The sequence below is a fragment of the Schistocerca serialis genome, chromosome 11, assembly GCF_023864345.2.
Source record: "Schistocerca serialis cubense isolate TAMUIC-IGC-003099 chromosome 11, iqSchSeri2.2, whole genome shotgun sequence".
NCBI lineage: Eukaryota > Metazoa > Arthropoda > Insecta > Orthoptera > Acrididae > Schistocerca > Schistocerca serialis.
The window spans coordinates 31921659-31993747 of NC_064648.1; the positions used below are offsets into that span (position 1 = coordinate 31921659).

Here is a 72089-nt window from a genome sequence, read left to right on the forward strand (position 1 = left end):
TTCAGAAAGATGTGCGCTACGAGATGAACATATTTTGAAAATTCGATTTTTTTAAAATATTGACCCGGTTCGCAAGTATCGTAGATCCGGGGCTGATGCGCAGAGCAGTCAGAGTTACAGTGGGTAGTCTCCACGTGACCCGTGTTTACATTCAGTGATTTTGCTGTTTCCCCTTCGTTTACTCTCACGTCAAATGAAAACAAAACGGATATCTGTGACCGGGAGCTGTCAAGTGAATTAAAACACATTCACATAATTACGGGAGGCCGAAATATGTCATTAGTTTCAGATTTTATTTTATTTCCACCTTTCTGACAGTCAAGCATTAATCGCCTTGCGGAACAATGAAGTTATTTTTGTCTGTTTGCTAAAGAAATTAGGCTTTTGTTAACTTTTCCCACAGAGGCAGTCAATGTATTTGAAACGAAATTTTTAATTCCACAGTAATGGCTCGTTTCAACTGTTCGCTGCATTTCAAGTGCACGTTTTCATTTTCTAGCACGGATGCCATTATGCCGTAATAAAGACCCAAACATGATATAATACAGTACTGGTGCTCAAAGAAAATTTACACCCCGAAAACCACACTGAAAAGCTTAATATCAGGTCGAGGTCTATTTCAATGGGAATCTGGACATACGAATGTGCCCTTTAAGTATGCATTTTAAATGTGCACATTTTAATATGGTTCACGAAATTCTGATGCTCTTGCAGTATCCTCTGATGTCTTGTTTCTTTTATGACATAATGTATGATATTTCAATGTTTTACACGTACGCACATACAGGGGCTTCCTACGGCATGATAGCTATCCAAGCGCGGTATCGCCTGCTATCTGCGCTGTCTGGCAACTGCTGAAACGAACCTATTTCTAACAGGTCGCGGGAAAATATTGCGAATGATGGTTTGAAAAGCGTTACTTTCAAAGTAAATATCCTTTTACGGAAGTTGAGCTATGTGCAAGAAGTACCATGAATTTATCAAATCACGGAGCGTTTGACTCTCATTTAAAAATCAACTCTTTGATGACGAGCCAGTCAGAAGAATTTTGAACCCTGAAGATAAGATATATATGTCATTAAAAATATTACTGGCACATATGTGTGATACATCGGAAAGTGTAACACGCGCAAAAAAGATGAACAGTATATGCGAAAGCTTAGCTTCTCTTGCAGCTTGAGACCAATATTATATGTGAAAGCTTTGCTTTTCTTGTAGCAACACTATGTATATTAATTTAAACTATCAACTTTTCCTGTCTGTGTGTTCGTGCTACTTAAGTGATGTTGCTCTTGGCTGACTACATCACGTGTCCTATGGTCTGAATATCCGCTGTCATCGGCTGGCGAGATCACGTGACATGAGCTACGAACCGCTTACAAAAGCGCATCGAAATCTCGATTTCAATGATTCAGTAAGTAACATGCTGTGTTTGGTGGAATTCGAATGTGTGCTGTCGTAATACGAAAATACGCAGCGTACATGTTGCTGCACATCAAAGATATTTCCAAATAGTGTCGTTTCCCATGAGTTTCGTTTTCTAAAGTGCCTGGAAATTGTATGCCCATGTATAAAACTATAATCATTCAAACGATTGATAAGGGAAAATATACTGTCACACGGGAGAAAGTGTATGTTTAACCGGGAAATCCGGGAATTTTTTCCTTGTCCACGTATACACCCTGATTACATTTGTTTTGAAGAAAAATAAAGTTCTAGTGCGTAGCCTCGCCTTGAAATGAAAAGTAGTTTCTTTAAAAGGGATAAAAAGTAGCACGATGGTCGGGTTAGGAACTACAGAGCGGTCACACACACACCAGTGGGTGGGTGCAAGGTTGCCTTCCTAGTCTACGTGTGTGGATTGTGTGCGATGGTGGCTTGATGCGCTTAGTGTTCAATTAATGTGCTTCAAAACGTTGAACACGACGAAGAAATTCAGTTGACTACATTGCAATAGATTCCTGGCAAAAGACTGAAGAAAATATTCGTGATGCAGGAGCAGAGAAATAAACGTCTCAATAATTTTCCCAGCATTTTCGGTGCGATAATACAGTATTGTTTTCAGGAGAAAATCTGCAGTTAGGCCGAGTTGCCATACCGCCTTTCAGCTTGCAAAGTGTTGGGCAGTTTCATCGATTCTCGCGTTACGTTGGCAGTGTGGAGACTCGGCTACAGCCGGGGGACTTGGCACACCTACGGTGTGACGCTTCCGTGATTGATTTCCTAGGAAAATTAGCCTCGTAGACTTGTGTGTGCTCCGATGTAAATTTTCACGTGTGTGCAATGTGTCTATGTTTACACTTACTCGCTGCTCTTTTGCTCTACGGAGAGGACGAAATCCGCCCACGCAAGCTCACTGGTAGGCTTCAACTCCGGATCAGCATTACTCGAAAACAAATGGTACCTGGCGTCCATCCTGTAGCGGAAAGCAGAACAAGCAATAATCGCTGACATTTTGTGTTCTTTTCTTTAACATTTCAATAAAATAATAACTAAATAGAAATTTGTCTCTACATTTCGTTCTAAAATGGGATTTGTCGTAAGGTTGCAATACTGCTAGGAAATACAATGTATCTTACCAACCCCCCACCCCCCTCCTCACGATTTTTTTTTTTGTACGATAAAGTATTGCGAGATGTTGAATCATATTACGCAGTACCTTCTCCCGCTACTTGAAGTTTGGCTGTTAGCTGTACCGGTAGAAGCAGCAAGCAGTAAGATGCAAACGAGAAAAATTTTTCTCCCGCGCCCTAGCTGCCAGATTCGCGCTTCACAGAGTTGTCTTGAGTTGTCGTGGGGAGGGGGTTAGTCTCCACGTGACGCGTGTTTACGTTAAGTGATTTCGCTGCTTCTCTTCGTGTACAGCTTCCACGTCAAATGAAAACTAAACGGATTTCTGTGGCCGGGAGCTATCAAGTGAATTAAAATACATTCACATGATTACGGAGGGCAAAAATATATTATTAATTTCAGTTTTCTGGTTTTATTTTATTTCCAAGTTTGTAGCAGTCAAGCATTAATCGCCTTGCAGAACAGTGAAGTTAATTTTGCAAGTTTGCTAAAGAAGTTTGGCCGTATTAATCTTTCCGCTGAGGCAGTCATTTTATTTGAAACGAAATGTTTCATTCTAAAGTATTGCCTAGTTCCAACTGTTCGCTGAATTTCAAGTGCACGTTATCTTCTTCTGCCATATATGGCATTATACCGTAATAAAGAACCAAACATGAGATCGTATAGTACTGGTATTCCAAGGAAATTGACATCCAAAAAACCACACTTCATTGTGAATCTGGAAAAAACCAGTTTGCACTCAAGCCGAATTATGCATTTTAGTATAGTTTACGAAATTCCGATGCTCTTTCGAGTATCCCCAGATGCACTGTTTCTTTTATGGTGTAATGTAAGCTCTGTTAGTGCTTTATACACACGAACATGCGGGCTTCCTACACCATTGCAGTTGCACACGCACAATAATTCCTGTTTTCCTGGCGCTCTCTGGCAACTGGTAAATCGAACCTATTTCTAACAGTCTCCGGATAGTATTGCGAACGGTGGTTAGAAAACTGTTACTTTCAAAGTAAATTTCTTTTTACGCAAGATGAATTATGTTACGTGTGAGAAAGTGGGATGGATATCTATTACACAGAGCGTTCGAAACTGAACAGTTTGAGGACCAGGCACTTACAAGAATTTCCAGCCGAGACATTTATGTCCGAATTTTAAATTTACTGGCACATTTGTGTGATGTATCTTAAAGTATAACACACTAAAAAAAAAAAAATCAATATTACATGTGAAAGCCTAGCTTCTGTTGTAGCGTGTTAATGTTTGAGACCAAAATTATATGTGAAAGCTTAGCTTTTCTTGTAGATATACGGTGCTGTGTACATTAATGTAAACCGTTAACTTTTCCTCTTGCGTGTTCGCGCTATCTAACCAGTGACGTTGCTATTGGCTGACTATAACACGTGTCCTATGCTCTGAATAGCGGCTGTCATCGGCTGGAGAGATCTCGTGGCTTGAGACATGACTCGCTTACAAAAGGACATCGCAACCTCGGTTTCAACGCTCCGGAAACTAACGCGCTGTTTGGCGCAATTCGAATTTATACTTTCGTAATACGAAAATATGCAGCGTATATGTTGCTGCAAATCAAAGGTCTTTCCAAAACTTCTCCCCCCCTTTTTTTTATTAAGTCTCCAAAAATTCTCTGCCCCGCTTTTCTTTTTTTTTCCCGGAAGTTCTGCGCGATTGTATAAAACGTTAACCAATTAGAAGGATTGATAAGTTTTGCAGTTCCGAGGGAAAATCTACGGAAAACCTACTGTCACTTAGCTCAGAAAAAGTGTTTCCGCCAGGGAAAAAGTATATTTTTTAAACGGGATATCCGGGAGAAATCTGGGAATAATCCGGGAATTTTTTTTCCTGGGTAGTCTTGAAAAATAAATTCGCCGCGAAACGCGCCGTGCTGCTGGACTGCAGTATTGCGGTGTTGTTGCACATTAAAGCGCTTTTCTGCACTAACTTTAACCTCACGCAGTTTACGAAATAATATTTTCCCATCAGTACTAAAGAACTTCTCTCCAAATTCTCGAACACATCCTCACAACTTCACGCTGTCGGAGCACTTTGCTTCAGGCATGTTGAACAAGGCGAAGGCCGCAGTGCAAACTGGTTACTGGGAACACCTGTGCGACTGCGATGATCATTACGGCAGAGGCCGCCTTTGTTGGCTCTGAGAGCGTATTGTCGACTCTGCCAACAGTGTTTTATGTTCGCGAAACGACTGTTGTGGTACACAGATTTTCTGCTACAGTCCCGAGAAATAAAGCTGTGTACTGATTTGTCTCTTTATCTTTCATTATAGCACGTTAAATATAGTCTCGTGAGCAAGATACGAGAAAAATGGTATAGGCATTTTTGGCCAAAGGTGACGTAAATATGACCTAGTATATTAAAAGTTAGCCGCAAATTTGTTGAAATATGACTTTATGTGCACCATCAAAATAAATTTTTCGACACTAAAATGCCTAGATTTGTGTATAAATTGTTCAGAAAAAATAGGACTTGTCATTAAAATCCGGGCCCTACTTATGAATATGCACTGCAATGCTGTGAAAGCAGACAGCATGTAAATACAGGTGTATATTTTGATTGTGAAGCCACCATACAAATAAAGAAACTTGGCACTCGGTGGGTTGTGCCTGTGGTATATTCAGTTGTGCAGGGGCTGGTGTCCTTGAAGGAACAAGCTCCGCTAATCGACCACAACATGGCCAACCGACATACGAGTGATATTTGTGCTTCTGCAGAAGCAGAAGTGACGCAGGGCATTAGCACTGCGTCAGTGCTTTGTGTTTTCGAATCAGTTCACTCATTAACATGTGCAACTGAAAACACTTGTCGCCGGCACGGTAGCTTAGGTTACGTTAGGTTAAGGCTGGTGGCTCTCTGTAATAAAGAGAAACAACCTGAGTAAAGGAGTCAACGATCAACTTGAACGGATGTCATGTGACGTCCGCCCAGACCAAAACGCAATGAACAGCACCGAACAAAAATAAACGAAAAAAAGTGGTGAGCGTGTCGGATTACCGCCCTACAGGCCTGGGTTCGATTCCCTGCCTCACGACTGATGTTTCTAGTTGCGTCCAGCAGAGACAGTTCTCTCTCTCTCTCTCTCTCTCTCTCTCTCTCTCTCTCTCTATCTCTATCTCTCTCTCTGGGGTAAACAAGACCGTTAGCCACTGTGAGTATTTAAAGTGGGGAAAACAGGTATCGTTCCTGTAGCTAACCTAAAGACATCACGCACATCAATGCCCGAGGCAGGATTCGAACCTGCGACCGTAGCAGCAGCAGTGCGGTACCGGACTCAAGCGCCTACAACCACTCGGCCACGGCGGCCGGCTGTATCGTCCCTGTTCCCGATACCTGTAGTAGTGGCTAAAGGAAAGAACCCCGAGGCGACGAGGTCGAAAGAACTCTCGTGAGCGAGACGGCTCCACGAAATAACTGAAAGTTAGTCCTGTCATCATCACCACGTCTGTGGCTGGTTCATTCCAGAGGTGGCGTGAGATGAAAACACAAATTCCAAGTGTTCCAGCAGCGACTAAATTGGCTGTCAGTTTTCTGGTTCCCCTAATAGACTGGCAGCTGAACGTCAGCTGCCTTTCTGCTCTCGTTCCGACCGCGGTCGCCATCTGGACCCGTCAAGTCTAGCCGGGGCGTCACTAAACACAATAAGAATCATATTTTGCATCCGCAACCAAAACATGGATAGCAGGCACGGTGAATAATCAATCATAAACAATCGTTCTTGTTTAACCGTATCTCAAAGGGCTAGTAACGCTAAACACTTCCAACCCAAAGTTACACAGCCACATAATACCACAACTTCATTAAAAGAAACAAAGATCTTAAAGCTTAGTAAAACTGAACTTCCGGCATAAAGGTCCACAGTGAACATGCTTATAGTAAAAATGCAAAGTGGGCCAACCAACGTTGCAAAACTCGCACACAGGAAAAATAAGTTGTACATACACAAATGATTAACGTAAGTGTTAAACAATGGCTAGTAATAACTAGTAAAATGACTTACAGAAAAGCTAATATTGACAAAGTGGCCTCACTTAACTTTAGAGAACATCGTTAAGGCCCACAGCGGTATTTGGAAGCAATAACGCTGCGGCAGGCAGGCAGTCCGAGCCTTCACTCCCCACGGCTTCTGCAAGGGCTCGCTAGCAGGCGGCGTATATCTACACTCCTGGAAATGGAAAAAAGAAGACATTGACACCGGTGTGTCAGACCCACCATACTTGCTCCGGACACTGCGAGAGGGCTGTACAAGCAATGATCACACGCACGGCACAGCGGACACATCAGGAACCGCGGTGTTGGCCGTCGAATGGCGCTAGCTGCGCAGCATTTGTGCACCGCCGCCGTCAGTGTCAGCCAGTTTGCCGTGGCATACGGAGCGCCATCGCAGTCTTTAACACTGGTAGCATGCCGCGACAGCGTGGACGTGAACCGTATGTGCAGTTGACGGACTTTGAGCGAGGGCGTATAGTGGGCATGCGGGAGACCGGGTGGACGTACCGCCGAATTGCTCAACACGTGGGGCGTGAGGTCTCCACAGTACATCGATGTTGTCGCCAGTGGTCGGCGGAAGGTGCACGTGCCCGTCGACCTGGGACCGGACCGCAGCGACGCACGGATGCACGCCAAGACCGTAGGATCCTACGCAGTGCCGTAGGGGACCGCACCGCCACTTCCCAGCAAATTAGGGACACTGTTGCTCCTGGGGTATCGGCGAGGACCATTCGCAACCGTCTCCATGAAGCTGGGCTACGGTCCCGCACACCGTTAGGCCGTCTTCCGCTCACGCCCCAACATCGTGCAGCCCGCCTCCAGTGGTGTCGCGACAGGCGTGAATGGAGGGACGAATGGAGACGTGTCGTCTTCAGCGATGAGAGTCGCTTCTGCCTTGGTGCCAATGATGGTCGTATGCGTGTTTGGCGCCGTGCAGGTGAGCGCCACAATCAGGACTGCATACGACCGAGGCACACAGGGCCAACACCCGGCATCATGGTGTGGGGAGCGATCTCCTACACTGGCCGTACACCACTGGTGATCGTCGAGGGGACACTGAATAGTGCACGGTACATCCAAACCGTCATCGAACCCATCGTTCTACCATTCCTAGACCGGCAAGGGAACTTGCTGTTCCAACAGGACAACGCACGTCCGCATGTATCCCGTGCCACCCAACGTGCTCTAGAAGGTGTAAGTCAACTACCCTGGCCAGCAAGATCTCCGGATCTGTCCCCCATTGAGCATGTTTGGGACTGGATGAAGCGTCGTCTCACGCGGTCTGCACGTCCAGCACGAACGCTGGTCCAACTGAGGCGCCAGGTGGAAATGGCATGGCAAGCCGTTCCACAGGACTACATCCAGCATCTCTACGATCGTCTCCATCGGAGAATAGCAGCCTGCATTGCTGCGAAAGGTGGATATACACTGTACTAGTGCCGACATTGTGCATGCTCTGTTGCCTGTGTCTATGTGCCTGTGGTTCTGTCAGTGTGATCATGTGATGTATCTGACCCCAGGAATGTGTCAATAAAGTTTCCCTTTCCTGGGACAATGAATTCACGGTGTTCTTATTTCAATTTCCAGGAGTGTATCTATATAGCCCGACCGGCCTCGCAGTGAGCAGTCCTGACGAGAATCCAAAACCCCACCGACGCCACGAAACGAGCAGACTTAACAAATTGCCTGCAGCACAAATAGAGTGCAAAGAAAACAAGGTCAAATCACAGCCACACTCGAATATACAGGATGATAAGCGTGCTCCCAAGTTCTTGTGGAGCAATACTCTAAAGGACCCGTCTCCCACTAAATTAGCTGGAAACCTTGCCTTGTGGCACTTTAAACATCAAGTAAACATAACAAATCCTGCTGTGACTAATGATTAAACCATTAAATGTACGGCTGCCGGGCGCCTACACAACGGCATCCAGTCCCCAAGCGGCCAGTATGTCCTAAAACAGCCGGCCAGGGTGGCCGAGCGGTTCTAGGCGCTTCAGTGTGGAACCGCGCGACCGCTACGGTCGCAGGTTCGAATCCTGCCTCGGGCATGGATGTGTGTGATGTCCTTAGGTTGGTTAGGTTAAAGTAGTTCTGTTCTAGGGGATTGATGACCTCAGATGATAAGTCCCATAGTGCTCAGAGCCATTTGAACCATTTGTCCTAAAACAGGTTAAAACTTGCATGAAAACCACTTAAAACACTCACTCCACAGACGATGAGAAGCTAAATGAGGAACATCAGCCTCCTTAAAACAGCCACTGTGGAACCAAGTTGAGAACCATCTCCAGCAGCTAGCCATGCCGCAGTAAGTTTCAACAACCGTCCCAGTTAAAGGCAGAATAACTTGGAGCTTGCAAGTTAAGAGCTGGGAAGCTGTTCAGCGTGAGACGACAATTCCACAAAAAACTCGCACGTCGAGGCGCCCAGTGATCGCCACCGTACATCCGGCGCGACAAAAGACGAGCGCGGCGAGGCCCGTGCACCACGGTTAAGCCGTCGCCACACGGGCCGTGCTGTCGAACGTGAACGTTGAGCGTGCCGAGTTCAACGCGCTGCTGAACGCTCAGCGACGATGCGACTTGTGCACACGGTACGTGAGCCCCCAACGTGGTATATGCGATCGCAACGCACTCCAGCGGCAGTCGAGGGATGTTTCTAGTTCGTAAATCACACTGTTTACTCAGTGGGCGCGCGTAAAATTCCCACGTTAGCTCTATTAAAACGCACGTTTCCTCCATCGTCCACGAAAAGGGAATTACCATGTCCAATCAATAAGGACACAGGCTTAGGAAAGTTGCATTACAAACAGTGCGGTACAAATTTGGGATCCTTCTCCACATAACATAAACATTCCCACATTTTAGTACAACCCCAAGATCAGTCTTACTTAATCACGGTTCCTACCCAGTAGCAAAAGCTTTGCAACATGTGAATTACGAAGTGGAAAAGAAAAAGGTGCAAAAATCTTTATACAAATAGCGCAAGCTGTCTTGCAGATTAAGCCAATCGAACAGTCACCCTTCAGAAAAAGGTGAACTTGTATTTACATAACATCAAATATTATAGTATATACTTAAATGAAACTAATAATAAAGTATCAGAACCTAATAAAAACGCGAATGTTAGGAAATAAAATTTAGAAATGTCAATACGCGGCCCAACCAACAAACAATACTAGACAATGACGCTGCTCTTTGCGCTAGACCCACAACAGATCCATAGTAGGCAATGATAGTATGTTACCCCTTGCAGAAAACCTTATCGTAGATATGTTACTAATTAAAATTTAATTATAACAAATTTAACCAAGAATAATGCGTTCTGGGTGGATCTTGAGTGTGTCGCTGCCTTCAAATAGCCTACTCTCATAAGACGCAAGTTACAACAATTCTTTTGCCACGAATATATTTCTCATTATTTTATTGCAACGAACCACACAGTCAACAACGGGTTTTCCAGTGATTCTCGATTTGCTGGTGCTCAGAAACGGCATACATACATGTAAGCTTGAAATGAATGCCAATATGGCGCCTCACAACTCTGTAATGAATGGACACGGCGTGCGTGTGACGTAGGTGGCGTTGTGACATCTCATTGGTCAACGCTCAGAATATCTGACATGCCAGATACTGCTCCGCACGTTCGGAAATACTCCAGAACGTGCTATTCCACGCTATGACGTCAGAAACTCGGCACGCCCAACGTTGGGGTGCACGGTCCGTGTGCCGACGGCTTTAGGGACGCCGGCTGGCTTCCAACGCGAGCTGGCTCGACCAGCGCCGACCGGAGACTCTTCCGTCACACGGGATATCGACATCGGCGATGGAAGGACTCCACGGCTCACAAACAGTAGATGGGTAGGATTGACTGCAACGAGAGGAGGCGTGAAGTGCGGCAGTCTCTGGGAAACGTTCTGCAGACGGCCTCAGACTGCAACGGACTCACCGTGTGTCGTCGTCGCTTCTGTTCCCCTAGCGCTGTGATTTGATCGGCATTGCCACAAAATCGTCGTTGTTTGTCGCCCTGTTCATTTTTCTTGTCGATTGTGATTACGTGAATTGAATCGTTGCGATTACGATGATGCTTCACAAGGAATTGAAAAATACTTTAAAGAAAACCAGTGCAATATTTTTTAATGAAATATACCAAACACATTTGCAATTAATGAAAAATGATTTCGTCTTTCGAAAGGAAATGAAAGAACCAGCCAAGTCCCTGTGCGGGTACTCCAGATCCCATAATACAAAAACATAGGGCTAATAATTTATTTTTTATTAAAAATTACGTAATTTCTTGTTTAACATAAATTCCGGATTGATTCATTTATCAAAAATACTCGGTGTTAACGATGAATAAAAACAAAATCTGTAAACTGTTTTCAGGGAAATGTTCGATAACTCATTCAAGAAAATCGTGTGAGAAACTTGGATAAATTCGAATAAATACCTACTTATTTACAAACTGACGATGAAGTGGCACCTCGGTAAAGCTAACAAAATTCACTTCTGAGTGTCTCGTGCAGTAAATTATCCGAAGCATGTTTTGCTGTAGGAATACACCTATAAGTAGGATAATTCGCTTCATTCCGTAAAAAATACTAAAACAGTTTATTAGATAGTAACGTAAAGTATAACAACGTACATCCTTTTTAACAAGAAAGGTGTTTGTCCTTCCCTACTTTCAAACATGAGTTCTGAACACTGAAGACGGCTTGTTGACTGGAACTGCTATCTGAAGATTCGTCGAATTCGTGTCGGTTAATGACGACGAATCTAAAATGAAATTCATAAATTGCGACTTAAAGGCGCGAATCAGCAGCAGTGAGTGAGATGTGAGGAGAGTCGGCGACGGCCTGGAGGGCAGCGGTGTCCAGCCTGGAGTCCAGCAGGAGGAGGGAGGGAGGGACTCGTCCTGCGGGCCACCCTCTGTGTACGGGGGGCGTCTCACGAGTCTGCTAAACTCCGACGAAAGAGCGCAACATTTTTTATTGCTCTTTCGTAAGTGTGATTATTCCAAAGGTGGCGTTGAAGAATTTCAACGGTGCACATCGTACAGTTCACAGAATTGGTCAGTGTACCGAATGCGACTGAAAATGGAGAGAAAGTTTCGTGCTGTTGTTAAACTTTTTCTATCATTAGGAGGGTTGGGCTGCCGCACAACTCAAAACAGAATTGGATCGAGTTCCCGCGCAGTGTGCAGCATCACTGAACACACGGTAATGCAGGGGCGCCGAATAAAAGTTGGACTGCCGAGACGTGTGTGTGTGTAATGTGCTACACGGGTTATGGGGTATTTGAGAGTTTTCGGGAATTTGTATTGAATGATGGTCATTTTACGCGCTTGACATGCTTCTTTTCCTCTTTAGTATCAGTATTGTTCTATAGAAACGGAAATAAAATTTGAATAATCTGAAAGTCCTACTGTCGTAATTCTAATTGACCTCTTGTTTTGGAGTTTCCGGTTCGGAAAACGGGTTGCAAATGAGTAGTACCATACTGTAGAAATTCATCTATAAAAACTCCTGAAAAGTGGTTTCAGAGTGTTCCAGAGATCAGTAAAATGTGGTTTTCACTGTACCGGCAAATTGCCACCACGTTAACGCAAGAGTTCCCTAATTTAATGAAAAACGTTTTGCACTGTGAAGTTTACATCGATACACGGCAGAGATAAACTTTACCACATTTGCGAGTAAGAACAGCGTCATTCCACGAAATTAAACTCCTAGCGAAAATTGTCGTTTTTCCGACTACACCTCACAAGGGAACCTCCCCATCGCACCCCCCTTAGATTTAGTTATAATTTGGCACAGTGGATAGGCCTTGACAAACTGAACACAGATCAATCGAGAAAACAGGAAGAAGTTTTGTTGAACTATGAAAAAATAAGCAAAATGTACAAACTGAGTAGTTCATGGGCAACATAGGTAACATCAAGGATGATCTGAGCTCAAGAGCGCCGTGGTCCCGTGGTTAGCGTGAGGGGCTACGGAGCGAGAGGTCCTTGGTTCGTCTTCCCTCGAGCCAAAAGTTTACTTACTTCATTTTTACAAAGTTATGTGTCCGTTCGTTCATTGACGTCTCTGTTCACTGTAATAAGTTTAGCGTCTGTGTTTTGCGACCGCACCGCAAAACCGTGCGATTAGTAGACGAATGGACGTGCCTCTGCAATGGGAACCGAAAACATTTGATCCAGGAAAACACATCTGATACATTCTATAAGACACTGGTGCCGGCATGTGCGTCACATGACAGAAATATGTTGTCGAATAGGTAAAAAGATTCTTCTACCTTGCCCGATTTATGTTTTCTTGTGGATGTGATAATCACTCCCAAAAAAGTGATGAAAACATAAGAGTTTGTCACATAAACTGCAACAAATGAATGCAACAGTTTCACAGTCGCACAGTTTTCTCTGTGCTCTGTAAAAACATATGTTTTTAACGTTTTCAAGTTTTTCCGTGTGTAGACCGTCAAATCCTGAATATGTCGAAGCAAATCTGGACATGTCCTGGAATTTTGGAGAGCGAAGTTGATTGTGTGTGAGTGCCTGAACTCTGATAATTGTCTGAAAATAAAAATTTAAACTTTTCACTCGAGGGAAGACTTGAACCAAGGACCTCTCGTTCTGCAGCTGCTCACGCTAACCACGGGACCACGGCGCTCTTGAGCTCACATCATCCTTGATGTGGTCTATGTTGCCCATGGACTACTCAGTTTGTGTATTTTGCTTATTTTTTCATAGTTCCACACAACTTCTTCCTGTTTTCTCGATTGATCTGTGTTCAGTTTTTCAAGGCCTATCCACTGTGCTAACTTATAACTAAATCTGAGGTGGGTGCGATGGGGAGGTTCCCTTGTCAGTTAGTTGGTAGCTCAGTTCTTAGACCGGTAGAGCATCAAATTTTACGAGTTGTGTACCATAGGTCGCCGGTTCGAATTTAACCCGAAAGAATATTTTAACTTAGGTGTGAAACGATTCGACAGACCTCTCGTGTGGTAGCCAAATCACAATTACAAAACTTCACCACACCGATCAGACACAGAATGTGATTGCTTTCTCCTTGCTGTTTACATGTGCCTTCAGTTGCAATCTCTCTTCACACACGTCACGTACAAAAAGATACTTTGCAGTTTGTGGCCACACACTTTTCATTTCATACAAAGAATGTTTTTATCTTGTTACTGTCTAGCTATGATCCTTACTGTTTAACCGTTTGAGGTTTCATCGTCTTATATGAAAAACGAAGTAAGTTTGCTTCAGACACTGACGTTACCTTACACACAAACATCACACCCCTAACGTTTGTGTTACCTGCATCTTGTACACGCTTCATATCTCTCCGTATGACCTCATCGCCGTACGCCTCTTTGTACTGTGGGCGTATGGTGATTTCTCAACTATTAGCAGTTAATTCCAAAAACCTGAGTTGTGGGTTCGCGAAGTAAATGCATTTAGCCTTTGTTGTCCATTTCTCAAACTATGCTGTAAATAATACATCTCACCACCCAAGCAGCTACTGCAATCAGTTCGTGCTAGCGGTATTTTCGTGTTTGGTGTAAAACTTTCAGGAGTACGTGACCGCTACAGGATTCGAAGCTGCGACCTCTTTGCCGTCTGTCCGTTGCCCACGGAGCGCGTGCTGGCTGCGGTCTCTGGCGAGTGCCTTCACTGAAGGAAATCAGCTCAGGGGTTTGCAGAGAACAGTTCTGTTGTGCTTCGGGGGTCGTGGCTCGCGACTTGTAGTCGACAACCTGGTTGCTACATACCGACTCGTTTGGCAAACTCACACATTTCCTTAGTTTCGAGCGACATTAATGGTGCTACAAACTGGAGAGAGAAGAATATCGGTCGTTGCACATACCGCCGCTCTACATAAACGCATCAACTTTGGCCAGGTTTCCACTATCAGTGTCCATACAACTCCTTTCTATTGTTACTTAGAAGTTGTAATTGCGATTCCCATCACTACGTAGCGGAAGTAGTCCATAAGAACGTCTTAACTTGGGCCAACACACACCCTGTAACGCACTCGAACCTTCGTGTTACTCCTAGCCTGTGACGTCAGGAGAGCTTTAGACTTTCAGCCAATAACGAAGTGTTTTCGGTGATATGCCCAAATCTTAACATTTAATGATCTTTAAGCTTTAATTAGATAAAAGTAACTTTTTGCTAGGGTATTGAACGTAAATGCCATTTGAATGTTACAAGAAATGGGAATAGCAATAATCCAAAGGATACTCCCAGCATGGAGGAGTAGCCTGGTGGCCTGAAGAAGCTGTGGCCGATGTGGGTGCCGCGGCAGCTCACAGTCGACCGAAAGCCCATCCGGCACCACATTTCGGCTCACTGCCTGCCGACCGTAAACAGCACTGCTCCAGACTCCTTATGCCGACTCGTGGCTGTTGAGACACGGCCTACCCACCAGAGTCGAAGCAGCCGCCAAAACAGTGGACAAAAGCTGGCGAAAGTGCACCGAAGAAGCCAAAGGCCACTTCGTCAGCTGGTAAGGTTACGGCCACTGATTTCGGACTTCCCAGGCAGTAATACTCACCCGTTACTTGGAAAAGGGCAGAAACAGAACTGGACTCTATTATTCTTCATTGTTGGATCGTTAGAAATTAGCATTGGCACGTCCTATTACCAGTTCCGTAACTTGAAACTGCCTTGCTGGGAACAAATTTTCATTGAGGAAGTGATAGCTGCAGTCAACAAGTATTTTTCACAGTTTGACATGACCTATTTTTGTGATGGATGAGAAAGGTGGAAGATTGCTGGACCAAGCTTATATGCTTCAAAGGTGACTGTCGAGAGGTTAGTTGAGTTGTTTACGACAAAGTTTTTCTCGCCTTATTTTACCAGACTTCTTGAATGACCCTCATAGGAGGTGCTCGTTAAGTGAAGTGTGACTGTTCTTTCTTCATCGCTATAATACAGGGTGGCGCTGAGAAAGGTAACCTGTTTAAGTGTGAGGGAAATGAAGTGAAATTACAGAAGCGAGGAACTAAAACAAAAATCACACGTCGTTAGATCCGGCCTACGTGGTGGCCATGAATGTTTGCTGACAGCTAGGTCCTCAGTGAAGACATCGTGGACTCGTTCCAGCGATACCTTAGACGTGTGGCATGTTGTCCCATCATGCTATAAGCAGCAGTATTGTCTTCCATGTTCAGTGAGCTGAGCACAGAATGTATCAAACGTTTGTTGAGGGTCGTGTCAAAAAAACAGTCCAGTAATGCGCGTTCCTGTTACACCGCGCCAAGTGCAGACGTTTTCATCGTGGAGTGGTTGCTGACAAACTATATTGGAGTTCTGTTGCCCAGTACCTCGTGTTCTGTGAATTCAAGTGACGAGAAAGGTGAAACCATGCTTACAGTCACTCGTGATATAACGGAAAGGGTCTAACAAACCATCGTCGATCTTACTGAAAAGCCGCCTTCAGTAACGTAAACGTTTGACTAACATCCTCCACTAATTGTTGCACAACCGACACACGATACGGCTTCAGATTAAAGCTCTTCAATATCTGGCAGGAACTCCTACTCAAGAGCACCTTTTGGAACAATTTACATGTAGACCTCTTTGGGCTCTGAACAATTATTCAGCAAGTGTCTGCGGTAACTTCTGCGTGTGCCAACTGAAGGAATTCTCCGTCGTTCTAAGTTTTGCACAGAGCCGTAGGTGCGCCTGTTTTTATACAGGCTCTGTATTTCTCTCTCTGCTGGTAGTCGTCTGTCCAGGTACTTGACTCGAAAATTTCGCCAATTGCTTAACCGAACCTGTTTTCACATATGATTCGACAATTTATTTCTTCTATAGTGTCATTTTGCAGACCGAAAAGCTCCTGTAACTTCACTGATGAAATGAACCGAAATGCTGACAGAAGAATTCTAGCAATTGATGATTTGGTTATAACAGTTGTAAACATTACACTAGTTATTCTTCCACCTTTTCCGTTATGTCATTTCTTTCCCGCGTAGTGTAAGCCGTACCACCAAGAGCAAAGTGGCACATTCAGCGAATATACGCTAATGAACAGTGTACAGCAATCTGATGAATAATGTCAGTCTTTGATTTGTATTACTTAAAATTATACTTGACGCTTACAAGGATTTCACTGTTTTTAACAGCTTTTAGTCATAGGTTGATATTGGCGACACCTGTTACTGGTGTGGCTTAGCCAGGTAAATGTAAGCAAGGGTTATAGGTGCTAAACTGCGAAAAAAATATAATTATTTTCATGATACGGCCGTACCTGTTTATTTATTAATAATTTGTCAAATTGTGGTTTTGTTTTTGAGATAAAGTAACCAACTCGTTTCCTAATGGAAGCCTATTTCTGGTCTTAGTTTTCATGTTCACCAATGAAGAGTGCTAACTTCTATAGCTAGGAAGTCGTGAATGGCACTAAGAATTCTAAAGCTTCGCTCTCCAGCTGTGGATATTTGTCTTTCCTCTTCATGCAGAACACGTGAGTCTTTTACGATTTAAATTTTATGTAAGCGTGATGTCCAAAGCAAAGACTGTTTGTCATCTTCGTGTTCAGATCGCTCAGTTGTACTGACATAGCTGCAAAAGGATTTCGCATCCATCTATGCCCACTATTAGCTTGAGAGTTCAGTTCCGGAAAGTAAATTAATAGTTTTTCTCCAAAGTTAGTCAAGCTGTGCATCGTGCAAGGAATGTGAGAAATTACACCACCAACTGGCCCACTTCTCTCTGACAGCCTTCTGAAAGTAAGGGACAGACTGAAACACTGCCTTCAGTAAAGACTTTGACCACAAACGGAATTTTGCCAGGACTGCTTAGATTTTATCCTTCACCTTTATATTCGTTTTCTTCTCTCCCTTGGAGGCTCTATTCTGTAATATTTGAGTGATTAAAATGAATTGCGAGTAATACTAACTTCACTAGTGAAAGAGGATCGCAGAAATAATTCAAATAAAAAGATTTGGAATCTTGTTTTAATGTTCTTAAAATTCAGCTTCAAGTTCCAGAATTCGTCAATACCTCTCCTTTGGAAAGCTACCAAATCTGAGGAGATTCTGATGATTCTAAACAGTCGTTTTCAACACTTTATTTGACTTCAGAGCTTTGATCGTTTTCTTTAAGCACGTCTTTCAGATCAGAAGGTAAAACCGTGGCTGCCAGAGCCTGTTGGTGGAGAAATCACTGTGTCCATGATACATTTGGCCTTACTGACTTAACTTCACAACGAGCCCGCTTCTCCTATCAGTGACGGCTTTACAACGTGTTGGTGTTAAGAGAACAGTTTCCTGTATTGTGGCTGTCTGCCATCAGTAACAAAATGATAGCACGTCTCAGCTAACTGGAAGAGACAATTCTCTACGAATTGCTAAGAGTTCACCAGTTGACGGTTTGGTGTTGTCTTGCTGGAATCTGTCGGAAATGTCAGAGGATTCGGTCTGCGTGCCACAACTACCCTGTAGCAGTGTTTGCCATTAAGTCACCCCCAACTCTTGTAGCAGATTGTCTGTCCACTGCGTGAGGCAGCTCCTAAAAGACTTGCAGAAATAGCTGTTTAAAGCAGAGCAATACACATACCAAGTGTCAAGTCATTCTTTCTGTAAATAACTAGAGAGATTGAGACAGTTACTATCTCCATTTAGAAACACATCGTGATTGAACAACCCTACTCTATAGAAAGAAGTTGGGGGAATGAGGTCTGCACCCCCTCTGAAGACACGTTGTCCAAAATCAGGGTGCTGCAACGGTATGGGAAATCTCGAAAGCTGTGCTGTTGGAAGAGTTTTACGCAGACAGGATATCGTGACATTGTAATGGATCACTGGTGGACAACATTTACCAGCTGTTGTTGTACAGGTCTGCACGTGCGCCGTACGAGTGTGGAGGGTGCCGTGTAAGGTGGGCTCGGTGGCGCCGTGTTTCAGGACCTTCCGCCATGTCGGCAGCTGCTGAGGTTCAGAGGATGGCGGCCGTGGACCTGGGCGCCCTGCTGGACGCGGGCGACGGCGCGGTCGTCACGCTGGTGGCGGGAGAGACGCGGCTGGCGGCGCACCGCGCGGTCCTGGCCGCCAGGAGCCCCGTGTTCCGAGCCATGTTCCAGCACGACACGCTGGAGGCCAGCTGCGGCGAGGTCAGAATTGCGGACGTGGAGGGCCCGGTGCTGAGGCAGCTACTGTCTTACATGTACACCCTGCAGGCACCCCACACGACCGACACTGCCCCGGAGCTGTTGACAGCAGCCGACAAATACGGCCTGTCCGCGCTGAAGGCCGCCTGCGAACAGCAGGTGGCGGCGCAGCTGGAGGTGGAGACGGCGGCGGCTGCAGCTGTGCTGGCGGTGAGGCACTCGTGCCCCAGCCTAACTGCGGCCGCCATCCACTTCATAAGGTCTCAAACACACAAAGTAATGGCGACGCAGGGCTGGGCAGATGCTATGCGTAGCTGCCCTGAGCATCTGACTGAAGTCAGTCGGCTGCTCAGTGAACCACCAGCAGAAGCCAGGTGAGCCCAGGGCAAGACGTTATTCTGTGTTTACCAATAATGTGTGTGTGTGTGTGTTTCTAACAGTACAATATTTGTGATTGTCTCTCCTTATAGCTCACAATGCATTGTCCTGTCATGAATGGTTTATCAAAGCTCCATATTCAGCCCTTTTTGTTAGCAGTTATGTTAAGTAAACAAATCATAGAGGGGATAATTTCAGTGTTGAAGAAATCCGTCCTCATTTGATTAGTTCTCTTATAAAGCATGTGTAGAGCCCATTCATCTAGATTTTGGCATCAAGCCTTTGAACAAGAGATCCTTTGATAGTGCACCTAGCAAGTGAGAGTGGTGCTGTGGGCACAAAACGGACACAGTGACGGGTGCAGTTTGTAGCCGACCAGATGAATGCTCGTGCTGTGATGTTGGGCAGCTTTACTAAAAGTAGCCATCAGCTGTCCGGTACCACTGCTGCAGTTGACAGTATGATAGCTCCAACTGGCATCGTGCTGCATAATGAGGAGTTGAAGACTATTATGTATGTTGCACAGCACCAGAAAGATTTTAGCATTCTGCAACACGTCGAGGAGGACAGCAACGTATTCAGTTTCGCATTTCTCTTGTACCCGTGTGGCAGATACTGACCTACCCTACCTTCTAGGCGTAGTAAACATACTACCGCCGCAACACGAGTGCCACACTGACGCCTCGCAGTGTGCATTCAGCGGCCGAGGCGGCTCTGACAGCCAGACCTGGGCACAGGTTGATTGTGAAAGCTGCGGCTGCCAGCTGCTGCGTGAACATCCCGTGAGGTACTGACTTAGGTGACGGCCTTGGAACAGTACTGGCGTTCGCGTTAAAGGTCTGTCCCACAAGCATAGAATGGCTACTCAGAAGTGCGATGTGTCAGTCGGGGTAATCGAGATCTGGTGTCACCGTCTGTGCCACAGTGAGCGTCCGACACAGTATAGGACAGTACGGCAGTAATTGGCTTCCATTTCCTCAGTATATGTGTGCAATAGGCCAGCAACTTCAGTACCAAACTTACTTTGCTACCCTCAAACAGTAAAGTGTTGGTATGACTTAAAAGGCACACCACATTAAATATGCCAGGCTCCAGAGAGTAGCATATGGTTGTGTGTGCAGTAAACAACATGGTCTAAGCACAGGGGCTCCCCAGACATTCCGTGACCAAACAACAAACCGCGCTGCTGCTGCGGTCGCAGGTTCGAATCTTGCCTCGGGCGTGGATGTGTGTGATGTCCTTCGGTTAGTTAGGTTCAAGTAGTTCTAAGTCAAGGGGACTGATGACCTCAGATGTCCAGTCCCATACTGCTGAGAGTCACTTGGACCAAACAACAAAAAAATAATACAGTAAACAAGACAACATGGCAGCACACAATGCTGGGCCTTCCAGCCACATTTCCTTCTCACCCCTGTTCAGCCAGTGCCTGGAATATGTGCTGCATGTTCCCCTTACAAACATGCAGGAACGGTGTGTACTTTTACATCACTTCAGTGCATGCTGCAGGAGCATGTGCCAAATGTATGTCCTTCTGTCGTCTTGAAATCGTCTCTGGCATTACCAGAGGCCACTCAGTGAATCCCACCACATTTTCCTCTACTAGGGTACAGCAGATTTCATTTCCTAACCCATCTGTTGGAGTCTGATACATCTCCTACAACGTCAATATTGATAAGATATTTTTGCTATTCAGCCGCATTAACTTACATTTCTCTACATTCGTAGGAAGCTGCTGTACATGTCCCCCCCCCCCCCCCCCCCAATCAGTTTTCTGACTAGCACCTGCATCCTACGTGCTCAGTTATTTTCTGGCTGTTTTTCAATCTGTGTCTTCCTCTACAGTGTTTGCTCTGTTTAGCTCTCTAGCACAATGGAAGTTTTAATAGATGTCCTATCATCCTATCCCTTGCTCTTATCAATATTTTCCATATATTCCTTTCCTTGCCTATTCTGTGGAGAGATCATCTCATTTATTGCTTTACCTGTCCAACTAATTTTAAATGTTCTTTGTAGCACCACAACTGAAATGCTTCCATTCTTCTCTTTCCCAGTTTTCCCATAGTTCATGTCTCACTACTTTAAAATGTTGTGCTCCAAACGAACAATTCCACCAATTTCTTCCTCACATTAACGCCAGTGTTTGATGCTAGTAGACTTCTCTCGACCAGAAATGCCATTTTACCTGTGGTACTCTGTTTTTTGATGTACTCCTTGCTTCCTCTGTTGGCGGTTATTTTGCTGCGTAGGTAGCAGGACTTCTTAATTTAATTTACTTTGTGGTCATCAATCCTGATGTCAAGTTCATCGCTGTTCTCATTTTTGCTACTTCTCACTAAGTTTGTCTCCCTTTGATTTAATCTCAATCCATATTCCGTATTCATTAGCCTGTTCATTCCATTCAGCATGCTGTGTAATTCTTCCTAACATTCACTGAGGATAGTTATGTCATCAGTGGATCTTATCATTGATATCATTTCATGTTGAGTTTCAATTCGACTCTTAAACCTTTCATTTATCACCGTCATTGCTTCTTTGGTGTATAGATTGAACAGTAGGGGAAAACGACTGTGTCCCTGTCTTCCACACTTTTAATCCGAGCACTCTGTTCTTGGTCTTTCAGTCTCATTGTTCCCTCTTGGCTCTTGTACATATTGAATGTTGTGTGTCTTCTTACAGCTTACCCTTAATTTTCTGAGAGTTTCGTACATCTTTGACAAGTTATCACTGTTGAACGCATTTTCCAGGTTGACAGATCCTATGAACGTGCTTTGATGTTTCTTCAGTTGTGCTTCCATTATCAACAGTGACATCAGAACTGCCTCTAGTGCTTCTACCTTTCCTAAAGTCAAATCAATTGACACTTAACACGACTTCAATTTTCTTTTCCATTCTTCTGTATATTATTCTTGTCAGCAACTTGGATGCATAAGCTGTTAAGCTGATGATGTGATAATTATCGCACTAGTCAACTGTTGCAATCTTTAGAATTGTCTGGATAATCTTTTTCTGAAAGTCAGTTGGTATATTGCCAGACTCACATTCTACACACTAATGTGAATAGTTACTTTGTTACCACTTCTCCCAATCATTTTAGAAAATCTTACGGAATGTTGTATCTCCCTTTTGCCTTATTTGATATTAAATTTTCTGAAGCTCTTTTAAATTCTGATTCTAATACTAGACCACATATCTTCTCCATATCGACTCCTGTTTCTCCTTCTGTTACGACAGCCAAGTCTTCCCCATCATACAGGAATTTCGTACTAACTGCTCTCTTCTGTGCATTTAACAGTCTGTCTTAATGTTACCTTCTGTGCTCTTAATTTCACCAAAGTTTGTTCGGCTTTTCTGTATGTTGAGTGCTCCCAACAGATTTCTTCTCTTCTTTGTGGTCGTATTGCCTTAGCTTCTGTGCACTTCCTATTTCTCATTTTTAAGTGACTTGTTCATCTGTATTTCTGAATTCCCTGAGCATTTATGTACTTCCTTCATTCATCAACTGAAGTATTTCTTCTGTTGCCCACGGTTTCTTTGCAATTAGCTGCTTTCTACCTTTCCAGCCTCGGTGATTATTTGGAGAGATCTCCATTCCTCTTCAACTATGCTACCTCCTGAGCTGTTCATTATGGTAGTATCTATAACCACAGAGACTCTTCATCCCTTAGTACTACTATATCCCACTTTTTTGCACACCGATTCTTCCTGACTGTATCTTATACTTCAGCCTACTCATCACTACTAAATTGTGATCTGCATCCGTATCTGCTTCTGGGTAAACCTAACAGTCCAGTATCCGATTTGTGAATCTCTGCCTGAAGATGCTATGTAACTGAAATCTTCGCATATCTCGCATCCTTTTCCAAGTGTACCCTCTCCTCCTCTTCTGAGTCTTGAAGAGAGTATTTGCTATTGCTAGCTGAAATTTTTTATACATCTCAACTAGTCTCTCTTCTCTTTCATTCCTAGTACCAAGTCTATCTTCTCCTGTAACCCTTTCTTCTACTGTTACCCCTACAACTGCATTCCCCCCACTTTTAGATTTTCATCTCCCTTTACATACTGGATTAAGTGTTCAATACCCTCATAGTTTTTCTACATCTTCATTGTCAACTTGTCATGTCGGCATGTATACCTGAACTCTCGTTGTCTGTGCTGGTGTTGGTTTCCTCTCAATTCTGTTCAGATGAACCCCGTCACCGAACTGTTGACAGTAGCTCACCGTCTGCCCTACCTTCCTATTCATAATGAATCCTACTCCTGTTCCGCCATTTTCTGCTGCTGTTGATATTACCCTACTCTCGTCTGGCCAGAAGTCCTTGCCTTATTTCCATTTCACTTCAGTGACCACCACCGTATCCAAATCGAGCTTTAGCATTTCCCTTTTGTTATTGTCTGGCTTTCCTATTGCATTCAAACTCCTTACGTTCCACGCCTCGACTCGTATAATGTCATCCTTTCGTTGGTCATTCAATCTTTTTCTCGTGGTCATGTCACTTCTGGCAGTCTCCCCCAGGTATCCAAATAGGCACTAAGGTACGCGTCATATATCTTGGCGGCCGAGTTTAGGTTCGTTCTGCGCATTTGACGTCACAAATCACAGTCAGCCAATGAACAGAGAACGACGTTGCCAGATCTCGACTGCAGTGCAGAGCACGGACGAGTGTCTTCAATTTTAGAAACGTTCAGTCATAAATGAAGTAATTGAACAAAAGCAATGTCTTGATAGCAGACTTTCTTTTATAGAAAGTTTTGAAAAAGCATTCTTTACACCAATTGCTTCATATTCTATTAATTAATTAAACCAAACAAACAATAAGCCTCCTAATTCAGGCGATAGCAAGGAAAGGTGTTTGTATCAGTCTCACGAACCGCTTTTTCGCAATAAAGAACAGCGGTAATTGTTTATTTCCTATTGTACTTCGACACAACGTGAGTAATTCATAGTCATCCCAACAGTGTCTGCCGGTATTTTGCAGACGTATAGAGTGCTCCACGAGATGCGAGAAATGAGCAGCTGCGTTGGCGTAATGGTTAAGATGTTGCGCTGCTAATCGGAAGATTCTGAGTTCAAGGCTTGTTGCATACTTAATATTTTATTTATTTAAAAACAATAGCGAAGTGTCTTACTAAATGAATTTTATTCGTTTGAATGTAATGTTTTGAAATTTCCTGTGCTGCATTATAATCATAATAAGTTTTCAGTTTTTGTAATTTTCTCCTCCAATATTTCTTTTCACAGCAATTAAAAACAACGAAAAGGCACACATACAATATTCATGTTATCCGTTTTGTTTGTATATCGCCTCTTCCGCAGTCGCTGTTTTACTATTCATATTGAGATATATTCTTTTGCGGCAGTATTAAAAGTATTATTTAGAGCAGAATTTCGGCTTGTACGTTGCCGAGCTATTTGATTGTCTGACGGAATTCTTTGCTTCGCTGCTTTGGCAACATCATATTCAATGGTTTCGTCGACTGATCTATGTTTTGGCAAGTATTTGCTGTCCGTTGTGACAAAAACAAAATGTTTGCGCACTGTGCCTCACTGGCAATATATTTTAGTTTTATGTTTTATTACGTCCAAAATTAAGTTTTGTGTACTTCGCCAACTTCGTTTTAATCAGAACGTTTTAGAAAAAAGCAAAATGACTCTGGTATAAAGAAAATTTTGTTACAGTTGCTAAAGATAGAATATTTCCCAATTTATAAACACTGTTTATGTTATAAAGGGTGTTCATTTTATGGGGACATTGAAATCTCTTGAAAACGACACACAGAGCCAAAAGAAATCCTAATGAAAATTAGTTCCTCCCGGAAGGGGACATCCAATTATAACAAATTTGACTACAAATTCGTCGAATTTGGTATCATTGGATGTCCCCCTCTGAGACAAAAAAAATTTAGTTATAAATTTGTTTGATCCGATGTGTAGATTTGCGGATATTTCAATGTCTCCAATTAAAATGAACACTGTATAGTTGGAACCATGAACGACTGCGGTCGATTTAAGGCTCGTTCTACGCACCTGACGTCACACATCCGCTGACAGCCAATGAGTGTTCAGTAGTTTTCTGAACGGTCTGCTGGGAATGTCTTGGCGAGTGCGAGTGTTAAATGTGATTGTAGTTATTCTTTGGTGAATTTTTATCGCATTTGTTGCAAGTTGTCATGGCTGATAATGGTGGTAAGCGACAAACTCTCCATAAACAGGCGAGGGACATAATTTACCGGATTCACGCTTTTTTCAAGCGCGAAGCAGAAAATGGTGGACCTATCACGGATGTCGCCAGATCTCAGGAACGCACTGCAGAAGCGACAGGTGTTAGCTTGAGAACCGTTCAGCGGATTGCCAATGAAGGGAAGTTATCTACGGAGACCTGTGGAAGCCCACTTTTCAGATTGCCAGGGAAATATCGCACTCGTGAGAGGACTGTAACTAATTTAGATAATTTCGACAAAGATGTTCTAAGACGAGAAGTGCTCAACATGTACAACACAGGCGAATTTCCTACTGTAAAAAAAATCACTGTGAAAATGCGTGAAACCATAAATTTTAAAGGTAGCATGACTTCAATGAATAGAATACTTAAAAACATTGGATTCAAATATGTACATACCAATGACGGAAGAAAGTTTTTAATGGAACGTAGTGATATCGCTGCTTCAAGGGCACAGTTTTTAAGACGTATTATTGAAGTAAGAAAATCCAGGAATAAGAACATTTTTTTCTTGGACGAAACATGGGTGAACCAAAATCACACAAGGAAAGTGTGTTGGAAAATGAGTGATGGTTCGGGTGGGTTTAAAGTACCAGTTGGTAAAGGTGGACGAATAATTGTGCTTCACGCTGGTTCTGCTTCTGGATTCATTCCAGAAAGCAAATTAGTGTTCCGGGCAAAAAAGAGAAATTCAGGGGATTATCATTCCGAAATGAACTCTGAGACATTTAAATTGTGGTTTAGGAATCAGTTTCTCCCTTACTTGCCTGCAAACTCGGTGATTGTAATGGACAATGCGAGTTATCACTCTGTTGTTGTTAAGACACCAACAACAAGTACAAAAAAAGCCGATATCATGTTATGGCTTGCAAGTAAAAATATTCCACATACTGCCAACCAAACTCGTGCTGAAATGTTGAATCTTGTAGTGCTTCATAAGCCTCGCACAAAAGTTTATGAAATCGATTGTATTGCACAGGAACATGGACACACAGTTTTGCGTTTGCCACCTTACCATTGCCAATACAATCCGATAGAGTTAATTTGGGCACAAGTGAAAGGGTATGTCGCAGAACGAAACGTGACATTTAAAATTGCCGATACAGAAAGGCTTCTGCACGAAGCACTTGACAGAATTACTCCTTCAGCATGGGCTGAATGTGTTCGGCATGCACAAAGGCTACAGGGGGAGGACATGGACAGGGAAATTGTAATTGACAATCTGCTTGAACCCATCATCATAACTCTCAAGACCTGATGATTCGGACTGCGACACTGACTACAGCGATGCAGAAGACTATCGCAGCGATTGACAACAATGAAGGGTAAGGCACATACACAATAATACTCATGTTCTCTTTCTTGTTTTTGTTCCACAGTTGCAATTTTACCAATGGTATTGAAATATATTCCTCTTCTGCAACTGTAATAAGCGTCTTATTTAGACCAGACGCGTTTTTCTCTTTTGAAGCATCTTCATTGGACAGCATTTTGTCTCCTCCATTGCCAAGTCACCTTTCATAGTTTTGTGCTGAGGTAACACAATATTCAACGTTTGTGTCGGCCGATCAGTGTTTTAGCAAATAAATGCTTTTTGTGTGTGCCACACACAAAAATTATATTTGACATAGCTCAGAGCACTGATACACAGTATATTCAAGTCCTAATGTTTTTGTAAGTCCACAGTTTTGTTTAACGTATTTTGTGTACTTCCTTTTGATTGATTGAAGTGCTTTAAAATAAAGTCAAACGCGCCCGGTGTAAATAAAACTTTTATTACAGTCGCGAAAGACGGAATATTTCTCAATATTACATACGACACCAATCTGATACTTAAATTAAATGAGATGTTGTTATACAGTAAATTTTATATGAAATTTAGGTATCTTGTCCACATTTCATTCTCAACATTGTGGTAACTACAATCGAACATACGGAAAGTATACGCTATGAACTTTACCTCTGCAAACTCTTCAAAATTTCGTGCAATGGTTTACTACATTTAATGCTGCAATATAACTGCGTTGAAAATCGAAACAAAATTAAGTCATTTATGGAGGGAAGGTATCAGTCAAGAAGATGTGTCAAAATCAAATTTTTGGGCCAAATAGTTTTTGTGAAATCGAATGAGAAGTGTGTCAAAGCAGTCGGAACACTATGTGTCTGCACAGGCGAGCAGTGCAGTGGTTACAAAATCGCGCACGGCGTGGAATGCGGGGAGCACGTCTCTGTAGCAGCGAAAGGTTTAGTGCAGCCGTGGTGGCTTTACTTCATAAACTGCGCGCTCCCCCCTAAATGTAAGTTTGAGAACTACACTGCTACGGCGCTGCTTCTCTTGGCGCGTACAACTGGCAACGCTGCAATCTCCCGCGTCTGGGCGGGCATGCGCGAGCCGCCAAGATAAATGAATTGAACTATAGTCAGGAATCTCTTGCCAAGATCATGATGATACTTTTGTCAGTTACCGGCCACGTGTCCTGCTGATACTTTGTGTCTAATGCAGTAGTTTTCATTGTCTTGTGCATCCTCATGCCTTTGATCACTGCTGATTCATCTGCCTTAAGTGGAAGCTTCCAAACCCAATGGCAAGAGTGTCCTGAACCTGTCTGCCCCTCCACCCACTTTTGACAAAGCTGTTGACTGAGTAATGGTGACATCTTAAGCCGGAAGTCTTCGGCTGCCAACGCTGACAATTTTTATTCAAAATGAACCCAGCACAGAGGACGTTTTTGATTGCTAATTAAAGACTATATTCCTAGACCTTGAGCTCCAAAGAGCAGGGTATGATTTCCAGTCTGATACCCCCAGGGGGCTCACGATTCTTCCGTGAGTACGTGCGTGGTGAGCACGGGGTGCCAAGCTAGTGCAGCCATCCTTCTTTCCAGGGCTGCATTTCCTTGCCCTTCCCCTCATTTCCTCTCCTTGCTCCTTTGCCCTCTCCTCTCCCTCTTTTGGTGTCCTTGCTTATGTTGGCCCCACTATCCTCCTGGTTATGTTGGTTTTGCAATTTGGTTTTGTTGCGTAATCACCTCATCCTTTTGGCTTTCCCTGGTACCCCTCTGGGGATTGGCCTCCATTACTAAATTTCTATTGCGTCGTGTGAGCCATTTGGGTAAGAGCACCTTACCTAGTGTCTCCAACGTTTGCCCTCCTAGTTCATTCAACCTGTTCTTTCACGTCGTCGTCTGATGCTAGGGTGCATAGCCTGCTCGGTAGCCAGCCCGTGTGGTGGGGTCGCTAGTACCCTTTTGGTCGAGCCCCCTGAACACACAGGGATCACACACCTGCAGTGGTTGCTTGTCGTCATGGAGCATTGGATCTCACGGCAGTGGCTGCCGTGCCAGACGGCCCTTGCTGTGGCTGGGTGGCGCACGTGAGGAGAGCCCCTGATTGGAGTGGGTGGTATCAGGGCGGACACTGAATACGGATCCAGAACTCAGGCCATTCTTTTGCGGCCGTCTCTCCCCGTGGAACTGATTCTTTTAGTGCTGCTTCTCCTGCCCCTTCAGCCTTCCCTCCCGTGGCTACACCCTTGGAGGAGGGTTGCCCACCGGCTAGTAGCGAAACCTTTTCGCCGCTATCTGGTTTGCACCAGGACTGACGTGGATACCTTCAGCAATGCCAAACCTTTTTTTGTGGAACACGTTGAAGACAAGTTTGGCGAAATGGACTCCCTGAGCAAGATGTGGTCGGGTTCGTTGCTGATCAAAACTGCTTCAGCTGCCCAGTCTGCGGCCCTTCGTGCCTGTAACCATCTTGGCACAATTCCTGTGTCCATTACCTCCGCCCCCACCAGTCTCTAAATATGGTTCAAGGTGTGATTTTTCACAGGGACTTTATCCCTCAAACTGATGAACTTCGGAACAATCTTGAACGGCGGGGTGTTCATTTTGTTCGGCATGTTCTCTCTGATTCATATGCTTCATATTAAGTCTTTTTCTTTTTGGAGTTTCTTGAATGTGTTACACTACTGGTAACTCGACAATTTATAAACATTGTTCGTGAAACAATATTGCCTATCCTGTGTAATCCATTTTTTCTTCTAGCGGTAGCCTGTACTGGAATCTTCTGTCTGTTTTGTTCAGCTTAATTTAACATGAAAATTTATGTTTGAGGAAGAAGTAGATCACCTCTGCTATCAAGAGACATTACATGCATAAATGGTTCTGTCTGCTTTAGTCAGAAGCAAATTTTGAAACAACTCTTTTGTAAGTTTTACAGTATAGCTGTTGTAATTCCTGGCCATCATCTCCTTCACTCCCTCAGGCGTGTTAGTTTTCCACTGTTAATCGAAATGGCAGTTTATCAAACAACTCCTGTGTATCTGTGACAAGCTTCATGTGTTTTTCATTGTACGAGGGTCGTTCAATAAGTAATGCCTTAAATTTTAAAAAATGCCGTTAATATACATAGACAAAAGTCCTTTTTGGTGCCTCCTATTTCATGTTTTTTGTGTGCCATTGCAGTTTCGAACTGTTTTGGCAGATGGCAGATCAGTAGTACAGCGTCAAAATGGCATCTGCATATGAGTTCCATTACAAGCAGCATGCTGTTATTGAGTTTTTGTGCGCAAGAAGAGAAACCGTGGTGAACATCCATAAACGTTTGTGTGCAGTGTGGCAATGCTGCAATTGATAGCACAGTTGGGAAACGGGTGGTGAAAGTTGCACGTTCAGGAAATGCAGAATCAAGCTTCACGACCAGCCACACTTCGGACGTCCTGCCACAGCCGCTGTTCCAGACATGCTGAATCGTGCAGATGCCATTATTCGTGCCGACCGGTGCATCAAAACTTGACAGTTGGCTCTACAGTTGTCGTTCAGCATTGGAAGTGCGTCTGCAATGATCAGGGATCTCGGCTATTCAGATAGCGGTGCTCCCGATGGATTCGAGTAACGCTCACAGCGGGTTACACGATTCAAAGAAGGGCCATTTCATCTTAACTATTAGAGCGTTTTGAGACAGACGGAGACGCCTTTCTCTCACGGATTGTTACGGCGGTCGAAAGCTGGGAGCTCCACTTCGTGGCAGAAACAAAAAGGCAGTCCATGCAGTGGCGCCACCCGCATTCGTGACAAAAGAAGAAATTAGAGACGACCCCCTCTGCTGGAAAAGTCACGGTGACAGCCTTCTGGGATTGTGATGGTGTCATTTCTGTGGATGTGATGGCAAGAGGGTCAACCATCAATTCAGGGTCATATGAGAAGACTCACACGAGAACCGTTTCCGTCGTGTTCAATCGGACAAGAAGCCAGCAGAAATCTTGCTCTATTACGATAATGCACGCCCACACACAAGTCAAAGAGCCCGGGAGCGCATTGCCTCATCCACGCTGCACTCTGGACCTGGCACCCTCGGACTTCCATCTCTTTGGGCCGCTTAAAGATTTTCTACTGGGAACACAACTTTGAAGAGGACGAGTGTGTCAGTCTTACAGTGGACACGAGCAAGACGTGTCGATGTATGTCACCAAATTCTGACTCTTAACAATAAATACATTATGGGGAAAAAAAGTGGGGCATTACTAAATAAACGACCCTCGTAAGTTAACAGAACTTGACCGATTGTTTCCCCTATGTCCCCTTCCCCTCTCCCCCTCCTCTCTGTTACTGATATTCAGCTTCCATACATTAGGTTCCAAATAAACTCACAAGCAAGTCACAGCTAGCTGACTTGAACTGCTTCCAAAACTCTGCCCGGCAGTCGTGCTGTCAGTGCAGCACAGTCGCTGTCCCCTACGTTCGGGCTGTGGTTCGCGCCCCACTCTGAACAGTCGCCCCCTGTTTGCAGCGCGGGCCGTGGCTCCAGCAGGCCCAGCCCTGCCACTCGGCCACTCGGCGACCCCGGCTGCTCTTCTGCCGCGGCTGCCCGCCACACTCCGCCGCCACCAGACGACGCGACCGTCTCTCACCTGCGGTGAGTGCTGCCGGCCTGAACACTCAGTGCCGCGTCAACCAAATATTACACTAAAAACATCTAATTTAAGTATTCTTGAAATTTTCGATAAAGCTTAGCTTACAGTTGTCAGGAAAAATTATTTCTTCGTTTTATATGTGTATTTAATGTACCTGCTGCTCTTGATGGTGTTTACGTATCTTAGAAATTAGTTCCGAAGGAAGTGGGTTCGGAGCCACTGTGTCAGTGCACTGTTATTCAATGAAACCTACATGTCACATGAGTGAGTATACAGCTGTGTGGAAGTTCTCACAGGGAACCTCTTGAGTGCGAGATCTCACATTCAGTCTTCAGTGAGGCTCATTGGATAGTATTAACAGTTGTGATGGGGGAATATATTAGCTGCTAATGTTTCACCATCTTCATGAGGAGGGCTACAGAAAGTGAGTGTCCGTGATGTACAGAGATAAACCTCCTATGAGACACACCTATTACACATAACAAAATAGACATCGTCGACATTGGAGAAATGTTCAGGACAGATAATTAACTTGAACCACAAGCACCAAATGAAAAACAGCGCTTCCCGGTGGTCACAAAGCTTCACACCATCGAGATCGAAGGTGAACACTGTCGTGGACCTTAAACCGTGGAACTGGTCTTCCTTCGAGGTGCACGTGCAGATAATGCGATAATACGTTTTATAGGCACGGAGCAAACAAAACATCTAGAGGCTGAATCTTCCAATGATACAAATCACAATGTCGCAATCGCTTCAGGAGGCTTTCAGGAGGGATAGTTTGCTCTGAGGGAGTATGATTTTTTATACGCAGACCAAGAACGACCAAAAGAAACTTGCTTTAACCAACCATAGGTGAGAAGCAGTGCTCATACTACAGCTGTAGTTCTCTTACGCCTACTTTCCTGCTCTTGTTTGCTTTGAGGTAACTACTGCCTACTGCCCTTTGAACATGGCGCACACGAGAAAGAATCGTAGGGGGCAGAGCACCTCCAACTTGTCGCAGCACAATAAATAGATTTCCAACCAATTTACCGACCAGATTAACACTCGACATAATTGCGTACTGCTGCGTTAAGGCATTGATATTACCAGAGTGAGATTTTCACTCTGCAGAGGAGTGTGGTGAATTTGGAAGGTAGGAGACGAGATACTGGCGGAAGTAAAGCTGTGAGGACGGGGTGCGAGTCGTGTTTGGGTAGCTCGTGGTAGAGCACTTCTCCGTGAAAGGAAAAGTTCCCAAACTAGTCTCGGCCCGGCACGCAGTTTTAATCTGCACTGGTAGTAGTTAACCTTGATATACATCTTGTGGAACTTACAATTCCCTCTTAACCCCTCTTTTATCCACTTTATCTTCAGATCACGGATGGTTGATGTTAAAAACAAATTCCTTACTGAATGATGGGACGAGTTTGTCTCGCCTACAAACTTGCAGTTCACTGTGCATTGTCGAGTCAATGCTTTATTTGAAATTTCGTTGCCTGATTTCTTTCAGTTTTATAGCACTGTTTCAAACTATGCCAGTAGTATAGGCGTTGGTATGGGACACCACATGTTTTTGACTTGAAAATATTTCAACGTGTTTTTGACTTGAAAATATTTCGACGTGTTTTTGACTAGAAAATATTTCGACGTGTTCCTGACTTGAAAATATTTCGACGCGGTTTTTTCTGAATATACGTTTCCACATATTTTTTTGTAAAAATATTTTTGTCTCATAAAATTTCCACTTTAATTTTCTGTTAAATATTTCCAATTTCCTTTTTAAAAATTCGCTGTTTGTCTTAAAGAAAACTGTATCGAAAAGACTATTTTCATCATTTCCACATGTTTTCCACGTAAAAATATTAACATAGTTTCCGCATAAAAATTTTTCGCATCTTATCACTGCAGATTTTAAAACATTTTGCGTAAAAGTGGTCGCCTCTTTGAACTCACATCTTTGTGCGCAAAAGATGTCAGCCACTTCTTAGCAGTCATTTTTTTGCGAAATCGTGGCGATTTTAAGTAAGGCAGCGGTATGGCACGAACCCGCATGTTTTGACGAAAAGACGGCAGCCACCTTCCTGCAACGACATTTTGCGTCCACTTTCTTGCGTCCACTTTCTTGCGTCCACTTTCTTGCGTCCACTTTCTTGCGTCCACTTTCTTGCGTCCACTTTCTTGCGTCCACTTTCTTGCGTCCACTTTCTTGCGTCCACTTTCTTGCGTCCACTTTCTTGCGTCCACTTTCTTGCGTCCACTTTCTTGCGTCCACTTTCTTGCGTCCACTTTCTTGCGTCCACTTTCTTGCGTCCACTTTCTTGCGTCCACTTTCTTGCGTCCACTTTCTTGCGTCCACTTTCTTGCGTCCACTTTCTTGCGTCCACTTTCTTGCGTCCACTTTCTTGCGTCCACTTTCTTGCGTCCACTTTCTTGCGTCCACTTTCTTGCGTCCACTTTCTTGCGTCCACTTTCTTGCGTCCACTTTCTTGCGTCCACTTTCTTGCGTCCACTTTCTTGCGTCCACTTTCTTGCGTCCACTTTCTTGCGTCCACTTTCTTGCGTCCACTTTCTTGCGTCCACTTTCTTGCGTCCACTTTCTTGCGTCCACTTTCTTGCGTCCACTTTCTTGCGTCCACTTTCTTGCGTCCACTTTCTTGCGTCCACTTTCTTGCGTCCACTTTCTTGCGTCCACTTTCTTGCGTCCACTTTCTTGCGTCCACTTTCTTGCGTCCACTTTCTTGCGTCCACTTTCTTGCGTCCACTTTCTTGCGTCCACTTTCTTGCGTCCACTTTCTTGCGTCCACTTTCTTGCGTCCACTTTCTTGCGTCCACTTTCTTGCGTCCACTTTCTTGCGTCCACTTTCTTGCGTCCACTTTCTTGCGTCCACTTTCTTGCGTCCACTTTCTTGCGTCCACTTTCTTGCGATTTCCAGGCTGCACTCAGTCGTCGCTCGGCAGGCACTTTTCCGTGGTCGCTGTTTAGCTACCACTTTCTTGCGAGCGCATTTTTGCAATGACTTTCTGCAACGACACGCGAAAATTTTAGAGGGTGTCCACCCTTTAAAATCGGACAGTTGTGATGTGCTTACAAGACACCTCAATTATTTACTGGTTGATAGGTGTCTCTTCAGTTATCTCTATTTTATTATCCAGCAACAATCAGTATCATCAATGCATTCTGTAATCTCGCGGAAAGCATAGCTGTATTCTATTTATACATGTAGATTTTATTTCATTATTAATTGATAACCCCCAGGGAAGTGTATCGATCATACTGTATTCTCTTCTAAAGTTATAAGCTTATCGTAGTTACAGTTAAATTCCTTTCCTATAGCTGTACTTACAAAGTTCTTTGTTTTCTTGTGTGTGGTTAACATATCGTTGGTTATTATGACTTTGTCTTGTGATCCATGTACCAGCTCGGCCATTGTTTCCATATTCAAAACCTTTAGCACTGCAGTAGTTAAGTGAAGCCTTGTGATTTTGGTAGTCTGTTTACCTTTGTACGTTTTGTATGCACAACTTTTTGGTCCTGTTCCTGTCCATTCAGTACTGTAATCATCTTTAGCAAACTAGTCAGTCAATTCGCAAAGTGTGCAACCTGTTTCTACAGTATTTGTACCATCGTCAATATAAACAAGAGTGTCGTAGGACACAATTTTATCACCTAATCTATCGAGCATATCGTACGGCCTCGTTCTAGTGTTGGAAGTGGTGAATGCGGACACAAATAGGTTGGTACTTCTACAATCTTAGACATCGTACTGATATATAACTTGGATTACACAGGTCTGAGACATAAAAATCGTTCGAAATGTATCAAGTGGTTTTCATAGTGTTTTCAACACTGATTTCGGGAAGATTAGTGAAAAAATACCATCACGTACAGTTATTTCAGAAACTGCTTCTCTAGTTTTCACTTTTTCGATATTTCAGCACTATAGTGAGTGAATTTTTATACTAGATGTACGCAAAATAAGAGTAATCAGGAGAAACCAGCAGTATTTTCAGGTCAGTGCCTGTCTGCCGTGCTGCCCCTTCCCCGCCATTACCGAGCAGTGAGCTGCTGCTGTTGTCCTCCAGTTCACAGTACCTCTTCACTCTGTGCTGTTCACGTGATGTTGTTGTTGTTGCTTTAAACTAGTGACTGTTTCCTTGTGCTGTGAAGTTCTTCCATGGACAGTGGCTACCAGAGGATGTATAAATTCGCCACGTTGCTTGTGCTACATTTGTGGTAACTATACCGTTAAATTGCAACAAAGGAACATTTCCGATTTTGTTGAAAAGGTATATTTTGCCTATTTTGGTATAAAGTTAGGTGATCTAGATAAACCTTGGGCCCCACACAAAGTTTGTTCATTGTGTGTTGAAGAACTGAGGCAATGGTTTCAATCTAAAAAGCAGTCCGTACATTTCGGAATATCAATGGTTTCGAGGAGCCCAGAAATCATAGTGAAGACTACTATTTTTGTTCTTGCAGTGCAAGAAGACAGAGATTGCTACGATTCTGGCACAACTGATCGCGTTCCATTCTCACAAACTGAACTGAACGATTTAAACCTAGGCCTTTCTAAAGAATCGGCAGAGGTTTTAGGATCTAGATTAAAAGATAAACATATATTGGCTCCGGGTAAATCCTTTTCTTGGTATTGATCGAGGGAAAAGGAGTTTGTATCTTTCTTCCCTCAAGAAGGTGACATGGTGTTTTGCGGTGATGTTCCCCCCCTGGACTTACGGCCCTTTTCAAAATAGAATATGCTCCTGATGAGTGGACTTTTTATTGATTCTTCAAAACAAAAAAAAGCCTTAAAGCAGTACTTCCCACAACGCCAATAAGTACGTTTCTATACCAGTTGGACATTTGGTTTACTTAAAACAATGTTACGCAGGCCTAGAACTGGCTTTAAGCAAACACAGCTATTCAGACCACAAATGGACATTACGTGGTGATTTAAAAGTGATTTCAATGCCGTTTGGTCAACAAAGGGCTATAGAAAGCAACACTCCATCAAAAAAGGTTGGCCCTTCAGAATAACCTTACAGGTAAGGGTTAAGAACGTTGAGAGGAAAAGCCTTGTGGATCCCAAAAGGTGTTACTTCCACCACTTCACATTAAGTTGGGGCTGATGGAACAATTTAAGGCATTGCCAAAAGAAGGGGAATGTTTCAGGTAGCTTTGTGGACAGTTTCCTGGTTTATCTGAGGCAAAGCTAAAGGAAGGAATCTGTCGGACCAGACATTAGGAAACTAATTACAGAACCCAAGTTTGTGGACAAAATGGAAACTTAAGAAAAGACAGCATGGACATCTTTTAAATTAGGTGTTACAGGTTTCCTAGGAGACTCTATGCTCGACAACTTCAAGAAGATGGGCTGTAACATGAGCATTAAAGTTCATTTCCTCCACTCGCGTCTTGACTACTTCCCTGCAAACCTTGGTGATGCAAGTGAAGAACAGGGTGAAAGATTCCATCAAGACATCCAAGAAATGGAAAGAATATATCAAGGAAGACTGAACGTCAACATGATAGCGGACTACTACTGGATGATAAAAGGTCGTGATCCACAACGAGCCCACAGCTGGAGAAGCAATAAGAGGAGCTTCCTTTGAAAGGGAAAGCGTTATTATAATGACTTGTGAGATTAAAGAGAAGTGTAAGCGTGCGGGAAATGTAGTTTAGAACTTATTTATAAATAAAATAAAATTTTATTGTTACTATACCTTTAAATACTCCTTTTTTGTGAGAAAACCTGACGTGACAGAAAAAAATTTGATTGCATTTTTGAAATTGTTGTTGAAAGTACATCATTCAGTTATCAAATTTCAAGCAACTTCCAAAAAATATTTTTTTTTTCAGACCTGTGTTATTTCTTCGTTGATCGGTATGACGTTAGTTGTCTCTCTTTTATTTCGAGTAAGAGCTCGTACCATTGCTCAATGTTGTCTATAAATTCTGTTTGTGACGAGTTCTGTCACTGGCCGAATGTTCCCCAGAGGGAATTGCATATTTTGGACACAGCCCGCTTGCCAGCATTCGGTTCAGTATTGTTAATGTCATTCCTGACGTCTTACTTTTCCTCGATAATTCAACCGTATTCTTCTTTAGACTTCTAATTACCTTGCCAAGGACTAGTTTGACCTTCATGAAGGTTTTAACGTAGTCTGTGAACAGTCAATTACTTTCCCATTCAAAGTGCCACACCTCATTAATTTCCTGTATTGTGTAGCCTTCTCGATGGCTTTGTTGAGCTCTATAGTTGTCAGAGTTCGTACGAAAGCTCGCTCATCGTCACTATGGTTGCAACTACCATCAGGCTTTTCTTCTACACTTTTTGAATGTAGAGCAAACAAAAGCATTTCCTGCTCAACTGGAAGCACAGAGTGGTACAAGCCGTGAAGCACAAGCACTTTGCACTTAACGAAACGAAATCATTCGTCGTCATATTTTTCTGGCTTCAGTTTCTGTACGGGATGACCAACATATAATCTTTGTAAAACATCACTGTTGGATATAGCCTGCCCATGTCTGTATATCGCAGCTTCTTGCCTGTAACCTTGAATTTATCAGTGTTGGTTCTTGCGCCGAAAAAGACATCTCTAGGATTCAGGGGTTCTATGACATTTACGTTCTCTTTTGAACTATTCCACTTACAGCTCCATATTTCGACACAGTTACAACCGGCGTACCCCAACTCTTGTGTGGGTTCTAAGAGATCATGGTTTCATTGTTGACCGTTGCCGATAGTATCGGGCGAATAACACACTGGACAGCCGTGCCAGAAGCAATTGTGATACTGGTAAAGTGTTTTTGTGTTTGCGTTCTAGCTGTCGACATTTACGCCACATTTTGTAACTTCTCCACCGTTGAATGCCTTTGGCCATTAGGAAACGAATTCAACCACACAATTTACTTTTTGCTGAACATTTCCTTCTTTTGATGTTTGACTACAGCAATTAGGTTCAATGTATTCTGACCTGTAAATAGCCATACAAACACTAGAAATTATTATGTACTGGAAAGGATCAATGTTTCTAATGTCCAGGAAATATCTCCTAAATTCAAGGCAGCTGCGGCGCAATATGTCGTCAGAATGGAAATACTCTGAAAATTCCTTCTGGAAGTCAAACCCGTAATTTTCACCCACTTCCTGAGCGTGCCATTCTAAGAATGCTTTTCTAGCCTTACACACCACAATGTAAACACCGTAGTACTTGTTTGCTGGAAGTCGCCCTACGTAATTTTGATTTGCTTATTGAAGAAGTGTGGAAAGTAACCTTTTTTCAGCTCTTTCAGACTGAATGTCGTGGAAAACGTCGCGAGATTGCCTTGGATACCATATTTACTGGGATCTAAGCCGTACTTTTTTTCCGGTTTTTGTAATTCATAAAACCGCCTGTGGCTTTGAATCGAGTGCAAAGTTAGCAGAAGTTCTGAAAAATATTGGTAGGTGCCGCCACAACTAACTTCTGCTGTCAAATATATGTAGCGCTACACAGGTATACTTTGCAGGTACAAAGAGAAATACTGGCGCCAAAACCTGTGCATCCGTAAATAAATTAAAAGAAAATGTAGAAGAATGTAAACATTATGCCATGTATTCTTTTGTGTTTGCTGCTGTGTCATTTAAATTCTGTCTACCTAATAAACTACGAAGCTAGAGTGAGACAACAGCAAATGCGGAAGAATATACATATCATGTCATGTTTATATTCGTATTATTCTTATGCTGAATAGTGATAGTCAGAAATGAATCTCAGCAACTGACTAGATTTTTAAATCTAAGATGACTTTGATTTCTGTGCAGAATGCAATGCACTAAAGAGGCGTCTGCCAAGATTTTCAAACGGAGAAAATTTTTCGCTAAACTCCAGTTCACAACATCTTCTCTCATACGCTGTCTATTATTTGGTTTTTGTTGGGCATTATCTAAGAAAGCAGCTGTGTAAGTAACAACAAATAGCAGTCTCTTGCCATTGTTTCCTGTATGAGACAATTTCTCTTTTTCTTTTTTATTGTAAGCCACGGTAGCGCGTACAAAAGCAAGCCATGCCGCAAGCGGGGACAGGTTGTAAACACTCATTGTCAGTATGCGACAAACAGTGAATGACACAGTACAATAATGGTTTTGCAGCTTAGAGTGACTTAAACACCTATAACAAAGAGAACAGCACTCATCAGATCAGATCAAAGCAAAATAAGCAATCGATTCAAACCAGACGAAGCACGTGAGAAAGGAAAAGTACCCGTATAATGCCTGACACACAGCAATGAATATTTAGAGAAAATAGTTGCGTGGAGATAGCAGCGATTGCTTGTACATGATTACTTACTGATATAGCTTTACAGTGTAAATTGCCCTGAAGATGACCCCATCTCAGGTTGAAACCGGTTGGCGAGAAAATAAATAATGTGACGGTGACTGTCATTTTGATTAATTGACATAGAAATGGCTACTTGGTAAAGCTTAACTGTTAAGCCTACGACTCGGACCAAACTACTGTAGCTCTATCTTCATCCATTCGACCTAAATTGTCTCTCACTTTAGAGTGGTCTAAAACTTTTCTCTCCCCTTGAATTTAGAACCTCAAATTTCAGGTGCAGCTTAGATTGGGAAATTTTTTTTTCGTTGATTTAGTCTCATTTTTCGAGTGCGGCTTAGACTGGGTTCGAGTGAATACGGTAAGGTTTATGCTGTCAGTTATTCTGAGCCTTAGGGAAGGTATTTTTGGCACTATAATCTTCGTTCCTTGGTAAATGGTTTTGATCTTCATTCAGTTATTTACACAATACTGTAAAATAAAGTACACATCATAAGTCTTTGTACTGTGTGCTATACACATATAGCCCCTGTTACTCTGTGACAGCAACCATTCGCAAAATTCATTGTTTCTAAATTCGTATGTGTTTCCTTTGACGTCGCGCACAGCCAAGTGTGGCGTGTGTATGCCTGTATCTTGTTCTGCTTTGAAATCGGAAAAGTAGTTCCTTTCTTTGTAAGTGCATTTTTAAATTTTTTTAGTGCCACTCCCATTGCAAGTACATTTATTATCGCAGTAACCACCACGTCTTTTTCTCCTTTGCATGTAGCATTTGTTTTCACTTACCTTCACATGCTCGTCACCGCAATTTTGGCAATCAGAGAAGCCAGAGTTGTCTGCCGAGGCTGCTTCCGCCTTATTTCTTTTACACTTTTCGCACTCTAAAATCTTCTCACACGCTCACTTGCGATTACCCTTGCATTCTTTACCAAAGCAATACAGTAGAGTCTCGATAGTGCGAGTTTCCAATAATGCGAGCCTCTTTAATAAAAAAGAAAAAAAAATAGAGGTTGCAATGATCTACTTTCTTTGTTTCACTGACATGATAAATAATAAAAGGGAGAGTACAGCTTAGTGACAAAGCAGACAACAATGCAATCAACACCGACGGTTAGCTCGCTGCCCTGTTGCACGAACATCTGTCGTCAGTATGGCACGAAATACCCCGACTGCTGCCGGCTGCTACCGATCAAAACTGGGGAGTTCATACGCCGCCGTAGTTTCCAGCACCTGTGCTGTACAGAGCTGTGTGTCGTTTTGTTTGTTGACTGTGTGTTCCGTTGTACACCTTACAAAGATGACTGCTGTAACAAAAAAGAGGAAATTTGTGCCTTTGCATCTAAAATTAGAAGCACTAAGAAGACTTGACAAAGGAGAAACAATAAAAAAAACTTGCTCTCGAATATGGTGTAAGTGAAGTTTACTGTTGCTGACTGGCGAAGAAAGCGACTTGAATTGGAACAGTTTTCTTCACAGAAATGCTCACACGAATCTCTGTCGAAGTATAAAGACGTAGGACTTCAAAAAAAAAACAAGTGCGGCATTGTTCATGTGGTTTACCTAACAGAGACAGAAGGGTCATCTGATTTCTGGCCCAATCTTGCAAGAAAAAGCTTTGTTTTTCAGAAGCCAGCTGCAGGAAGCAGATGACAATTTCGCCGCTAATGTGGGTTGGCTCGACAAGTGGAAGAAGAGGTATGGAGTGTGTCAACTAGACGTATGTGGAGGAAAAACTCTCTGGTGACGCTCGGGCCATTTCAAAATTTATCGTAGAGTTTAAAAAAATCATAACTGACGAAACTGGGCTAAATTTTAAAATGTTAAGAGTTAGAACACTTGCTTCTTGTGAGAAAAATTGCTCCTGGGCACAAAAAAGGGAGAGAGCGGCTCACAGTTATGGCAGCTTCAAATGCGACTTAAAACCACAAACTGAAACTAGTTGTGATTGGGAAGTTTACCAAGCCAAGAGCATTCGAGAATGTATCCATCTCAGCTCTTCCGGTTGTCTATACATTTCAGAATAATGCCTGGATGAATCAGGAAATCTTCAAGAACTGTTTTTTTAACTCATTTGTACCTGACTGTAAGAATTTTTTAAAAGGAAGGGGACTGCCATGCAAAGCAATTTCGCTCACGGATAATGAGTCCTCATATCCGAGTGCAGGAGAACTGCAGTGCGACGATATCCGCGCCTTGTTTGCAAATCTTGGAGCGAAGTAGTCAGAAACAATTTATAAGTCGTGGAGGAAAATTCTATAGGAAAGTATGCCGGACACAGAAACTGAAGATTCAGCAGATGAGGACGATCAGCCACTGTGTACTTTAATCAGTGGATTGCCAGGGTGTGAAGAGGTGGCAGGAGGCGAGTGGTTAAATCCGGACCAACAGTTGGAAGTGACAGACTCTTCTGTAATTGACACGGCTGACATTCCACGGCAGTGCGAGGGTGACGAGGCAGCGGCTGCACCGGTGACGAGTCACACGGATGGCTGCGCTGGCCTCGAGGCCGCCATGTGCTCTGTGGAACAGCAGCCTGAGGCGACACCGGTGGCGTCACACTGCCGCGAGCAAACGTCGCAGACACCTCACTATTACTTGGCTAAATAAATAATTATTGTTATTCTGCCAATGCAAATGCATGTGTAAATACTTTTGTTTTAATAAAGTTTAAATTTGAGTTGTAATACTTACAATATCATAATATTATAATATTTCTTTTTCCCATTTAAATTTCGATCGTACGAGTTTTTGACAGTTCGAGGTTGTTCCGGTCCCGTTTACCTCAAACTATCGAGACTCTACTGTGTGTCTTGCACTTTCTGCATTAAATCCTTGGCTGTTTACCTTCATGCTTTGGTCTTAGACACAAGTTGCACACATTTCCTTTATCTTTTTTGCAGAAGTATTTGTCCTTGTGATTGCAGGATTCGTCACACGTCTTGCAATAGACATTTTGCCTAAAAAACTCTTCATATTGTTGCTGCCATTGTGGTGGTCATTATTTAAGTACAAATGGTGTTGCTCCCTTTTCGCCGCCAAAGGAGTGGGTAACTGTGTTAAAATTAACAGCTGAAACAATTTTAATCTGAACATTCAAAAAAAGCTACTGCATATTCGATATCGTCCAGACTGAAACCACCTTCACAGTTCTTTTGAGTCTCGCTCACAACTCTTTCTCTAATCCTTCCTGCAGATCTCTCCCTTTCTTAGTGTAGAGAGCGTCATTATCTGTCAGTTCCTCGCACAAGTATGTTTCTAGTAATCATTGCTCGAGGACCACACAGGCTCTCGTTGTTAGTTTGTTTATAGTTCTCTTGCCAATTATATATATAGCAATATTTACTATTTTATTTCCCTTTGTACCTTCACCTCAAGGTATTTCGTAGACCTCAATGTAAAATTTGGTGGTGTTTGTGTTTACATTTTCATTGGATCATTGGATGTTACTATTCATTCAACCTGATCAAGTAGGTGTGAATCGTTGAATTTAAATTCCTTTTCGATAGAATTGCATGATTACAATCATTTTCATAAATTCAATCATTTTCATCAATTGTTTTCATTTTGTCGCCTTACTTGTAATCGGGCAATTTTCTTACTGCATTTGTAGCTGCTTCTATAGCCTTTCTGACAGCTTTCATGTGGTACAAGCGATTACCTTTCTTCGAGTCTTTGATTGTAATGATATTAGCTGTCCGCCAAACGTTATTACTGTACAATCACAGAATTGAATCTCGAGCGGTAGCTTCTTTTCTTTCACTGAAGTGAACAGTTCTTTTTTGAACAGAAAGATTTGGCCTAGTTTTCCTGTTTTCGTGGTGGCGCACTGTAGTTGTTTTTCTTCGAAAACCTCTGTCGAGAATTGAATGTGCCGAATTGTTTCCAATCGTTCCTTTTCTGGATTTACCAAGTCCAGCAGGCCTTTCTTTGTATGTACTACAGAGTAACCTTTGACCCAACTTTCCCTCACTATTTTTTTCAGTTCACGAGTAGCTTAGTGAAACAAACTACTATCATTTGCTGCTGAGTAAACTCATTCTGTAGCTTCAACAAATTCTGCTTTCTTCATTTTGTACAAACCTTGATTCTGAGGTCTTATGCAAAGGCTCTTAATTCCTTAAGTTTTATTTTCTTTAACCTTCAAATTTTTTTCTTTGTTTGAGTCATCTAAGGACCACGCACCAACTTCAAAGCTTCCTTCTTTGTTGTTCTTTCTTTTTCCTCTAGTATTCTTTCATCTTTTCACTACGTATCCTTTTTCTCTTTTGGGACCATTTTGACCCTGTCTTTTTCTCCCTCATGCCTTGGAATCATTCAATTTTTTACGCTTTCCTCTTGAAAATCTCTTTCTGTTTCATCTTTCTCATTCATGTTGTTTCTTTCCATATCTTCCCTAATTTCTTGAGTCTAGGCTATTGTTGACTTCTTGTCCCAAAGATATCTAAAAATCTGTTTGGTTAACCTCTTGCTGTTCATTCTGTGTAAGTGTCCAAAAAATAGAAAAATAGCAATTGCCTCTTTCGTAGTGTTCCATTTATGTTTTCAATGTTGCGATAAACTTCTTCATTGCTTCCTAATTTCCATACCTCTGTATTTTTTTGTTTTCCAAATTTTTTTCAAATTCCTTTGTAAGACTTAAGTGTTGTGTAATTTGTAGTTTGGTACTAAACATTTACTTCCATAAAGAAACTCTGGTTTTACTACAGTGTTGTAGTGCTGTATCTTCAAATTTTTAGATAGGCACTTTTAGTTGCAGATATTCCTTGTTATTTCAGAAGTGCTCTCGATTTTATGTACTCTTTCTTCTAAAACAAATTTTTCTAAGCCATTTTCTTGGACAATTTCTCGCAGATATTTAAATTTATTTACCATCTTTTTCTGGCCTATATCTGTTACTAGGGATTTTGGAGCATTTTTTTATATTTGTCATAAATTTTGATTTTCTAAGATATTCAACCTGCTTTGTTGGCTATTTCTTCTAAGAGACTGACTTGTATTCCAGCATTTGCTAGATTTTCAGAAAGAATGGCAAAATCATTCGCAAATGCTAAACAGTGAATTTCAATACCTTTGTTTTTAGTTCCCAGTCTTGACTGGTGATAGCTTCTGCTCTTTCAGTTTTTGTTTCCACTCTCTTACTATTTTCTCTAGTGCACAGTTAAAAGGAGTGGAGACAAGCCATTACCTTGCCTTCCACCTGTTTTTATGTCGAATGCCTTCGATATATCACTCCGAAAATTTACTTTTGATGTGGTGTTCGTGAGTGTTTCAACGAATAAGGTTTGCTGATTTAGATTTGATGGCAAATTCTCTGTTCACTTCGAGTGTTTCCCTATCAACCGAGTCCAATGCATCTTTAAAATATATAAATGTTACAACTATATCTTTGGACTTTGTAAATCTGTGACGAATTACGGACTGTAGGTTGAAAAACTGTTCTGAGCAAAATCTGCACTTTCTAAAACCACTGTAATACTCTCCCAAATGGTTACCAAGTGTTGCTCCTTCCATGTTTAATAGTATTGTTGAAAATTTTCTTACACAATATATATTTTTTTAATCCATGGTTCTGCTAATTCAGTTTTCGTAACACTGTTTGTGTGCACGAACCGCTGCGAAGCATTCCCTGTTGTAATCTGTGGCACACTAAGAGACGCAGGATGTGACGGCGTTGTCAGCAGCTTGTCTCTTCCGTCAACAGATGTCGCCGAGGTTTTCGCCGTGTAAATTACTGCAGTACGTGTTTTGCTTTACTCGTTACGGAAATGCAGATGGGATGGTCATGCCAGCTGAAAATTAGAACTGAAGTTTGCATTTCGTCTCTTCAGACGAGCTGCACGTATCTGGCAAAAAGAACACATTTCGTGTGAGATATAAGGTGACTTTCGGTGCTTGCAGAAAGTGCTGCATTACCGCACCAACTGTACGTACAAGTTGCAAATGCTTGACCTCGCTCCCTGGTCTGCCTCAGGCTATCGAGTCGCCACTGTTCCTGTGTTCTGCCCCCTCAGTTAAAGACGGGCGACAGATGCAAGAAGGAGCAGCTCCCATCACGTCGCGGATCATCGAGAGAGAGAAAACCCTGGAAGGTGGAAGATGAGAGAGGACTTGAAACAAAAAATCCCTCCGGGGTTTCCTTCAGGTGGCATTGAAGGTTTTGCACTTTTTTCAACAATTTTAACGGGTCTCCACCCATTACAAAATTATGCTAACAACTTAGCCTCACGGAGATATTTGATATCGTTAACCAGTTCGTCTCTGGTGTAGTCATCATCCTCTATATTGAAATAGTTCATGTGGTAGTCGATGCTCAAGTTTTCCTTCATTCTTTGGTTGAGATTTATCGAATTTGGAATGTACTCGACCCTCGGCATTTCTTCTCTATTTGTGGCGTCTGCCCGTGGTGCCTTTGCAAATTTTTTCTCTGCACTCTCATGACACGGTAAGTGTAATCGCAGTCATTGTCAAATAATTTCGAGAGTGCAAACATGTTTCAAATTTTCATTTTTAGGGACAAGATGAGGTAGTAATTGATGTAAATTACTGTTCAAACTTACGAAGTGAATTATTTGGCCTCGATACATCTCTTTAATTCTGTACTCACTGTGTTTTCTAAGGGCAGGCGTACACGGAAGACTTACTGTCGCGCAACCATTTCGTCATTGTTGCTTTATTGTTGCTTCTGCTTTGAAATTACACATTTTTATTTAGTTTCATATTTATTAATTCGAGCAATCCAGTTAGGAACAGTAATCATTACATTTTGTATAAAACATGTCCAAAGCAACTGATGGAAATTGCAGAAAATGAGTGCAGGTATAAAGTTTAAACACTGTTGCGTGTAGTGACATGGTACATAGTTTCTGATCCATGTGGAGGCACAGAAAAATTTGTCGGGTATGAGTTTACACTGTCTCAATCATGAGGAGAAGTAAGGATGGTTTAGGAGCTGTTTCTGGTAGTAGGTTGTCGGACGTAGATGTTCCAGTAAACACTCGTGCAGGGGTGGAGAAGCTAGAACACCGAACGCCACGACTGGAACTATCACATGTGTCATTTGGTACACACGTGTCCTGGAAAAGTCTCACTACCTGAATAACCTCAATTTGTGCATCAATCATTTCGTGTGTGGGTATTGGTTTCAGTGTACCTACGAGAGACAATGCAAATTGTGTTGGAGGGTCATCCATTGAGGAAGCAGTTTCTTTCTTCTCTCGAAGTATATTGAGTAAAGTTTCTTCGTAACTTTTCTTCTTTGGATTGTAGGAGGCATGTGGAGATAGAACAATGGGTGGCCTTTAATGGTTTGTGGTCTTTGAAGGTTCTGTTTCCTCGGGTTCCTCATTGCTTATTACTGTTTCAGCATTTCCACTTGCATCACGTACTTCTACGGTTGGTAGAAGAAATAAGTTGATCGTAAAATTTGTACTTTCACGCTTTCCGCTGCTGGTTGTCCCGACTTGGCCAATTTTTGCTCACGCAATTTTCTTGCTGAGCATGTCCTTCGATTTTTCCGCCTTTGTTGTACCAGTGTTCCTAGGAAATGGACAATAAATTGAAATGTTTGACATTGTTGTAGATGTTAATTTATTTTCGTGAAATAAAAATGAAAACTACTATTATTCAGTTACATAACTTTCCAGGTATCCAGCAACTGGATCAAGTTTAAATGATCTTCCATACAACTACTTCATTTGTGATAGCACAGTCTGCAAAAGAGTGAAAGCGACATGCACTGAAATATGGAATGTTTTGCAATGTATGGTTATGCCAAAGAATGTGAGGAAGAGTTGTTGGCAGAACAGTTCTATAAAAACACCCATTTCTGCAACATTATACAGATGGAAAACGTATTCGAATAATACAACTTCAAAGTTCTGGCTCAGAAGTTTTAACTTATAAAAAAATCTTTCCTGTGGTATTGATGGCACGGGTCGATGCTGAAAACCTATTTGTCTTCATAGATGTCGGTGCAAATGGAGCAGCAGGTGATTCCGCAGTTTTTAATAATTCGTATATGGGCGAAAAGCTATGACGTAACCTTCTGAACATACTGAACAACGCCTAACGATCCAGAAGGCAAAGTAAAGCCTTTTTGTTTGTTTGCTGAAGCTTTTGTTTTATTGAGGCACATTTTACGCCCATTTGCTACTAAAATGCTAACCTCGTTGAAGAAAATTTTCAACTGTAGGCGTAAAACTACTCGTCATACGGTTGAATTTGGCATACTGCTGAACAAATGGCACATTTTTCCGTAGACCTTAATGATGTTACCGTCGATTTCTGTCGTACAATAGTTAAAGCATGTTGTGTGCTCCACAATTTTGTACGCAGAAGAGATGAAACAGACTTTACAGATATTGCTTACGAATGTCCTCAGCAGCCTATAGACCATGCTGGAGTTTTATCTGCTGTCGATATACGCAGATATTTTAAAACCTATTCGACGTCTCATGGAGGATCTGTTCCATGGCAGTGCAATGGACTCTCATTTCGCTTCGATTCAACAATACTGAAAAACTTACCTGTTATATTCACAAAACATTTTTAAGAAGTGTAAGATAATAATAATGTTGAAAGTATGCCAATAAAAGCAACTCTGCAAAATAAAAACTTGTCTGCTTGGCGTTCTTTTGTGGAGGACGTCCCCAGATTGTACTACACACAGTTCTTCCCACACTTTGCTTTTGAAATTAGCGTCAGAATAATCTTTCAAAATTTCTATATTGAACAGTGCAGGCCTGTTTTCTACTTCATTTACGATCAGTTCACTATCGATGTCTTTGTCCCTCACAACAGCCAGTGTACGAACTCGCAAGTTTCCAACTGCAGGCAGCAGAGATGGCGACTGCGTTGTCGGCTGAGCACACGCGCTCGTGTATCCTGTGGGGGGGACAGGACGGAGGCAGTTGCTTCGCCCTTCTGTCGGCGGCCGGAGCAACTGGAAAGTTGTCTCTGGGGAGTCGCTGTGTGTGTGTGTGCGCTCTTACATATGATTGTACAGACTCTGTGCAGAAGGCGAGACAGTTGCACGACAAAAGTTCTCCCTTGTACACCCGCCCTAATGGAAGGAAAGACTTCGTCAAACACCCAATCACTAAATTTAACAGTGAGAGGCATTGTTGACTTTAGCACTAACATGTGGAGTCCGGTTTCATTGACAAAATTTGCCGCTTACAGCTACACTACAATTTTTTTTATTGAGAGGTATCTTTTTCTCTAACATTATCTTTCAAGGCGTGTCTAGAATTTGCATACTCGAGAACTTCACATACATCTTTCGCCTCGAACGAGAGATTATTCTGTTCATCTAATTCTATAATCTCGCCAGTGGGTCATAAGACTTGCCGACTAAGGAGGACATTTGTACAAAATTACAAATGCTAGCACGTAAATACAATAAATGGATATAAAACACGTCTAGAGCTCGATTGCGAGTGTAAGATTTTCAGCAGATAGATACAACAATGTGCCGAATTACGAGGACTATGAAACGCTGAAAGGCACACTTAAGATATATAAAGGTTACAAGAATGTCAATGGCTGTGACGTTGACGATATCGAATTCTGTTAAATTCTTACGGTTTATCGACGATAAAAATCACAGTAAACGTGAGACTTTAAAATTTCTCCTTAAATATATTTGCAAAGTACGATTAAAAGCTTGTTAAACAAGCGAAGAAAACAGGACGTTTGAACAGCTGAAGAGTTAGTTCAACGAGTGGAAGACGAAGCCGATATTAGAATACGAGGAGTATAAGAAAGGCATCCAGCCTGTGACGGATAAACTGAATGCTTTAGAGAAAGGAGTTACTGGTGCTATAGCGAAAAATGGAGAGGTTGAAAGAGCTAGTTCCTTAGGAAGGGAAATATGACAATGTGTGTCCTATTCCGCCTACAACTGAGGAATAACCTTTTGAAAGAAGTTTATTTGTCGATGATAATCGGATCACGCGAAAGACACGTAAGAGGCTTGAGCCTGCGTTGTAGCAAATTGAGGAAGAAGACCGGGAGGAGATGAAGGCTGTTAGAAACTGAACAACACCTTATCTTGGGGTGAAAGTATGAAAATGCTTGGGCGGTCTCGTCGTACAGTATTTGGCTTAAGGTTTGACAGTCGAAAGCACTACATGGGCGGTTCCGAACTAACGTTTAACAATGACACTATTTCTGTCAAAGGTAGCAGTTTTCAGTGCCAGCAATGAATTCATGAAACTGCTAACCCGAAAAAAACGTAGCATTCGAAGACTACACGCCTGATGACCGTGAAGCATATACAACTATGCTGAAGGAAACTAATGCAATATTTCACCACTATGATGCAAATACGAATAAACCCAAGTCAAACCGCAGTGAAAAGTACATCATCATTATTCCGATGTAGCAGTCGTTTGTCTTGTGTAGTAATTCTACATCAGTGGCCAGTCACCAGTCAATAGCAAAAGAACCTGTTTAGTATATAGAATTCATTCTAGAAACATCCCCCAGGCTGTGGCTAAGCCATGTCTCCGCAATATCCTTCTGCAAGGTTCGCAGGAGAGCTTCTGTGAAGTTTGGAAGGCAGGAGACGAGGTACTGGCGGAATTAAAGCTGTGGGGGTGGGTCGTGAGTCGTGCTTGGGTAGCTCAATCGGTAGAGCACTTGGCCGCGAAAGGCATAGGTCCCGAGTTCGAGTCTCGGTCCGGCACACAATTTTAATCTGCCAGGAAGTTTCTGTTAAGTATGTTTGGATGAATGACCTCAGATCCAATCGACTAGGTGATGGTGGTTCACGGTGAAGAGAATGCAGCTGGTAGGTCGCTGGGGTTTGAAGAAATGGAAGAACAGGGGAGCAGGCATGAAGTGTTCCAGGCAAACCCGATGTGTGACTAAAGCGGACGAATGACCCATCAGGCCCCCTCTCATTGTGCCGCCTGCGGCAGGTAGCATTTTTAGCAAAATGTTTATCGGTATGCCTGAACGTCCAACGTTTTACTTTAAACTCTCGCTGTACCCTACCACTGCAGAATAATACTGCAGCAACAAAACACGAACTACAGAAAAGAAACGAAAATAAAACTTTAGTTTCGAAGGAAATGTGCCACATACAACAACAAAACACAGTGCTCATACAAGCGTCTGCCAACAGCAAAGTATTCGTCTGAACAGGTGCGGGCTGCCTCTCGCGCATGCGCAGTTGAGTGGCGTGTGAGCGGTCCCTACTCCCTGTTGTAGTTACAGAAGTGTGGCTGGGAGCCGCCATCTGACGTCGCCGCCCTTGGGAAATGTGGTGCAGAGAGCAGCCAGAGCTGTGGTGGGCAGGTGGGTCGCCTCCACGTGGCCTGTGTATACGTTCAGCGGTTTTACTGTTTATTGCTCTCACGTTAAATTAAAACAAAACGGATTTTTGTCACCGGGAGCTATCAACTGAGTTACAATAAGTTCGCATAATCAAGGAAGGCTAAAGTATGTTACTAGTTTCAGATTTTATTTCCGCGTTCGACAGTCAAGCATTAATCGCCTTGCAGAAGAATAAAGTTATTTTTCAAGGTTCGCTAAAGAGATTTGGCTTTTATTAATCTTTTCCGCTGAGGCAGTCAGTTTATTTGAAACAAAGTGTTTAATTTCACACTATTGCCTAGTTTCAACTGTTCGCTGCACATCAAGTGCACTTATGGTATTATACCGTAATAAAGAACCAAACATGATATCATGCAGTACTGGTGCTGCAAGAAAATTAACATCCGAATCTCGGCTTAGGAATGTGCGCTTTAAGGCGAATTGTGCATTTTAGCGTGGTGCACGATATCCGGATGTTCTTGAAGTAATCCTGTGATGTCTTGTTTCTTTCGTGACGTAATGTAAGATCTTTCAGAGCTTCACACGTACGAACATGAGGGCCTCCTGCGTCATCCCGTAGCTGCGCAAGCGCGGTGACTCCTTCCACCTGGCGCTCTGTCAGCTGCTCAAACGAACCTCATATTTCTAACAGGTCGCGGGAAATTACTGCGAATGGTGGTTTCAAAAACGTACAGCGTAAATTTCCTTTTACGCAAGATGAACTGTGTGCGAGAATGTACGATGAATTTATTAAATCACAGAGCGTTTGACTCTCATTTAAAAATCAACTCCTTGGTGACGAGCCACTTGGAGGAATTTAGAGTCCAGAAGATAACATTTGGGTCGGTACTAAAAATTTACTGGCAGGTTAGTGTGACGTGTATTAAAGTGTAAAACGCGCACAGATCATCAACATTACATGTGCAGCCTTAGCTTCTCTTGCAGCTTACTAATCTTTCAGACCAATATTATATGTGAACGCTGTGTATATTGATTTAAACTATCAAGTTTTCTTATTTGTGTGTTGGCGCTACTTACGAGTGATGTTGTTGTTGGCTGACTACATCGCGTGTCGTGTGCTGTCATCAGCTGGCGAGATCACGTGACTTGAGCTATGGCTGGCTTACAAAAGCTCACCGCAATCTCGATTTCAATGCATCGGAAAGTAACATGCGGTGTTTAGTGCAATCCGAATTTATACCTCCATAATAAGAACAAATGCACGACATCAAAGGTCTTTCATACCTTTTTTTTTTTTTTCCCCGTTGAATTTCGTTTTCTAAAGTGCCGGGGAATTGTACGTCGGTGCAACAATCAAAGACGTGATGAGTTTTACAGTGGGGAGGAAGAGTATAGTGTCGCTTAACACGGAAAAAGTGTATTTTGATCCTGGAGAAAGTGTATTTTTAACCGAGAAGCCGAGGAAAAGTGTGTGAATTTTTTTCCTTTTCCATGTACACGCCCTGTTGGATTGTTGGTGTACAGAATATGTAATAATAAGTCGATAGTTCAACTGTACAAGCAGCAGTATATTTACAATGTGCAGCCGATATTTTTATAGGCAGGAGTGTCGCGATATTTTGTCTGCGGATACACACTTTTTTCAACATATCGAGAGTCGGTATAGATATTTTAATAAATATCGATGTATTGTGTAGTCCATACTTTTAAAAATATCCTGGTGTAGCGCCGACTACCGTCCCGCAGCCGAAGTCTGTCAATTGCGTCCGTGCGGCCATCAGAGAAGACGGCGGCAGCCCTTGCAGGCGAGCCAGCCGAGTACAGGGGGCAGCCCGGCCGACGCTCGCCCCTTCCTGCAGCTCGCGTGCGCCACGCCGCAGCCGCCTGCGTCTGCAGACACGGCTGTCGGCTCAGCCTAACATTCGACCTGGTCTCTGCTCGAAGGCACGCGGTTGCTTCTTCATGGGGAAACACCTGGTCTCAGGTCGAAATTACAAACTACTCGCAATTGTACATAGACGGAATACACTTTATTTAAATACTTTGAGCACATACTGAAGTCTGTCGGACAGTCGCTGACAGGCGGTAGGGGGCGCCGCTTGTGAGGGTCGCCTGCCCTGGCCGCCCTCTGCCCTGGACGCGGTACAGTGTGTCCGTCAAGTCGTGCGCCCTCTCCGCTCCACAGTGCTGTCCCGGCGACCCAGTCTGGCCACACAGCCTGGCGCCGCTCACTCCCAGCTCAGCGACTGCCCTGTCCAGAAAAACACGGTATTACGGAGTAAATTGCATTAACGTGGGAACAGGAATCATATGTCAGCGTTCCCGTATCTCTTAGAAATATAAAAGCGGATGCCTGTTCGTGTCAATGCGTGTTCGTGTACAACTTCATCCAGAATTAGCTGATACATTCCGTCCGATACGGTTTTTAAACAACACATAGTGCAGCGGTCCGGTTAAACGCGACAATTCTTGCGACACGAGTAGTGCTCAAAAGTAACGGGGAAATCGCCATTTTGCGTTTTTTATAACTGAGATTCGCACGATTTTTTTGTCGTTGTGTTGGTAAACGTGCGTGAAAAGTATGTGTACACCAGGCTAATGGGATATTTGGTCTGTTGTCACCTCTTGGAAAGGTTATTGGTGTGTTAGTTGAATCGGCGAGTATTTGTTTAATGTAAATGCGGATTATCGCGTTTGTATTACATTTGGCTATGCGAACGGAGTCAAATTCATCAACCTTTTAGAGACATTAGATTTTGCTTTTGTCGAATCTATCAGTACGGCAAGTGTTTACGACTGATGTAAATATTTTTCGATTTCAACAGTTTGGTGCACCACGAATTCCTGTCACACTGTGAAACGGTCAGCAAGCAGTAAAACCTACAAGCTGAACGCCAGCGGCATGACGCAATCCGAAAAAAAAAACCTCTAGATTTGTGTCGGAATAGTTGATGATTTCTGCACTGCGATAACGCATCTGCTTAGAATTCGTTGCGTGCTCGTAGGTGTTTGGCTACAAACCATACTGTGGTGACGCCCTTGGCTGCACCATCACCCGATGTGAAATTTTGTTCCTAAAAATTAAGATGAACCGTAAAGGGCTGTCTTTTTCATACAGAGTCGAGAACTACAGGGTATCACAGCAAAACTTCCAGAATTGTATGAGGAAGCGGAGGAGACACAGGAAGAATTCTATTCACATGTAATAAAGAATATTTTGATGGAGACAACATTTATGTAGAGTAATACATAAACGCAGTATTGGATCAAATATTCACATCTCTCGCTTTCAATAATATTGCCCGTGTTGCAACCTACGTTTTGTTAACAGACGAGGAAGTTGTATTTTAGTAATTAGAGATGTCATTACTTGCCTGTGTTTTCTTCCCAAGTGTCGGCAAAGGATTGCTCTAAACACAAGCTAGCATTAGAGGTATGTTTCTCTGAAGCTCAAAGATCGGCTAACAACAGTATGCTGAGGCCACAGGAGGTGACTCTTTGGAGTGAATTAGGAGGAAAAGTTGAAACAGCTTGTAGATGATGATGATGATGATTAGTGTTTTAGGGCGCAAAACAGCGAGGTTATCAGCGCCCGTTCCCAAAAGTTCAATTCAGAGCCGAATCGTGAGAGAAGTGGTATTGTTCAAATTGCAAGGTTGGACACAGCACATCAAAACAGGGAGATAAAACTAAAAATAAAAGAGCAGTACAAACAGGGAAAAATAAGTAACGGTGGCCGAGTGACCACTTACAAATAATGGGTGACCAAACCACTGGACAGCACATTAAGACTTCAATCCCAATATTTTGGGAAGAAGGCCAGACAACACACAAAAACGTAAAACTCTAGTGACACTCGCCTCATTATTAGTTAAAAGAGAGGGTAGGTCCGGTGGGAAACTGAAATCGTCCCTCAAACCTGCATATAAAACACACTCAGTTAAAATATGCCGTATCGACAGCTGTGCCCCACACGTCTGACACGTTGGTGGCTCCTCACGACGTAACAGAAAACCATGAGTCAAAGGACAATGTCCTATTCTAAGCCGTGTAAGGGCGACTTCCTCAGCGCGTCGTTGTCGGAAGGAGGTGAGCCACGGTCGGACAGAATCCTTCACCGCTCGCAACTTATTATCCCTCACGTCCAGCCACTGAGCCTCCCAACAGCTTGTAATGGGATGCAGTGCACCAATTTTTAATGGGAAGTGGATGCAGATTTCAATTATGGGATACTGGTATGTATGTTTTGCGATACGCTGGTTGATCTGTATCACAGAGGGAAGATTTCTAGATTTGTAACTCGTGGCTGGGCAGAAGTGTATTCAGGACTGGCAGCAGTTTGGCGTCTGTGACGGTTTCTTTCATTCGGTGTGTGTAGTAGAGTGAGAGAGTGTCGGTGTTTTGTGCAGGAGCCTCTCTCAACAGGAGAGAGGGAGGAGGCTGATAGAGGCGGCCAGGCAGGGCGCGGCGGAGCAGCTGCGCGAGTTACTGGCGGCGGGGGCGGACGTGGGGGCGAGGGAGGAGGGGTGGGGGAGCAGCTGGACCGCCCTGCACGTGGCAGCAGAGAAGGGTCACGTGGCGGCGGCCAGCTGCCTCGTCGGCGCCGGCGCGGAGGTCGACGCCAGGGACAGCCTGGAGCAGTGGACGCCCCTGCATTGTGCTGCATTCAATGGCCACGCTGGTGTGGTGCGGCTGCTGGTCGGCGCCTCTGCTGACCCCAACGCCAGGGATCGGCGGGGGCGGACGCCGCTGCACAGGGCGGCAATGTGGGGTCACGCAGAGGCGGCGGCTGAGCTCCTCCTGGCGGGGGCGGACAGGGGGGCCCTGGATGACGAAGCTAGGACCCCCCTGGACGTCGCCAGGAAGAGGGGAAAGCAGGAGCTGGTGGATATGCTGACACAACGCTGACATACGGCATTCAGGAAGCACAAGCAGTTACACCATATGCGTTGGTCTTTCAAATAAAGAATACAAAAAATCAATCCTTTGTTCATTTATTTGTACATACCATTTTGTGCTGCGTATGACAACTCTGGTAACACCGTGACAACGACGAGAGATACCTGTAAACTAATCTGAGGAGCCCTTCAGTCTGTAAAATACTTCACGATCAGTTTTTGCAAAAGCTGAGTAACAACTGATAAACACTGCACTATTACTAAGCACCGCCTGTCTCTCTCAAGATAACGTCAGCACTCAATCTCTTTGAAGACACGAATGGCGCAATATTGTCGGTTGTCTACCACATCATGCAGCCGCACTAACGTTCGTTGTTCGGACCAGACCACTGCATTACCCCATTACTGGAAACTATATGCTGCTAGCGTGCGTGGTGCTATGTTACACCAGCATAAACTGCACCATACTCAGATTACTGGCACACAAGTCGTTCAGTCAGAATGTGTCTTCAGTTGCGATCTCACGCCGAGTTCACTTATGTATCTGCAGTAGGCAAATACTTGCCGTCTTTAATTGCAGCCTCACATTGGTAGCAAGAGTTACACCACATACCAGGCAACACTGCACACGGAATGAGTCACACATCAGGCAGATTCGTAGAGTTGACACTATGACGAAAAGTAAAATAAATAAAATTCTCTACTTTGGCCCACTAATCGAGCAAGTGCTTCCAGCTGTTGGTGAGATTCTAATGAGCGACTTGCTGTTACGTTAATTCAAATGTAGATCTGACTCTCGATGTAAATTACACACTTTCCCATACTGTCGCCATCTGTACATGAGCGTGTCGTTATTTCCTAACTTTCGTCACCTGAGTCTACGGCGTTTAATAAAAATGGCGGAACGAGCAGCGGGGATTTCAAAAACGAAACGCACTACGACAACTAACTTTTAAAACACGGTTCCTCTGACAACAGTGCTGCACTGAAGCGAATACCTGGTGGTTACAGAGATGGAAGAGATACATGTCCAGTGTGCACAGAGGGGGTTCTTATAAAGTGCCAAGCGATGTGAAAGACTCATAAAATGTTGACGTCGAAAGGGAACTGGCTGGATTCAGCGTGTAAGGTTGCTTTCCGTATCGACAGCAACTTATTTTTCCAGATTTCAGGTTTCAGTGTGACGCTGCAGCTAAGGGAACAGTGCAGAATACAGCAGCAGTGGTGGCGGGGAGCGGGAAGGCGTTCTCCGCGCATGCGCCGGCAGCGGATTCGCCGCGCGGCGTGACGGTGAGTGGCTGGGGTGAGGGCTCGCGAGCCAGCCGTGGGGCCGCGACAGAGACTCGCGCCCGCCAGCCTCCAGTACTCGGCTGCGAGACGGACCTGCAACTTCCCCTCAGTCAGCATCGGCCGCCAGGGCCCACCTGTGGCGCAGCAGGCGGTCACGTGTGTAACCGCTACACGGCGAGACAAACAACTTAGACCCACACATTCACACCAGGCTATGATCGGAAACAGAAAACACACTAAATTTTCTGAATCTCGCCGTTCGAAAGAGAAACGCCACACATGGCTTCACAATATTCGGGAAACCGACAGCCACGAAGCATCGCCGTTCACAAACCGCCGAATCACCCGGTGCCGCAAGAGCTTCACATTCGGACTCCACAGACTGAACAGAACATCCGTAAGCAAACACCATCACACAAAGCAGCTCCACACAATAAAACGTATACCAGAGGAAAATAGTGGCAAGTCCCATATGATCCAGAAATTAAACCAACAAATTAGTAGAGAGAAAAGAAACTGGCGCACAAAGAGAGAGAGAGAGGCCGATAGTGTAACCAAAATTCAAATTCGTCGCCAAATACTCTCGAGAAGAGTTGAACGCTAACGGCTTTAGCAAACACAACGTGTGTTTGTGCGTGCAGTGCCCTCAGAACGCAAAAGAATGATGTCGCAAAAAAATTGAGCAATAACATGTATACGCTAAATGTTTTGACGCCAAAATTACGTCGCTGAATAATCAAGAGGTGTGCAGTGCAGGACACCATACAGATAGTCCTGCTAAACTGCGTAATGTAAAAATCACGGTAAGAAAAAAAAAAACTTTCTTTAGGCCTGTCTTTGTTAGATCAATTAAAACAAAATACGTTCACTTTCTACAGGTTACAATCAGATGTCCACTGGGTATGGCAGAGAGGTGCCTAAACATGTTTACGTAACAAGAGAAATTAGTCTTTCTGCATAAAAGGGAACCTGTTTTCAATAATGTATGTAGATATTCGCCATTTACTGTAAGAGTTATTTTCACAACTGCAGTGTCGCCTTTGGGCTCTGAACAAGATTTCATCTCGGCACATGTCAGACTTTAAACTCCTCCGACACACACACACACACACACACACACACACACGTCCCGATTTTTGTAACTTCATGTGGTGAACCGTTTCACCTATTCAAATGCAAACTGTTTTACTGCACTCTTTAATAAATGTACTGTGATGGCGTCTTGGAATTTACTACAAATGGGTTAGCTACTCTCACCACCAAATTGGACACACAGATCGCCTGCTTGCATCTAAATAGCTATCCGTTCTGCTGCAAGAACTGCCCAAGTGGCCATATCAGCGAGAGACGTACGAAGAACAAGCAGGAGGGATTGCGGTGCGTCGGCTCACTAACATCGTACAGGAAATAGTTAAGTGCAGCAGTCTCGGGTGGGAAGTTACGGTGTCTTTATTGCTTCCTTCGCAGTCGTGGCTACATTCAGAAACATGTACGGAGATTTCGTACCAAATGGGGGTCTTGCGCGTAAAAAAGCGTTCGGAAGAAAAGTAAGGAGTAAATATTTGTACAAAGAACGGGTGTTCAAAAATTACAGACTGTATACGACTCAGGACAACCGGAAATCTGGGAAGAACCCGTGAATTTTTTCATTGTTTTAGTTTTCAGATAATTTTTTGTAATTTTGGCTGGTGGGAACTGATTCTGTGGCAAATTGTATCCCGCTACTGGAGAATAACACTGCAGCAATGAAACATGAACGGGAGGGAAAAAAAATAAATCTTTAGTTGCAAAGGAAATGCGCCATTTACAAGAAAACGCAGCTAAAAATATGTCAAAGGCCTTGGGGCGAAGACGATGTGATACTTCCTAACAGTAAACTCCTTTCTGTGAGCGTGACGTCACAGCTGCTTACGTCAGATTCATCTGAGCAGTCGCCAGCGGGCTGATGCGCATGCGCAGTTGACTCTCCAGCGAGCAGTACCTTCCCCCGCACCCCGCTGCTCCGGCCGTTAGCTGTACTGCGCACCCTGGCTGCCGCATTTGCGCATGCGCAGAGTTATCTGAGTTGCAGTGAAGGGGGGGGGGGGGGTAGTGTCCACGTGACCCGTGTTTGCGTTCAGTGATATAATTCGCTGCTTCCTCTTCATATACAGCTCCCACGTCTAATGAACACAAAACGTATTTCTGTGGCCGGGAGCTATGAAGCGAATTAAAATACATTAACATATTTATTGAAGGCAAAAATATATTATTAGTTTCACTTTTCTGGATTTTATTTCAAAGTTTTTGGCAGTCAAGCATTAATTGCTTTGCAGAACTATGAAGTTATTGATGTCAGTTTGCTACACAAATCTGGCGTTACTATTCTCGCTGAGGAAGTCAATTTATTTGAAACGAAGTGTTTCATTCCACAGCTGTTCGTTGAATGTAAAGTGCACGTTTTCATGTTCTGCCATGTATGGCATTATGTCATAATGAAGAGAAAAAAAAAACATGAGGTGCTACAGTACTGCTACTCAAAGAAAACTTACGTCCCAAAAACCACACCGAAAAGCTTAATGTCAGGTGGGACCTACTTAACTGTGAATCTGGACAGTGTGCACTTCAGACCGAAGTATTCACGTTAGTATAGTTTACGAGATTCTGATGCACTCCGAGTATCCTCTGACGTCATGTTTCTTTTATGGCGTAATGTAACACCTCTTTGTGCTTTATACACACAAACACGCGGCCTTCCTACGTCACTGCAGCTGCGCACGCGCAGTAATGCCTGTTTTCTGGCGCTCTCTGGCAACTGCTAAGTCGAAGGTATTTGAGACCGTCTCGGGATAGTTTTGCGAATGGTGGTTTGAAAAGTGTTACTTTCAAAGTAAATATGCTTCTACGCAGGATGAATTACGTTACGTGTGAGGAAGTGGGATGAATGTCTTAAAAAACAGAGCGTTCGACTCTCGTTTAAAACTGAACACTTTCAGGACCGACCACGTAGAAGAATTTCGAGCCCTGAAGACCAGACATTTACGTCAATATTTTAAATTTACTGGCATATTTGTGCGACGTACCTCAAAGTACAACACACGCAATAAACGTCGATATTGTATGCGAAAGCTTGACTTTTCTTGTTGCTACACTTCATATTTTAATGTAAACCCCTAACTTTTCCTATTTGTGTGTTCGCGCTACGTAAGTGATTGCTATTGGCTTAATACAGCGCATGTCCTATGCTCTCAATGTCTGCTGTCATCGGCTGGCCAAGTCACGTGCCATGACATCGCAATCTCGATTTCAAAGCTCCGGAAACTAGGGTGCCGTGTTTGGTGCAATTCAAATTTATAGTTTCGTAATACGAAAATATGCAGCGTAGGACTATATGCTGCTGCAAATGAAAGGCCGTTCAAAAACTTCTCTCCCCGTTCCATTTTTTCCAGGAAGTTCCACGCCAGTGTATAAACCGTAAACCATTCAAAGGATTGATAAGTTTTACAGTTCCGAAGGAAAATTTAATGGAAACCTACCGTCACTTAGCACGGAAAAAGTGTATTTTCACCCGGGGAAAAGTATATTTTTACACCCTGAATTACCAGTAAAAGAATCAACCAAAAAAGAGGTCAGAATCCTGGAGGCCAAAGAAAATGCGTGACCTTTAAGAAGCAGCAAATACACTTTCCCACAACGTAAGTAAGACATCGGGTAAAAATTATTCTCTGTATCAGGAACCTGACTTGGGCACGCTCTGCCCCCAAAATATCGGGTAAATTACTCTAAAAGCTGACTGATATTGTCGTGTTGGTTCCACTAGCAATGGGAACTACAGGAATTACCGAGAATAAGTACCATTCATTTCGTTTACCACTATTATTCATGTGCAACAGGTGTATTTACCGGTTTCCGCTACTTGCAGAAGACTCCAAAGGTTGGAGGGCTTCGCCATAAAACACGTAACGTGGTAATTGATGTACTCGAAGTCCCCGGTCTGCGACTCGTATTTGTTACATTAGAGGGTGCTGTGGCGTGGCTGGAGGATGCGATATCTTTCATTTCGATAACTCTGCTGAGATGCCTGCAGACGAACCCGTTAAATACTTCGGAGCAGACTGCGAATAACGTAAAGAATAAACGTAGGTGACTGGACGATTAGTCGGAAAACAGACTGCGCGCTCCTAAATAGAAAGGTGGCAGCTGAAGGGCGTGTTGCACGATGCCACGGAAGTAGCAGCAAGCAGGAGGTAACATTCTTTCTGAGAGTGTGGCTCATTTCCAGTGTAAGGGGGGCCGTGCAGATCCTGATCTACATCTACATGATTACTCTGCAATTCACACTTAGGTGCCTGGCGGAGGGTTGATCGAACCACCTTTAAGCTACTCCCCTACCGTTCCACTCTCGAACAGTCGCGGGAGAAACAAACACTTACATCTCCCCGAGCGAGCTCTGACTTGTCTTGTTTCATTATGAAGATCATTTCTACCTGTGTTGGTGGGCGCCAAAAAAGTATTATCGTACTCTGAGGAGAAAGCTGGCGATTGAAATTGCATGGGAAGGTCCTGCCGTAGCAAGAAACGGCTTCGCTTTGACGGCTGTCATGTTAATTCCTGTATCATATCCGTAGCGCTGTCTCACCCATTTCGCGGTAATACAAGACGACCTGCCCTTCTTTGAACTTTTTAGATCGCTTCCGTGAATCCTGTCTGAGGCGGGTCCCACACTGCACAGCAGTACTCGAGAAGGGGGCGTACAAGTGTAGTGTAGGCGGTCTCTTTAGTGTACCTGTCACGTTTTCTACTTCTTCTGTCAGTAAATCGTAGTCTCTAGCTTGCTTTCTGCACAACATTATCCATGTCATCGTTGCAATTTAAGGTATAAACAACTTTAATCCCTAAGTATTCAGCTGAATTTATATCCCTTAGATTTTTGCGATTTATCGTCTTAGTGGTTTCATTGTCGTGCTCATGTGGACGACTTCACACTTTCCATGATTTATAGTCAATTGCCACTCCTTGCACCATTCTGATACCTTGTCTAAGTCATTTTGCAATTCGTTTTGGTCATCTGATGACATTGCATGACGGTAAGTGGCTGCACCAGCTAGACACTGTCTAAGAGCACTGCTCAGATTGTCTCGTAAGTGGTGTACGGAGACCAGCAACAGCAGAGGGCCTCTTAACTCTTACTTTGGAGAACGCCAGGCGTTACTTCTGTTTTACTCGATGACCTTCCGTCGGTTACTACCAACTGTGACTTTTCTAACGTCAAATCACGAATCCAGTCACGCAACTCCACAGCTGCGCAATTTAACTAGAAGGGACGGTGTTAGAAGCGATATGGAAAGCTAACAACTATGGAATCAAATTGACGTCCCTTGTTAATAACAGTCATTAGTTCGTGGGAATAAAGAGCTAGTTTTGTTTCACAAGAGCGTTGTTTTCTGATTCTGGGCTGGCTATTTATTAATAAATCTTATTCTTCGAGGTGGTTGATAGTGTTCAAGTGCAGTATATGTTCCAAAATACTACTGCAAGCAGACGTTAGTGATATGGGTCTGTTATTCAGTGGATTACTCTTATCCCGTTCCTTGACTATTGGTGTGACTTGCGCTACATTGCATTCTCTGGGTAGGGAGCTTTCTGCCAGCGAGCGGTTGTATATGGTTGCTAAGTGTGGAGCTATTGTATCAGCATACTGTGAGAGTAACAGACTGGTATACAAACTGGGCCGCAGGCTTTGCCTTCCTTGTGGTTTAAGCTGTTTTGCTGCACCAAGAATTGCTGCTTCTGAATTACTCATATTGGCAGTTGTCCTCGATTCGAGTTCTGGAATGTTTAGTTCGTCCTCTCCTGTGAAACAAATTCGGAAAACGGTTTGGTAACTCTGCCTTCGTGGCGCTGTCATCAAAAAGATCACCATTGTTATCGCGCAGTGAAGGTATCGATTGCGTCTTCACGGTGTATGCGATCCGGGACAACCGAGAAATCCGGGAGAAACCCGGGAATTTTTTCACCCGAAAGAAAACTAAGAAAAACCGGGAATTTTTTAGAATGCCGCGAATTTACCATTGTTTTAGTCTGCAGTCAAACTTTCGCTCGGTCACAACGGCCTGCTAAATATCACACCGACGCATCCTTTTAAGCGCAAAACTGCTTAGGCTCTGAAAAGATAAACTGTTTCACGCGTCCCTTGTCTTTCTACTACTTTCTGTTCACGAAATGTCCTATACTGAGTGCGTGGTTTGAAGGAACCTGTTTTAAAAAAATCAAGTGCCTCACCAATTCAACTTTTTCACACCTCATTCGCCTTCCTACCGTCTTCTGCAAATGCCTTAAATTTGCTACTTGGTAGTCAGATACCGCATCAGTGTGGCTTTTTATGCACAAAACAGATAGGTGTGAGGCGGTGAACTTTTAACGCTTCGTTTCGTTACACCAGTTTCCGCTGTCGGTTTGGTTGCGTGCTAGAGTGCATTCCAACCTCCTTGTTCACTTACGTAGCTCGCGATACCTGTTGCGGAAATTTTTCATTTTCCCCTCAGATCAGAAAATAAGTTTCGTTTGAGGAGCCCGCTGGCCGGGCGAAGTGGCCGTGCGGTTAAAGGCGCTGCAGTCTGGAACCGCAAGACCGCTACGGTCGCAGGTTCGAATCCTGCCTCGGGCATGGATGTTTGTGATGTCCTTAGGTTAGATAGGTTTAACTAGTTCTAAGTTCTAGGGGACTGATGACCTCAGGAGTCGAGTCCCATAGTGTTGAGAGCCATTTTTGAAGGACCCCGCCTTCTGTGTTGTGCGGTTCTGATGCTTTCTTCTCGTCGTCATTTCGCTACACGGGACCAGCCGTAGTGCTTCTGGAATCTCGACACGCCGTTTTAGACCGCTGTGTAGTTTCCCTCCCATCTTTTGCGATCCTACTGACATATTCTTGTGTAACCGTGCGGCAGGGAGATTGTAAACGTTGTAATAACCAACTCCAGACTGTATCGAGCAACAACTGGTCATTTTCAGAGTTCTTCTTCGCCATCGCGAAATTAGTGGGGTGATACGATACCGCAGATGGGGTGGCAGAGATTGAAACAGTGGCGCTTTTCCCTGCGACGAGATGTTATCCGAAATTTCGGTCACCGGCTCTCTGATCGCAATACGAAAATGTTTTGCTGCCGTGCAACACGTAGGGAAGAATCTTTTCAAAGCCTTAGTGAATATTTGTGCAGTTTTTTTGCGACGTTGTACCAGTAAGTACGGATAGCGGAAGTGCTCTCTCCACGGCAGACTTTGGTGACGTCACAACACGGACAGCCGCGAAGAATTTATCGCGAGCGATTTCGCACCATGACGTATACCCTAGTGAGCTTGTCCTCGTGTTCTTCTCTCCTATATAATACATTTAGTACCCTGAAAGATTCACCCTTTTATGACGAAACAAAGAGTTTTGGATTCTATTGTGTGTACCTTTTGTTATAATATAGTTGCGCTACACCTTGAAGACACACAATTGACGGGCATCTGTCAGACCGTTTCTTACGCTCCGGGTTAGAAGCGCCAAACGAGTACCTGTTTCCCGCTTTATTGCTGCCTCTACAAGCCGGTCACGTGACCTGTGCTGGCTGCAGGTCACCACTGCTGTAACGTCTTCCGTCTCGAAGTTCTGCTGCAGTCTGCTCGATATTCAGGGCGTATATACAAACTATGACTTACAACGGAACAGTCCAGTAAGACATGTCGAAATCTACTCTGAAATTTTTTACAGAGGAAGAAAACATCGAAAGAAATGGATTGCCAAACTTTTAGCTGCTAAGGAGCACTGCAAGTATTTTGTAAAAAAATGTTGACGTTACGGTGCACCCTTTTTTGCCGCGCCGAGTGCGGCTTACGACAGCGGTTTGTACAGCCCTGCCCGGCTAGCGCGGGACACGCAGACAGCAATTCTGAGCACCTGAAGCCTGGCTTACGTTGTGTCTAGGAATCCTACTTACTCGGTTCACTAGACATAAACAGTCAAACAACTCGTACGAATCAATTTCATTGCGAAACACAATTACGATTACGCAACTTTGATACGTGTCGCAGGCAACGGGCGGGATACAGAATAGTCAGTCTGCATCGTAAGAGACAAACAAGTCTGTGCTACGCAGGGGCAGCTGCCGCCGAAGCCGCGGTCCGCCTCCAGTCGGGGGCGGTGCCGACGCCGCCTCCACGCGAGGGCTGCTGCTGGCGCGTTGTCGTCCTGGAGGGAGGCCGTTCTCTCGTGTGCGGCTGGAACCGTCTGTACGGAGGAGAACTGCCTGTGAACGCTGTCTTACTGGTTTCTACTCTCTGGAGCTAATACTCGCCACACACGATACAGCTCCGTCCTGTTACAGCCACAACGCGAAACTTTGGTGTTCAGTCAGGATTATTTTGCGTGTCAAGCGCACTGTTCTTGACGGAGCATCCGAAATGGCGCAGGGAAGCGAGAATTTAAGTGTCTCGATTTCTACGGAAGCGTGACATGTGCGGAGATCGTGCACTTTGCACTGGAATTGCATCTCCATCTCTCGTTACCACTGGTCCAAAGTTTTCCTCGTATGTCGGCTGCCGCCTTTCCCTGCCTTCTCACTACCACTGAGGGGAAATTACAAGCAGGACGCCAGTTACCGACTTCGAGTATCATCTGAAGAGGAGGCGACACAGCTAGCATTTCCACTAGGTTTGTAACGTCTAATGGTCATATTCATTTTTGTTCCTTTTTTTTCTCTAAAAGATCTATGATGTAGTGGCAAAGCGCCCGCTTCGTGATCCAGAGAGAGCGGGATCAAATCCCGTTCAGAGTACAACTGCTTTCACTGTGATTTTTAACCGAGCATGCACTTCCTCAGACGTTGGAGTGGCCACGAAAGACACGTGGTTGGGATTCCACGTCAAACTGCAGGTGTCCACTTTGCGATCAGGTGACAGTGGAGGACCAGCGAAGCGCCAGCAGCTGCAGTGCGGCCACCAGAGAGACCTGCAAGAGGCCTGCCGGGCGGGTTCTCTCCCTCTCGTGCTCGTCAGCCCGTCTGCCGCTGTGGAAACCTGCCTTGAACTGTGCAGACAACTGTCTGAATAACTTCATACCGGCTGTTGCACTCTTGCACGTGTATCAGTGGCTAGCAGAGACAGTAAAATCATGGCAGTGTCTGATGTGGCAGGCGATTTCCATCAATGAGGACTTGTTGAACTGAAATGTGTCTTGCAGTATTACATTTTATAACATTTCCTATAGGCCATTGCTTGCAATGATGATCGAATGTTGTACATTTGACTATCAGTGAAACAGTTGTTTGTTTATTCTCTGTAGTCGTCACAAAAATGCAAAGTGTCACTTGAATGTCAGAAACAAACCGGACAAAGGAAATGTTGATGCAGCGACCACTAGTTTTATTTAGACAGAGCTGGGATGGAGTCAGAAATGGTCCCGGGCATTGTTCTGCATATTGCGCTTCATTCCAGGCGTGACTGACGTAATTCGTAAAGTGTGGGCAAGACAACTGCCGATGTACGAATGACGGTAGCTTAAGAATACTCTTCCGCTGATAAACCAGAAACGAGAGAGAGGTATCGGAAATGATGTTGTCTGGTAATTTCCTGATAAAATGCTTTCCACTGTCCAAAACATTCTTTATCGAGAGGTCGAATCGCACTAGCGATTCCAGGCGGAATCCACATTACATCCACAGATTTTTCGTCGCCCTCCACAAAAACAGAGGCGTCGTTATGTCCAGAACATGAATCCAGCAAAAGCAATGAATTGGTTTCTGCAGCTGGTAGGAATACTTCTCGAACGAAATGTTGAAAATTATTCTTCCTCATTTTTACAGATTTTGATGCATTGATGACAAGATCTTTGCAGTTAGACAGTCCATTTCTATTTTTGGTCCCTACTTTGTGTTGTGGTTGTCGCAGACAGATGTACAGCTGCGGAAACAGTAAACCGCCCGTACTTACCACCGGCATTACGGTACAAGAATGTGTCACTGCATTCACTGAGTGGGCAGCCGACTCCGCCCCTTTTCCACCCCGACACGATAAAGAGCGGGCCGCACGCAGTTCTCTCACCAAACCCGACTGATCAGCGCTGTAAACACCAGTTGCGGCGACGGCGGCAGGTTTCGCCCCTGAGTCAGCCGCGAATTCCCGTACAGCACTGCCCGCCACCGGCAGCTGCTCCACACGGTCACGTGACGTAAACCCGGTGGTTCAGCGGCCTCCTGTTCTGTGCGACTTCTGGAAGCCGCGCAGCCGGCCGGCCAGAGGCCCAGAGCCGGCAGTGGCCGCGCCGGCTGCAGCCCCGCACACCTCCGCCGCTGACGGCGCACAGCCTCTCCATCCAGCCAGTCCCCCATCTCCCCCCGACAGTTTTTCCACTCAGCCGGTTTGGGGCCTCCGTTTGGCGCGTATTCCTCGCTTCCTCTAATTCCTTCTTCCACTTCCACAGTTCACGCCCCGATTGTACGAAACGAAAACGCCTTCGCACACTGCGTAACTTCGAGCGTTTTCCCGTCCTTCGTCTAACCGATACTTCGCTGCCTTCTCTTTGTCGCTGAAAGCTGTTGCAGTACGTGTGTTGTTTTCAGACTTGGGAGGTATTCTCCTTCACAACTGTTACTGGCACTGCAGACGCCGTCCCAACCACAGTTCACGGAATCGTCACCGTTATTTCGTATTTCTTCTCACGTATCCACAGTTTCAAACGAAATGTCGACATCATTCGAATGAATGTCAAGGAAATCAACTGACAAATGACAAATATGCGCATCCTCAGGAGAAGTAGGTGATTTCGGCTGGAAGCCACGTTGTTCATATTTCATCATTGCTAAATTGAGAACGTTAATTCGAATCCACATTATTGTGAAACAGGAACAAAAAAAAATCTTCCGTTCGTGCCTTACAGAACCTCACTAAATATTAACTCGACTTCGTCTGTATTGTCAGTAGCTCCCAATACTGCAAAATGCAACTGATAATTTGTAATACATGTTTCTTGACTGGCTAATTCGAAGCAATAGTAACAGTGTACCATAGTGGCCGAGAAACTATCAAGGAACGGTAACCTGAAACGTCCTTTACAAACTACAATCGGGTTGTATCGTGTTTGCTATTCACAAATGCACCGCCGATGTCGGCTGTGTTGCGCATGCGCATCTGCTGCTGCATCAGTAGGGGTGTACATTTCTACCGCCGCCTGGCGCGCAACGCATTTGGCAATTTTCAACTTTATTTTTTTTATTTTTTATTTTTTTTTTTTTTTTGTAGTGTCTCTTAGCAGCTAATATTTTGACAGTGCATTTCTTTCGTTGCCTTCTTCCTGTGTAAAAAATTTGAAGGCTAGATTTCGACTTGTCTTATTGGAACATTCCCTTGTTAGTTTTCTTCATCACTATGTGAAACGAATAAAAAATTGTAATCCTTATCTCCTCTTGTAAACTTAGCCATCCGCCTTATTTAACTACTGGACATCATAAAGTTGTTCCATAAATCTGCGCGATTCGAATGTCTATGCCTTCTTCCAAAATCATTGCCCACTATGGGACAAAAGCATCTACTTTTCACTCAAAATTTTTCGTTGTCTTACGAAAGGCATTCCATACAGTTTCGCACGGCCGCCTGATCAACAAAATAACAAGCGTATGGAATATGACACCAGCTGTGTGACTGGACAGAATAGCGCCCAGCAAACGGAACACAGCGTATCATCCTGAACGGAGAGGAGTCTTCGGACGTAAAAGTAACTTAAGCAGCCATTACACGAGGATTCGCCGCGAATGGTACTGGTCTAGCGCGACAGCCATCTGGCGGTAGAACGGGTGAAACTACGAAATTTAGCAGACAGATTATCCGCAGTGCTTACTGCTTGTTGTTTGGTTGCTGCTAGGTGTCTAGCGGCTAAATTCAGATTTTCGTGTTGGGAAGTTTTCGCGTTGGGGATCTTACACATTTTATTTTTCAGTAAGCAGGTTTCATAAATGCAGTAGACTCTTTTATACTAGCTGTTTGAGAAAGGATTTTTCTATTGATAGCTTCGTATTCTAGAAATGAAATGCAGCAAAGAGGCGTTAAGCGTCTTAAATCAGGTATACAGCGAGGAAGGTGAGTTATGATCCACTGTATCGTATTAAGCTACATCGTAAGTCGTTTCTTTCCGAGTAATATGCATATAACGTTATACGGCGATTCACGATTTGTATCGTAATTTCCTAGTTTACGAAAGTTTCGGTTTGATTTGATAGCGTCTCTTGCTCTATTTCAGCATGCGAGAAAAGAGGAACTGGCAGTGAAAGGGAGAAAGTCGTTGCATTTTGGCACAGTGCGACAGACGAGTACTGCAAAACTCTGAGTAGACCATATATATAGAGGGGACCAAAAAAAAGTATCGACTGTTTAAAAGTCCATAACTTGCAAACTAATTGACGGTGTTGTCTCATTTTTGGTGAAAGTGTAGCGTAAAGTCCATCTTAAAGATGTCACTGTAGGTGTTCGAAATGGTCACCATTAACATCTACACACAAACGATGCCGCCGAACTGCAGCACCAACTACCGACTGCAACGTGTTCAGTTGGATATTTGCACATGAGTGTACGATGGATTCTCAAAGTTCATCCAATGTGCGAGGCTTTTGTCGATAAACGACGTCTTTAAGTGTTCCCCACAGGTAAAAGTCCAGAGGAGTTAGGTCTGGGGAATGTGGTGGGTGCTCCATAGCACCTCTACGGCCTATCCATCTTCCTGGTAGATTTTCGACGAGATACGCCACGATTTTGGTAGTGGGCTGGGGCACCATCTTGTTGAAAGCAAACTCTTCTGTCTCCATACAAGTCTCGGATGGCAGGTAAAATGGATGCCTGAAGCTTCTGAAGGTACACCTCGCCGTCAAAGAAGAATGGCCCTATCGAGCCCTGGTGAGACAACCCACACCACACATTTACTCCGTGCAAATTCGCGGCTTTGTCTACATGGACGTTTCATATTTTCGGCAGCCCAGTAGATGCAATTGTGTCGATTTACTGTGCCATTGAGTTTGAACTGTGCCTCATCAGGCCACACAATCATCTCTGCAAACTCTTCATCGTTGCGCACCATCGTTAGTAAACCACTCACAGTACTCCATTCTACGGTCTGGCTCGTCCTCTTTCATTCCGTGTAGCTTCCACTCTGCTGTATTCAAAAGTCGCCCAACACTTGAGCGACTCACTCCAGTTTCACGGGCACGCTGCCTCACAGACTTCTGTGGTGAGCGAGTGAATTGTTGTAACACACGGCGGGAGTTAGCCGGACTTGTTACTGTTACAGGTCGTCCAGATCGTTGTCTGTGTACATCTGTAACGCAGCCCTCGGCTTCACATTTGTTTCGAATGCGTCGAATAGTTAAACGTGTCGGTGGGTCTGTTTGCTACTCATTTCGCCATTGCTGTTGGACCTCATTAATGTTTTCGTGCTTGAAATACGACTCAAAACTGACTTCCTTTCATCGAATGTAAGCCTTGCGCCAGCCATGTTTACTCGAGTAACTAGGTGCAGCTAACAACAAAACACTGACTATCTGTCGACTGCCATCTGACAAAACAAAACAACGCAATACAACGCTTGTGTGGCGATTGCCGGAACTACAATCTATTACACTACCAAAGATGAGACAACTCTGTCAATTAGTTTGCCAGATATGGACTTTTAAACAGTGGATACATTTTTGGAACCCTCTGTCTATATACATTCCAAACTTGGAAAATTAACACAAGTACAGCTTTAAGTTGTGCTGCAAATTGCAGAGCATACATCGACAACAAGTTTTTAAATGGTGGGCTGTGGTATTATGTGGTTAACAGCCAGACTCTTGAAAGATTCCCCAGTCAGCAGGAAACGTAGTGTTACATCCAGCCTGCATCGTAACAGTGCATTTACCGGTATTTTATTGATGATGTAGGCTGGTATAACCACCAAATGTATAAATATATGATTTTATTCTTAGTTTCAAGAATGTGAGATAGCCTCCCTTATGATTGTGTCACACTTGTTAATTCCATCTTCTATCACAGACAGACGAGGATAATGGAATGTAGTCGAATTAAGTCGGATGATGCTGAGGGAATTAGATTAGGAAATGAGACACTTAAAGTAGTAAAGGAGTTTTGCTATTTGGGGAGCAAAAACACTGATGATGGTCGAAGTAGAGAGGATATAAAATGTAGACTGGCAATGGCAAGGAAAGCGTTTCTGAAGAAGAGAACTTTGTTAACATCGAGTATAGATGTAAGTGTCAGGAAGTCATTTCTGAAAGTATTTGTATGGAGTGTAGCCATGTATGGAAGTGAAACATGGACGATAAATAGTTTGGACAAGAAGAGAATAGAAGCTTTCGAAATGTGGTGCTACAGAAGAATGCTGAAGATTAGATGGGTAGATCATATAACTAATGAGAAAGTATTGAATAGGATTGGGGAGAAGAGAAGTTTGTGGCACAACTTGACCAGAAGACGGGACCGGTTGGTAGGACATGTTCTGAGGCATCAAGGGATCACCAGTTTAGTATTGGAGGGCAGCGTGGAGGGTAAAAATCGTAGAGGGAGACCAAGAGATGAATACACTAAGCAGATTGAGAGGGATGTAGGTTGCAGTAGGTACTGGGAGATGAAGAAGCTTGCACAGGATAGAGTAGCATGGAGAGCTGCATCAAACCAGACTCACGACTCAAGACCACAACAACAACAACATCATAGACAGCAGCTTCTCGAAACAGGCCATGTCCATCCTCACGAAGGTCCGAAATTCATGCGTATACTTCGAGCCTCAGTTCTTTCGTAAGCAGTGAATTTAATCCCATGCATTTGTCGCTTCTTTTCAACCAGGATCGAACTCACCAACAACATCTGGCTTTCTGTTTCCGTCGCCGTTCTGCCCCAGTCCGAAGATTTACTGTCACTGCCAGGGCAACAGCTGCAAAAACAAGTGGATCCTGCATGTGCAGAATGCTGTATGAACACATATAGCTGTGTAAGCCAGTGCCGTAATGTAAAACTAAGTGTTGAGTCTGTAATTCAGAACAGTAGTAACCTACATAAGAAATTAACAACTACTTGATAAATAATGATACACAGTTTCTTATGAAAGAGGA

General features: G+C 43.7%; 1 protein-coding gene across 1 annotated transcript; it reads left to right on the forward strand.

Moving 5' to 3' along the window:
• Nucleotides 1–18505: 18505 nt before the first annotated feature.
• Nucleotides 18506–55773, forward strand: LOC126427149 (poly [ADP-ribose] polymerase tankyrase-1-like). Its single transcript, XM_050089375.1, has 3 exons — nucleotides 18506–19071; nucleotides 31084–31209; nucleotides 55201–55773. The coding sequence occupies exons 1-3, from the start codon at nucleotides 18506–18508 to the stop codon at nucleotides 55697–55699; spliced, it is 1191 nt and encodes a 396-aa protein (XP_049945332.1). The 3' UTR covers nucleotides 55700–55773.
• The last annotated feature ends 16316 nt before the right edge of the window (nucleotides 55774–72089 follow it).

What these genes read in the sequence shown, in the direction of transcription:
- LOC126427149 (XM_050089375.1), top strand. Translation starts at nt 18,506, where the DNA reads ATGTCGGCAGCTGCTGAGGTTCAGAGGATGGCGGCCGTGGACCTGGGC. An exon ending in GAACCACCAGCAGAAGCCAG is followed by an intron (nt 19,072 to 31,083) that starts GTGAGCCCAGGG and finishes CCCTGTTTGCAG; the next exon opens with CGCGGGCCGTGGCTCCAGCA. An exon ending in GCGACCGTCTCTCACCTGCG is followed by an intron (nt 31,210 to 55,200) that starts GTGAGTGCTGCC and finishes TGTTTTGTGCAG; the next exon opens with GAGCCTCTCTCAACAGGAGA.